At 33.7% G+C, this 72,089-nt stretch overlaps 2 protein-coding genes across 2 annotated transcripts in view; one reads left to right on the top strand and one right to left on the bottom strand.

The window, feature by feature from the left end:
- The window catches only part of LOC143258035 (uncharacterized), a 21,862-nt gene extending 4,885 nt beyond the window's left edge, over positions 1–16,977 (top strand). Inside the window, exons 2-5 of the mRNA XM_076517066.1 lie at positions 9,152–9,294; positions 11,153–11,896; positions 13,256–13,378; positions 16,315–16,977. Coding sequence (XP_076373181.1) covers positions 9,152–9,294; positions 11,153–11,896; positions 13,256–13,378; positions 16,315–16,522 — 1,218 coding nt within the window. The 3' untranslated portion in view covers positions 16,523–16,977. The remainder of the gene's footprint in view (positions 1–9,151; positions 9,295–11,152; positions 11,897–13,255; positions 13,379–16,314) is intronic.
- A 23,444-nt stretch (positions 16,978–40,421) lies between these two features.
- Positions 40,422–71,658, bottom strand: LOC143256057 (protein spaetzle 3-like). The gene is made up of 5 exons (XM_076512728.1): positions 71,499–71,658; positions 53,687–53,811; positions 45,964–46,155; positions 43,789–43,914; positions 40,422–40,773 (listed from the first exon to the last, which is right to left on the bottom strand). The coding sequence occupies exons 1-5, from the start codon at positions 71,511–71,513 to the stop codon at positions 40,605–40,607; spliced, it is 627 nt and encodes a 208-aa protein (XP_076368843.1). The 5' UTR covers positions 71,514–71,658; the 3' UTR covers positions 40,422–40,604.
- Positions 71,659–72,089: the final 431 nt, after the last annotated feature.

Raw genomic sequence — 72,089 nt, 5'->3', positions numbered from 1 at the left:
GTTGAGATAAAGGAGTGTTTAAATATCTAATGTTTGTGAAGAACCTAGCCTGCTATTCTGTGTAAAACCTTGGCCTTTCCAAAATATTGGCAGGAAGCCAAACCGGAGGCTACTGAAACAATAAACAAAAAACTAGTCATTTCCCGTTCCAAACGCTTGAACTTAATTGCTGTCTTCGCTCAACAATTACTTCACAGTCAGTGCCACAGGTGGCGTGTCTGATATTTTAACGGTTCCACTAGATGTTGTTATTATTGAATTTCGGGCAAAGCTAGCTACTTGAGAGATATCTTTGCTAGCTATTCCTAATTTTGAAGTGATGAACTATGGGAAAGGCAACGAGTCGCCACGACCCACCCTCAACTCTTAGACAACTATTTACCAACCAATAGTTTATTGAGTATAACACTACAACGCTTCTACGAGTGAAAGACCAAGTATATTTGGTGATGGGTTTCGATCCTGCCACACACAGATTGTGAGAATGAGGGACTTTATCATCGGTCACGACAGGCCGTTCTACTTGATACAGTCTATAAGTCTTGAACTTTACACAATATGGTCATCATAAAGATCACGGGACTAGCATTTCTGGTTACGATTTGTGATTACCACAGCTCTGGGGCTAGCAGAATCAAATGTAGCTTTGGGACTCGAGAACGCCTGGTGTAGTCTCATACCGGAATGGAAGTAATGAATACACCCTGAACGTCACCCATGTTTTAGGAATGAGTCATTAGGGCTTCTGAACCCGAATCTATAATTGAATTTTGTGTTTCTACTTGCTCCTCTCCAATCTCTCCGGATCCCAGTGTCAACATGCCTGAAAATGTATTAATACTCTCAATAACAAGCTCGTGAAACCAAACTCGGCACACGTAATTGTTAGATGTTCTAACGTGTTTCTTCGACTTGCGCAAATTAACAGTTTTATCGGTTTATTAGAGCCTCTGTGAATCCCGCAGTGGATCGCAATTCTTTTACGTTATTGTATATGATAAAAATATTAGAATCATTACACAAATAGTCCTTATTGACACTTTTCTACTTTATATTTAAGTCGTTACGTATTCACTTTATGAAGAGGTTTAGTCCAATAGTCCAATGCATGAAATACAGTTTAGTCCAATAGCAATCTACTGGCTATCAAAAAGATCAATGTATGAAAACACAGTTTAGTCCAATAGAAATTTACTGACCATCAAAAGGATCAATGTATGAAAACACAGTTTAGTCCAATAGCAATCTACTGACGATCAAAAGAATCAATGTATGAAAACACAGTTTAGTCCAATAGCAATCTACTGACGATCAAAAGGATCAATGTATGAAAACACAGTTTAGTCCAATAGCAATCTACTGACTATCAAAAGAATCAATGTTTAAAACACAGTTTAGTCCAATAGAAATAGGCTAAATATCCGAAATATCAATATATTATATTTCCTATTACACGTTTATTTTAATATCTATGCTTGTTTCAATTTAATGTATATCTAGAAATGCATGTAACGTGTATTGCTGTTAAATATGTATTACGAAATTCCCACGTGTTGTTTAAACTTGTAGAAAATTCTCCTAAGTAAGAATCAATAATATATGTTTTACAATGTTCCCAACTGAATTTTCGAGAATCTCGCCTAAAGTTTATAAATCGACTATCCAAGAGACAGTTTTCAGAATATTGTTGATTTGCTACAGTTGATATACTATAAACTTCGGAAGCTATAACTGTGACAAACGCTTATACAGATATTTGACCAGGCATGTTTATAAATTTCGAATATTACAAACAGTTTAACTTCAATGAATCAATTTTGGACGTTAGTATTTTAACGAAGACATTAGATATCTTCGTCTTAAAAAAGTCAGCTTTTAAACGGCGTGCGGCCAGCCAAGAACAGAGATCTAACAACCTTAAAAGAAGTGTAACAGTATCAACCCAAGATTAATTCGCTCATTGTAAACTGTCGATAAAATATTCAGTTTCATACCAGATAGAAGGCTTTGTATTGTTTGTAACTTTGTAAAAGTTTTGCACATAAATAACTATTTGTAATAACCGTTATTGTAAATTGTATTATTTGTATAGTAAGGCGTATTTGTGTTTAGGCAGAAAATTGTGTGTATCAATCTTGTTGAAAAATATCACAAGTTTGATACATATCGACATTCACTTAAATTCGAAATTAAAATCAAAATGTTCAGCTATTTGAAGTCGTAATATGTAACATAAATCGTAAGCTCATTCGAGATATGTTGTAATACGTAATATTGTGAAAACACAGTTTAGTTCAATACCAACTTATTAACTATCAGAAAAACTAATGTATGAAAACACAGTTTAGTCAAACAGTGGTATACCTCGATATCAGAGGGATCATGTAACAAAACAATTAATTTAATAGTATTATTCTTGCTCATTAAAATCATTGTTTTATGAAGGTGTGTAGTTTTGCCAGGTTTACAGAAAAACATCTTAAGTAGGTGTTTGAGTCATCAGTGTCTGCCAAATTATCAGAACAAATAATTTGCTCAATTTTCCACTCGAAGATCATCATGGTCAATCGAAACTTGTGTTTCATCACTTGAAAGCCATTTTGGTTTAGAAAAAAAAAAAAAAAACATTTACTCCCAAGGAAAGCTTGCAATTCCATGCAATAATTATAACTTAAGTTACTGTAACTCAAATATTTTTAATTCTAATTGCTGTATTTTTGCAGCTGTTACGATGGAACACATGTAGGTGAAACTGTAAGTACTCTCTATGAAAAAACGCTTTAGAATGAAACTCTCAACTCATAACGTTTACCTCCCACAGAATACGACTTATTAAAAAATGAGGAAAATATCCATTGATAGAGGAAACTTCACCGAGTAACCACTTCCTTCCACTCTTGTAACCTCATAAAATGGTTCACATCATTGTGTTATTACCTCGTGTGTTATATTAAACCTAAAGAAATTAAGCACAGATATTATCAAACTTTAATATCTTGTATAAGTAAAATAATATTCTAATTTTATCTTCATAAATACACCCGTACTGTGTTTATGCCCAGCTTAAATACACATAAGCATCGCTTGGATGACTAATGCCTAGTAAACAAACTGAATTTTTTTTTTAATATTGCTTTGGAATTTTAATAACAATGCTAGAATAAAAGGAATATCAATCAGTGATGACGAGAAACCCACTTGTTGAGAAAATTTATATGCAAAAACGGCTCGTTTGGGCTGAGAAAACACTTTACATAGAAGAGCGAACAACGTTTCGACCTTCTTCGGTCATCGTCAGGTTCACCGAAGAAGGTCGAAACGTTGTTCGCTCTTCTATGTAAAGTGTTTTCTCAGCCCAAACGAGCCGTTTTTTGCATATAAAAAAAGGAATATCAAAGTTATTGTATAAATAATTGCATATGATAATAGTTAAACCCCTTTGTAACACGTGGAAATGACTACATCAAGCGACTGATATGAATATACCACATATTTATCATTATTTAATTAAGTATTACTATTAAGTAGATTCAAAGTGGTTTTGGTTGCTCACGGTAACTTGTTTATATACTAATCCTTAAGATAACAGTTGGTCGTTTTGCTTTGTTGGATGTTACATCTCTGAGTGCTTAAATCTGTTTTTCTTCTTAAATCTAAACCAGTTTTCTGTTTGCCTGAACAATGTATCAAAATGTGCCTCTTCAAAGAAGTAAAGATGTACTTTTGAATGTTAAAATGAAGTGTGGATCCTGCTACAAAATGTAATGAAACCACAACCGAAAACGTGGTCACAGTTTTATGACATTTAATCCCCATTTTGAATCATTTACACATTTATATGTAGGTCAAGGTAAAAATTGCAATTTATAATTGTGGTTTTAAGTCTTGTAAAATTTACAGTTATCAGGTATCTGGCTATACTGAAAGCTTATAGATTGTCTTTCCATATCATAGATATATTAAAATTGAACAAATAAAAATAAAATTATAACGAAAAATAGGGATCGTTGATTATTTTTAGAATTGTTATAATTCCAAACAAATGCTGCAATAAAAAAATACACAAAAAACTGCAGTTATACCAGTTAGACAGGGATAGAAAAATAAAAAACAGATATTCAACTAGTGTCACTTTACTTGTTTTCGAACTTTTTGTACGGCGTTTATTTTGTTTGAATTTAAGCCCAAAACTACACCAGGGACTATCTATGCTATGCCCACCACGGGCATCAAAACCCTGTTTCCAGCGTCGTAAGTCCGCAGACATAACCCTGTGCTCCGTCTATTTAATGTGTTTGTTACAATGGAAGAAGTACGGATGCCTGAGTAAAAGTACCTGAAAACAACAATTTTTATTCAGTCTCGATTTAATACTATATACACTAAAAATAAGACCTTACTGTTTCAAATATTTGTTAGTATAAGTTATTTGTTTTAGAGCTATATCTGCGCATAGCTCTCCCTAATTTTGAACTGGAAGATTATAGCAGTGGTTCTGAAACTGGGAATGCGGAACGTATCCTCGTGTCTGTAACATGATTCGTGACAAAAAAAAAAAAAAGGTTAACACAAATATTATTTAATTTAATGAATAGCACAGCGTCTATACTAAGAGTAGTACATTCAACGCTCGCACATTCGACCAAAATGTTTTAATTAAAGTGGTCATTAAACACGTTTGACATATTTATTTATTTATTTTGCAGGTTGAGCATAGGAGGAGAGATGAATACGTGATTTAAAAAAGTCTGAAAATCGCCAGATTCAAGGGCTAGCAGCTACTCAGTAGTACTCCTTGCTAGCTCGTGGGTTATTCTTATTGGATCGAAAACTGAGGCTTTAGCTTTGGGGGATTAAAACGTCACGATCCATCTCCCTATTCTATTATAATACCTCAAGCGATGGCGCTGAGGTAGTGTTGACTAGTTGCCTTTTCTCAAGTCTGTCACTTCTAAATTACGGACTGCTAACGCAGATAGCCCTTAGCTGGTTTTAGAGGAAATTCAACAAAGAACGAGAGGTGAACCATGAGTTCTCAGATTTACATTCCGAGAATATAGGCCACACCTGACCTAAATATTTATTTAAACATGTCAAAAATTATTTATTCCTTCAGAGCTTGAAACTTGATTCATTTTAAATTATTAATAGCATAAGTAAAGCGTACTATTAATTACCAGTTAATTCAGATAATTTTTAACTTTTGCAGGGTAATTTACACAACATCTCAAACATTAAAACAAAATAAAAATTATGTAATTTGATTTTTGCTTTTGTTTTGCTACACGATGTTTTGAAAACTAATATTACTTATAATCTGTATTTATTATTCCTTTCACTTTGTCCATTATAATTACTTATATATTCGTATTATATTTTCTAAATACCCGTTTTATCTGTAAATTCTATTCTATCTTTAGTATTCCTATCATGTCTTTTTAGCTTATTTATTGGTTTGAAGATAAGATACAAATTCTAACGATTTTCAAATACTTTATAAAATTTACATGTTAAACCTTTAACATAAAGTAAACTTTCATTTACTTTTTGTTTTAGTTTTCATAAATATATCTTAATGTGGTATTTTTAACTATATTTGCACCTATGTTAAGTTTCATAAGTACTTTGTCTACGACATATACATGTGTGTATATACAGATATACAGTTCGAATCTTCATTCAGTAGCCATATACTTAATTAATAACAATTTGTCGTTTACAGTTTCCTGTCTTGAACATATTTTTAAAGCTCTGTAAACATATGTGTTAGATGCAGAGGTTTTTAATAGTTTTTATATACCTTGTTTTTCTGTGTGGCTGCCTAACAACAGCGAATGGTTTTCAATAAACTCATGTTTCTGAGTTAGCTTCTGTTTCTTTTCGAACTAGTACTTCTAAACAATTAGTGCTATTGTTTTCTTAAATTTCACAAGTTTAACAAATTAGTTGTTAAATAATTAGAAAATTCTTGTTGTTTGTTGTTTTGATGTTCTTGTTGTTTTGAATTAAGCACAAAGCTACACAATGGGCTATCTGTGCTCTGTCCACCACAGGTATCGAAACCCGGATTTTAGCGTTGTAAGGTCGCAGTCATACCGCTGAGCCACTGAAGGGCTCTTGTAGTTTACTGTTGTCACGTCGCCACACTAAAAATGTGTCATCTACATATCTTATCTAAACTTATGGTTTTAGTTTAACATCACTGAAAGCTTCATTTTAAAAACTATTAATATAAAGGTAACATAACAATGATGACAAGGGAGATCCCTTATATAAACCCCCTTTGTTATTGTAATTTTGGTTTACTTGGAAAATGGATTTTCTACACACATGCTCTTTTTAATTTTAATGTTCATAATTTTGACTATGGAATTCTGTTTTCCATTAGCTTATTCTCAAAACATTTGATGGCGTCTTCTAATTAAGTTTTAGTAAGTAAAGATAGTACATCAAATCTGTGTTTAATCAGTCGATTGAGTTATGGGTTACTACTTAATATAGGTGTTTATCAAACTTGATAACCTTTAAGAACTTCTCTTTAACTAATAAAATAATTATACACATTAAATTTCTTTCTATATTTAATATTTAACTTCTTTCTTCACTTAACTTCATACTGGGCAATTAAGATTAAAGTTGGTTAGGATGGTACACTTTGGAATGATTATTTACTATCTACCTTTGTTAAAAGAATAAAGAGCTATTAACTTTTATTTTTAAAGCAAAAACTAATCAACTTCAAGAAAACATATACCCGCGAAAATCGTTAATGTACACTACATGGCCAAAAGTATGTGGACACCCGACCATCACACCTATCTCATTCCAAAACCATGGACATTAATATTATGCTGGAACCCCCTTTGCTGCTATAACAGCCTCCACTCTTCTGGGTAGGATTTTCACTTGACTATGGAACATGGCTGCGGAGATTCGATCCTATTCAACCACAAGGGCATTAGTGAAGTTGGACATTGAGATCGAGCGAGAAGGCCTGGCTCACAGGAGGTGTTTCAATTCATCCCAAAGGTGTTCGATGGGGTTGAGATCAGGGCTCTGTGCGGACCAGTCAAGTTCTTCCACACCAATCTCAGCAAACCATGTGTTTATGGACCTCGCTTTGTGCATGGGGACATTGTCATGCTGAAACAAAAAAAGATCCTTTCCCAAACTGTTGTCACAAAGTTGGAAGCACACAATTCTCTAAAATGTCATTGTATGCTGTAGAATTAAGATTTCCCTTCACTGGAACTAAAAAGCCAAGCCAAAACCACGAAAAACAGCCTCAGACCATTATTTTTCCTTCAAAAAGTTTACAGTTGGCACTATGCATTCAGGCAGGTAGCGTTCTCTTGGCATCCGCAAAACCCAGATTCGTCTGTCAAACTGCCAGTTAGTGAAGCATTATTTATCACTCTAGAGAACGCCAGAGTCCAATGGCGGTGTGCTTTACATCACTTCAGTCGAAGCTTGGCATTGCACATGGTGATCTTAGGGTTGTATGCGGCTGCTCGGCCATGGAAACCCATTTCATGAAGCTCTCACCGAACAGTTCTTGTGTGACGTTGCTTCTAGAAGTAGTTTGAAACTCGGTAGTGAGTGTTGCAACTGTGGAAAACTGATTTTTACGCGCTACTCGCTTCAGCACTCGGCTGTTCCATTCTGTAAGCTTGTGTGGCCTACAGCTTCGTGGTTGAGCTGTTGTTGCTCCTGAACGTTTCCACTTCACAGTAACAGCACTTACAGTTGAACGGGACAGCTCTAGTAGGGCAGAAATTTAACTTGCTGGAAAGGTAGCATCCTCTGACAGTGCCACGTTGAAATTCACCGAGCTTTTCAGTACGACCTATTCTACTGCAAATGTTTGTCTATAGAGATTGCATGGCTGTATGCTTAATTTTATGCATCAGTTAGCAATGGGTGTGACTGAAATAACCGAACCCACTAATTAGAACGGCTGTCCACATACTTTCGGCCTTCCAATGTATATTTATTTCTACATTTTATATGTATACTTTTAAAAGTAACTGTGTATGTTTCTGTGTTTTTCGTAGAGCAAAACCACATCGGACTATCTAATGCGTTCACCGAGAGGATTCGACCCCCTGATTTTAACGTTGTAAATGCATAGAGTTACCACTGTTTTAGAGGCGGGATGTTAAAAAAAATATTATTTATTTGTCTGTGAACCAAACGTAGTAGCATGATACAATGGGGAACATGGTGTAAGATTATTATTACCCAAGTCCCACTCACCCTGGGCCATGCCCACAACAAAAATATATTTGGTTAGCCAACACAGTCTTGGACCAATTTTTATTTTTGAACTTTTTTTATTTTTGATTGTTTTTCTTGAAATTCTTTTTGGCGTTTTTCAGAAAATTTTGTATTATTTCATTTAAAATATCTAACATTCACATTTGTGCAAGTAAAAAAAAAAAGGCAAATAAACCATAAGGTCTGAACCCTTAAAGCGGCAAAGTTACAGTTGAAAACCCTTTACTGATAAGGTCACCAAGACATATCTTTATTTTGACCCAGGAAAAACTACGATGGTCAGTTAAGAAGTACTCAGAGTGGTAACAAATCCTGAGATTGTGGAGAAGGATTAGCAAAAATAATAAAGGTTTATTTTTTAAGAATTTCGCGCAAAGATACACGAGGGTTATGTGCGCTATTAATCCCTGATTTAGCAGTGAAAAACTAGAGAAAAAGCAATTAGTCATTACCACAATCCCCAACTCTTGGGCTACTCTTTAACCAGCAAATAGTGGAATTGGCCGTCATACTGATGAACGGGGCGAGCACATATAGTGTGACTTAATTCGAAATCGCGACCCGCAGTTTGCGAATCGAGCATCTTAACCAATTGACTACACCAGGCTCAAATAATGAAGGAAGGGAAAGTAATTGTAGCAACATTTCTGTGACGTCGAATGAAGTATGTATGAAATAAAGTAGTTGTTACCTAAATTATGAGTGAAATAAATTATACACATAGATATAGGTTCTTGATTTAATTTATTAGTTCAAGACAACATTGAATCCTTATGTCTTCATAAGCAATAAATTTGAGAAAAAAATACTGAAAGTTAAATTTCGGTATTCGAGACAATAATTGTACAATTTTCTAGTTTATTTTTCTTTACAGATAGCATGGTATTTAACTGTATTGCTCGACACAACACAAACCCAATCTTGTGGTCCCCGTATGAGTGCTCGACTTATGAAAGAAATTCCATGCGATATGTCAAAAATCTCTTACTGTTCCTTTCCAGGAAGTGCTTATCCTTGGTAAGTAAATATATCTTCTTTTTACATTTTTTGTGCCTAACACTTTCTATTCTATGAGTCTTATATAACCTGCCTGATATGTTCAGATGAAACGGATCGAACTTACTACAGTGGAGCGCCATTAAGCCGCGGACCAGTAAATTGCGAAATCGCTTAAGCCGCTGTAGCAAGTATTGTCCAAAAATTATTGATGTATTAAATCTACTACCTGGCTTTTTAAAGTTTCTCACACTCTCCTTGTCTTTATAACTTCAAGGGGATATTTAAAAAGGATTTGCTTTAATTTGGGAAATAAATAAAATATATTACAATAGAAATCGACCGTTAATCTATCTTATCCGCTCTCTATGTCAGCTTTATGGAGGCCGCCATTGTTACCGAATCACACCTCTCCATACATTAAAGTTAATCTGCGGTAAATCAGTGAAAAAAGTGATCAATAATTAAAGTATTATTTTTAATTCGATAATCCGATATTTTTATGGAATTGTATAAATATTGGCCACAAACGCCAAGAAGAGGGCAACAATTAGCAAGAAGCAAGCAACAATAACGTCATACTTTACCAAGAACTAAACTGTATTTGAACTATATTATCTGTATTTGTAATTTTTAAAATTAATAAATTGAATAAAATCTTTGTGATAATAATGTAAAAAGTGGATAAAAATTTAATGTGGTTTCGTATATATTCGTAAGAATTTCAAATGTAATAACTCAGCATGAAACTAACTTTTTTGTTTATATTTGTTATGTTTTTATAAAATGGTTTGAAATGTATTTTATTTCTTTTTTCTTATTGTTTAACTGCCAGTTAATAAATTCGGTATCACAAATTTAATAATTTGTGCAACTGCGCAATATCGGTACCACGAGATTTAAAATGGCGGCCCGTATGTAACACGGGAAGACGAAATTTTACAATAAAAAGGTTTATTTTTATTGTAATCTTTATATTATTAATAAATTTTAATCAAAATTGTGTTGTATATTTTATTTATTAAAAAGGGGAAAAGCGAACCATCGCAATGCATTGGTCGTTTGTCTTAAAATGGCACTTGTCAATTGTATCTGAATAGTCTATACATTAATATTATAATGATCACGCAATGGCCCGGATGAGGCTCCTCGGCGGAGCTGTTGGCGACTTCGGCTTTTCAGTCACAAAGGTTTAAGCCGTGGACTACTTAAGCCGCGGTTAAGCAGGTTGACCCCCCCAAATATCGCGGCTTAACGGCGCTCCACTGTACATCAAGAATGACACAGATGCTCTTAATTAAGTAATTGATTTTTTGTTGCAAAAACGTAGATTTAGGTTCCTCCATAAAACAGTGGATAATCTGTACTGAGTTAGCCAACACGAAGATAAAAATACCAAAATTCAAATCTTCCAAAACCTACTATTGAATAAATATAACAGATAGGATTATAAAATATGATGTTCCCCCACCCCCCCAAAAAAAACAACATAATGAGTGGACGACATCCATCCGTGTCCACTCTTGAGCCTATCAATGTCAAAACTGATCACAAGCAATTTTTAGTGGCATATGTGAGCATAAAGTCCATAGATATTTTTTGATGAGTAAAAAAGACATTTCCATAGCTCTTGATCACTGGAAGAGTGGTTTGTATAAAAATAGTTACATCGGTTATATTTATTTAATAAATTGCTAAGAGTTATCAGCTGTTAAATTCTGTGTATATTAACGAAATGTAAATAAATATTATCAATCTATTTATTACACATGCTAATGTAACCTTCACTGATCAATTGGTTAATTTTAACTCAGGTCTCTCGTTTTAAATGTCTTATATCTGTGACATTACATAAAATATTCAGTCTTATCATATTTAGGCAAGCAGTCCGTAGGTACATACATAATAACCAAGGACTAGTGAGACGAATGTATGGAGATCAACGCTATAGTTTCGTTATACAAGAAGATATTGAAACTCAAAGACAACGATATATTAATATACCATCTTCTCCTAATTTTCGAAAACAAAAAGCCGCCCAAGAACAATCAAACACGCGGCAACAGGAATTTTCCCAAACCGTAACTACATTTCCACTTAAGTGGGACCCTAAAAGCACCACTGAAATAACTGTGACAACGCACTCTGCCGGTCCACAGGATGATCAGGTTATTGTGACTTCTCGTTTGGACGAAGCTGATCCCAAAACAGAATTACTAACTTCTTCAGCACCTTTCACCGATTTCTTAGAAATGGTGGAAACCGTTGCAACGTTTTCAAGTGACACAGAACCGACGTCGTCTTTCGATACGGCCATAACGACAACGAACTTTAACGATACAGAACAATATTCAACCACACCAGAAGACAAAACAACAACAACTGTTACGGTCGTCCCTCACAACACAACAACTTCCACTTCTAGAAAGACGGAAATAGGTAATCTGACTGCAGGATCTACTGAGTTCCTCCATGATGCCAAAAATTCAGAAAATGACAATTCGACAAATAATTTATCTTATTATGATAAGAGTGAAATGGAAGGAAAGAACAATGCTATTAATTCCAATAAATTCGATTCCGCAAAAAAACGACACAACAGACCCCTCCTGAAGACTGGCGTGTGAGTACAAGCTTGAGTTATAGTTATAATGATCAACACAGACTAAATTGACAGATTTTGCTGCAAAATACACGATGTATACAAGTTTTTCATAAACGTTGAAGAAAAAGATGGAATTATTTGACATATGTATTTATGTTATAAGATCAACTTAAAAAGATTTGGATATATTTATATATATGATATTCCAATATTTTTATCATTATCTCTGTTATACATAATTATTTATTTTAATTGGAAACGTCACTGACATCACCAAACTACGATTTCCAACAAAAGATACGTGTTTTCGTCTATATCTCTAAATTCATAATGTTAAACACGAAATCATAAACAAAAAAACCAAAAAAACCTTAGATTTGAAATTACGAACTTCAAAGTTTAGTGAGATTTAAACCAAAATTAAATAACAGATATATATAGTAAACTTATTTCACTTTCATTGGTAGCAGTCAGTCTAATAAGTCACCTAGTAAGTCAGTAGGCTTACAACACTGGAAATCAGGTTTCAATACACGTGGTGAGCAGAGCAGAAATAGTCTAATGCATTGCTTTGTGTTAACAGCAAACAAATAAACGATCCAAGAATTACAAGAGTTACAAAAAGTATTTGAAAAATTAATTTATAAACAAAAATGTAACCGTTGTCTCCATCAGAAATAAAATAAAATGAAGAGGAAAATATTGCTTGGATCACATAGTGAAAATAACTACCTATTAAAATAATTAGTAGGTTCTGGCTAAAAATAAATAAATTCGGATCGTAAACTTGGACTCTAACAACTGAATTTTACACATCTTCGTTAAAAGACTTTCTTTGATTTCTGGTCTGATAAAGATGTTTTGTTGTTGTTTTTAACAAAATTATTATATTTGTGCATTTTCATTAACTATTTGCAAGTGACTCAAGTTTCATAATTCTAACCGGACTTGCTTTCTGAATAATTAGTGAAACACGTTTCATAGTTTAAAATTTTTCCTGTTAATAAATAACAACCTTTCTATTCTTATAAATACACTGGAAATGTCAATTGGTGTTTTCAGTAGGATGTTTTAAGGTAAAATAATCATTTGTACAAGTCTTAAGATTCTTCGAAATTAATCACAAAACTACACACTGGGTTATCCATGTTCTGTCCACTACGGGTATAAAAACACGGTTCCTAGCGTTAAAAATCTACAGATATACAGCTGTACCACTGAGTAGGAGCTTTAATAGTCAACTTTTACCAAAGAATAAATTTATAATTTCACACTAAATATCCTCATTAACCTGCAACTATGTTGTCCTAGTTTTTAGTAGGTTTGTGTGCAATACCCAGAATATATAACTACCATATTACTTTTTGTCTACCATAGAAATGCATGTCCAGTGAAAGAAGAAATCACCGCACCATACTGGGCTAACAATACACGAGGAGAAACACTTGCCTTACTTAATGTCTATCCTTTCGAGCAATACGTACATTGGGAGAAATGCGCGTAAGTTTCAAATATTTGGTATTTTGTTTTCTGAAGATAATTATAAGATATTAGAGAGAAACAAATCACGACTTCCTGCGAGAATATAATTTAATAAAACATTTCAAAAGAATACATACACTCAATTATATTTTTCCACCAAAAGAAATGTTAATAAACCAATTAAAAACAACATGAGACACATTCTAAGCTATCAAATACGAATGAAATGTACATGTTTCCATATTGTGTAATTTAAGAGTATCAGACAACTGAAGCATTTATTTCACCAATAATTTAGTCAGTACAGTCTTTCCTAAAGCTCCTTTTGAATATCCTTCATGACTGAATGATGTTGTTTCCTATTGATACAAGTCTACAGTTAAGGGGCCTGGCATGGCCAGTTTGTTAAGGCATTTGACTCGTAATCCGAGGATCACGGACTCGAATCCCTGTCACACCAAACATGCTCGCCCTATCAGCCGTGGGGACTTTATTATGTGACGGTCAATCCCATTATTCGTTGGTAAAAGAGTAGCCCAAGATTTGGCGGTGGGTGGTGATGATTAGCTGTCTTCCCTCCAGCTTTACACTGCTAAATTAGGGATGGTTAACGTAGATAGCTCTCGTGTAGCTTTGCGCGAAATTCAGACCAAACCAAACCAAGTCGACGGTTAAGTCTTGCTACTTTAAATCAGTTGTAAGCCAATATATGACGCTAAGACTAGCCATTGCTATTTGTGTTTAGTGCACTTACTGTTGATCACGTAATAAGCGGTTATGAATAGACCTACAAACTGCATAAATTGAAACATATATATAATACTTATAGACATGATCGTCCGTGGGAGAAGGGGTATTGGGGATGCTCGTCTTCCCTTGAAAAATTAGAAACATAATTCTTTCTTTACTTATTCATCTTTCGTATATAAATTCACGTTTTTTATTCCCTTTAGGATTTCACTCCCTCCCATGAAAAAAAAAAATGTGTGAACGCCCTTGCTTATAAATAAGTACGTAAATAAATTCAGTGTTTGACAACAAACTGTTATTATACACTTATAGACGTGTGTAATGACACTAGTATCGCAAGCAATAATGGGCATCAAGCGTGCGTAGTAAGACGTTTTTTTATAAATAAGATATTTCTGTATTTTTTTCTGTCTATAATAATCAGTAACAGCATTCAACTTTTTAAAAAATAAACATCAGTTCTATTCTAGTCACTGTGCGTTATAGATGTTATTGCAAAATTCATTACTTCTAATATCTGAACTCTTACACACATGTATAGAAAGCAGTAATAAATAAAAATAGACTTGGCCTATTCTTACTTTGATAACATTCTGTTGTGGTTTTCTGTCCACCCAGTCCAAATATGTTTTCGGCACTCCTGTAATTGTATTAGAGCTTTTTAATGTATAGCATCATGCAGATGAAGAAGGATACATTTCGTATTACAATGTGCTATGTTGAGTAGAAAGATAGAAGATTGTTTTGGTTTGAAATTTAGTGCAAAGCTTCACAAGGGCTGTCAGAGTTAGCCATCCCTAATTTAGCAATGTACGACTTGAGGAAAGGTAGCTAGTAATCACTCCTCACCACCAACTTTTGGGCTACTCTTTTACAAACAAACAGTGGGATTAACCATAACATAATAACGTATCCGCGGCTGAAAGATCGAGCATGTGTGGTGAGACGGGGATTCGAACCCGCAACCCTCAGTTTACAAGTCGAGCGCCCTAACTATCTGGCCTAAAGATGGAAGAACTACTTAGTACAATGTATGGTACCACTAACGAATAATTATAAATTTTAACATAAACAGCCGGTAACGATTTGTTTGTTTGTTTTTAATTTCGCGCAAAGCTACTTGAGGGCTAACTGCACTAGCCGTTCCTAATTTAACAGTGTAAGATAGAGGGAAGGTAGCTAGTCATCACAACCCACCGCTAACTCTTGGGCTACTCTTTTATCAACGAATAGTGGGAATGACATTCACAATATAACGCACCAACGGCTGAAAGAACGAGCGTGTTTGTGACGGGAATTCGAATCCCCGACCCTCAAGTTATGAGTCGAGTGCCTTAGCCACCTAACCATGCCGGGCCTACCGATAACAGAGCAGACTGGAGTTTCTAATACAGTATTACGGTACCTACAAACAATGAGTAAAGAGTTTTTTTGTACATTGGAAAGTCATCGCCCCTTCCTATCCTGGAAAAGAATGGGCTATCCATATCTATGTAAAAACGGCTGGTGTGAGTAGAGAAAGCTGTATGTGGAGGAGCAAACAACGTTTCGACTTTCTTCGGTCATCGTCAGATTTGCAAAGAAAAAGGTCGAAACGTTGTTCGCTCCTCTACATTGTGCTTTCTCTATCCATACCAGCCGTTTTTACATATATATTTTTCTCTAGAAGTGGGTTTTCTCGTCATCACGGATTAGAATGGGCTATCAGTTGAAAAATGTTGAAAAACATAAAGTTCGAATTTTCTTACCCAATTAGTATTTTTTTTCCTTTTTCTTTGAAGTGCATTATGCTATAAAATCTTAGTCTGTTCTCTGTTTATATTATGAATTTATTAGTAAATTTCAAGTTAACTCATTTTCTACATGTTCGTTGCTCTCCGGTCAGACAAGGGTAGCAGCTAGCTATGGATGCTGTTGACATTTCTCTTTTGTCTCTCAGTTCTATATCAGAGACGTTCTACACAAATGGTACCTTGAGTAACCGAAAATTCTAAACAAACGAATTTTCCAATTTAAGCAATTGTGTTCGAAAATTACTATCAGTTATTTGGTGTTGTTTTGAAAAGTAATAAAAAAGGTAAAAAATGTTCGTATCTTTAGCCGAAAATACGCGCAGCAGTAAATCTATTAGTTGTAGATATTTAGATGAACTGTTTAGTTTCTCATAACTACCCTAGATAACTGTTACTATTTTGTCATTCTAGTTTCGAAAATCACCAGATGTTTTGCAGGAAAGGCTGTCGTTGTGAGCAGCAGTACCAACTTCATCGACTTTTGGCACTTGACCCTAAAAACGAATGTCGAGGGATTTTTTCTGATTGGTTCCAATTTCCATCATCCTGTTTGTGTATCTGTTATGATCTGTCTATGGAAGTTTTACAACTGCGAGTTAGGACTGGTCGACAGAACTAAGAAATATTCAATAATACTGTCGTATAGCAATAAACGAGTGTTTAGAGCCTTAGACTGTAGCAATTATACCATGTTTGGATATGGTAATCTTGAACTTGCCCAATTATTTTATCATTATTAGTTATATAATAGTTTTTTTCTGTGTTGTTACTCAGTTATTTTATGCTAGTTAAAACACATTTTGGAAAGCTTAGTATTTATATTAATTTTTACCGTGCTTTAAAAGCAATATTTTTAAAGGATCTCTAATTCAATTAATATTTTATTGCATGTTAATGTCGTATTATTTTATTAAAGTCAGAAATATCTTCGGTTACATAAGGATCAAGATAAGTCTAAGTGATCCTTTCACCGTGAGGTGGATGGTTACAGAATTCGTTCTCATATGCAACTGAGAAATTTTAACAGTTCACGAAAATATTAATTTTTTTTAGATCCTATGAATGATAAAAAATCCCAACCATGAATAAAGTGAATTTAATGTTATCTTCTTTTTTAATGTTTTTTTTAAAAATTTGTCGTAATATACAACTTACTATGTCACACCACTTTCATTCCACAATTGCTTCACATAACCTACACACGCACGCACACACAAAACAGATCATCTAGTCATTCAAGGCTGTCCTGGTATATACATACAAACTATTGATAAAATAAAAATTAAAACACACTTTAACACCTTACTTTCAGGAAATATATTCTTCTTCGAAATTGTGGAAGGTCTGGCCTACACTATTGTTGGCAACGACTCATTTTGTAATAATGAGTGTATAATCTAACCTGTGTTTTTGCAACCCTAAACTAGTGCAGACGTGTTTCCAGCTTCCATCAAATGGGATGACATGGGGTGGATGGCAGTGAATCAGATATGGACCAAAACCATATTGATTACATCTGTATTTGGGCATGAAATTTTACTCCCACCATTTTCATGTTGACCCAATTATTTAAAGTAGAACATTCAAGATTTGCAGACAGTATCAGGTGGAATGACCTGTCGTGGCAGGTGGTTAAGATCTCAGACTCACAATTTGTGGGTCACGGTATTCAAACACGTCACTGAAGATGCTCACCTTTTCAGATGTGGGAGCGTTATAATGTGATAATCAATTTCACAAATGCTTTAGTTAAATGTAGCCCAAGAGCTCGCGACAGGTTGTATTGACTAACTGAACTTCCTTAAATAATTTTGGCACAGAAATAAAACACTACACTGTCCATTCACCAAATGTTTTATTCGTGGGATATGTATTACAGATTGGATGACCTCTTCTCCGTTATTGTCACGTGTGGTCCTGTTTCTGGGAAAGATCTTTCTAAATAGGAGGTCGAGATATAGACCAACTCCATCCTTGATAGTCTACTGGAAGAGGTCTCAACAGGAGACCTGGTCACTTCAGCAGGTTAACTTTCCGCAAGTAAGTTCTCTCTGAAATTAACAAATTGGCTATTCTAGCACAAAGGTAATTCAAGGATGATCATAATGGATGGCCCTTAGCTTGAACCGCATGTCTTTCTGAACGTTGTAAAGCAATTCATTGATTCTTTTCATTAGCTTTAGAGTCTGTCTCTTGTGAAGGGAAATGTTCAGCAATACCTTAATTAAATCTGTTCTTATTATCATTACCATCATAGCGGCTTTTCATTTTATCACAAGCTGAAATAAATATTTCCCGGGGTCACATATGACATCTTTAGTTTTCAAATCCACGAGAGTTCTTGCAACCAGTAATCCCTTAGGATATTCCAGCGTTTGGTTCTTATATATTCTAATCACTAAATGTAAATTTATTTCTAAAAACTCCTGATATGAGTATTTCATTAGTTAGTAATGCACTTGGAAGTTCAGCCACTGTTGTTATTATCACTATGTAGTGCTTAGGGAATTTTCTGGTCATACACTGTAACGCTATTTGAAATTAACTTACCTCGTACCCATGTTTTTGCAATAAGTCAATTCCCAATACGCACTCTTCCTTGATATCAATTACCCATATATCATAAGATGGAAATAAGCTTCCTACAGTAAAGGTAACTTTCAACTTCCCTTTTGCTGGAACTTCATTCTCTCTTTTTGTCTTTATCTCCGTAAACAATTCTGCACAAATGTAGCTGTAGAACCAGTTTCGACCAACACAATGCAAAGTGTTCCATCAATAAACTCATGTACTTGTGGACAATTTTCCTCAAATAATTAGTTTCGCATCTCATTTCGCGTTTGATTTTTCCCAGCTGAATTCCACTCCATAAATTCAGCTATTTAATGATTTTTCATTATCTGGTTAACTCTTTGTTGTATTTTTGATTTGTTTTTTACTCTGAGACACAATCTCAGAATATTGTCTTAGTTGAATAACAGCTGTAAATTTGTTGTAGTCTTGTCTATAACAGTCATATTTTCAAAAAATCATAACGATTCCCTCTTTCTAGATGTCATTTAAATCACTCTTGAAATACAAATTTTATTTGCTTTGTTTCTTCATTCTGTATAACTAACTGATTGATTAATTATTTCATTTCTTCTATACCTTTATTAGGGAGAGCTGATGTATCACTATTATAGGATCTGATGATCTCAAAGATTCTAGGTCATGCTTTTAGTACTTTATCCACGACTTTAGGGAACAGAGCTTTGTTTAGAGATGTATATATATTTTGCTTCAATCTAGTTCTCATATCCTTGTCTGCTATGCCATATTTAAATTGGTTACATAGTAACGAATCCATTATTTCATGTTGATAATCTGGGTAAAATAATTGGTAAATCTTTGCAAATCCTTTGCATGTTCAGCCAGGGATTCTTTTTACGTCATGCCCTGTCATGGATATTTCCTTATGGTGTGTCACTGTTGGATAAGACAGCTACCAATGCTTAATAGTTGTTATGGCTCTCAGTTGAAATGTTGTTTAATGTCGGTAATGCTAGACTTATTAAATGGGCAGCAAGATGAGTAGCTTATTGTCCACTTTGGAAATTATTTTGAACTAAGCCTGATATACCTTTCAGACACGTTTCCACAATAGTTCATTAGTTTCTTAAATGGGCTATATTATTGAATTAGCTGGCTAATTAAGAAATTGCATTCTATAGTGGGATGGATGGAGCAGTCCAGAACGATCATGTGATTACAGATGGCACAGTAATAGCGTACACTAAATGTGCTCCTCTTTTGTATATTTTGAAGTACCTTATCCATTAGGTTGTAAATTTTGGGCAGCATCACAAAGAGATGTGGCTAGTTTAATCTTTATTTCAGTAATTCGTTTTCCAGATGCTTTATTTTGTCACCTCTGTCTCTTCATATATCATCAATCTATCTTTTTGTATTTCATCAAATTTTATCGTTAGCGTCATTATGTATGCAGTTCATGTCTTTCTGTACTTCAGATTTCTTTTCACAACTTTTCATTGTTTTTCTGATGTCTTTCTTCACTTCTTAAAATTTCCTGTTGTAATCTCTCTGTTTGTCTCCAGTAGCTTTGTGGATATTGTCATCAATAAGTTTTGGTTTTCCTTAATCTTTCTGATAGTCCTCAAGTTGCCCAAGAGTCCGTAGTTTGATGTTGACTAGCTGCTTTCCCTCTACTCTATCACTTTTACTTTAGAGATGCTTAGTACAGATAATCCTCAAGTAGCCCAAGAGTCAGTAGTTTTATGTTGACTAGTTGCTTTCCCCCTAGTTCATCACTTCTAAGTTAGGGTTGTTTAGTGCAGATCTTCCTCATTTCGCTCAAGAGTCGGTAGTTTGATGTTGACTATTTGCTTTCCCTCTAGTCTGCCCAAGAGTCGGTAGTTTGATGTTGACTATTTGCTTTCTCTCTTGTCTATCACTTCTAAGCTAGGAATGTTTAGTACTGATAGTCCTCAACTAGCCCAAGAGTCCGTAGTTTGATGTTGACTAGCTGCTTTCCCTCTACTCTATCACTTTTACTTTAGAGATGCTTAGTACAGATAATCCTCAAGTAGCCCAAGTTAGTCAGTAGTTTTATGTTGACTAGTTGCTTTCTCTAGTCTCTAGTTAAGTTTGGGATGTTTCATAGTCTTCTAAGTTAGGTTTGATGTTATTTGCAGATCTATCACTTCATATAGCTTCAAGAGTCGGTAGTTTGATGTTGACTAGTTGCTTTCTTGTCTATCTAGTCCTCAACTAGCCCAAGAGTCCGTAGTTTGATGTTGACTAGTCTATCACTTCTAAGTTAGGGATGTTTAGTGCAGATAGTCCTCAAGTAGCCCAAGAGTCGGTAGTTGGATGTTGACTATTTGCTTTCTCTCTAGTCTCTCACTTCTAAGTTAGGAATGTTTAGTGCAGATAGTCCTCAAGTAGCCCAAGAGTCGGTAGTTTGATGTTGACTAGTTGCTTTCTCTCTAGTCTATTACTTCTAAATTCGCGATGTTTAGTACAGATAGTCTTCAAATAGCTATGTGTAAACAAACATTCACATTTTGACATTTTTTAATTTTCGTAAACTTTCTTTTCGTGTTTTTTCTCCTCCTTTTAAATTCCCGCCCAATTCTTTCTGCTCTTCTTTTAATTTTTTGTCTCTTTCTTTTTGAGATTATTTCAGTTTTATCATTTCCAGCAAAGTTTCGATCTTGCTTTCTTTCCGTGTTGTTGTCATTTTGAAAGGTTTAATTTCAAATTTGGTAAAACTATTTTTTCGTCAAAAAATAATAGTACATTTAACATCAACTGTTGCAATGTATTTTTTGTGTACAAATGTACACGAATCAATGTATTTTCGTTTGACAGCTTATTTTAGATAACTGGTAAAATTAATTCGAAGTTCATTCCATGTAATAATTACATATTGATTTATTTCTTCCTTAACGTTTACTGCCTTAAACGTGGTTAAACGGAAATTTCGAGATTAATGGTAAAAAAGCCTAATTCATAAATAAATTAACCTGTAAAATTTTCACAATAATCGTTTCAGTAGCTTAACAGACTGGATAAGTCTCACTTATAGCACTTGTTACTTACTATAATTTATCTCGGACGAGTCTGCAATTTATTATCTTACGCTAAGTTACATATTACAATCTCAAATAATCGGAAATTTTAATTTAAAGGTTTTCAGTATACATCAAATTTATGAAATCTGCCAATAAGACTGATACAGACATTTTTTCTTAGCACAAATATATTCTCATATACAAACAACAATAAAATTTGTAATAACGTTATTATAAATAAAGGTTTACATACAAGAGTTTTACAAATTTACAAACAATACTGAATCTTCCATTCGGTCTTGAACTAAATATTTTATCGGCGGTTCACGGAGCACGAAAAATTCAATGTTGATATCTATACACTTCAGTTTTGTGTATGGATTTATGACGCTAAAACTAAGGGTTTGATGTCCCCCTCGGTGAACACAGCAGATAGTCCGCTGTGGCTTTGTTATAAGAAAGTTTCTTATAATTTATTGGGTAAGGTATCTCTCGTTGCTCAACGTCAATTTTTCGCTGCAGTTATCCTACGTCTTCGTATAAATACTAACATTCGAAATTAATTCTCTGAAGTTAAACGGCTTGTAATATTCGACATCTATAAAGGTTCCTGGTCAAATATCCGTAATTTTCCGATCAATAAGTGTTTATCGCAGTTATAGTTTTCTATGTTTAGAGCCTACTAACTGCAACGAACGAACAACAATATACTATCTCTCCGGGTTTTGAGATGAGTACAAAATTTTATACTCATTAGACGAGAAGTTCACTTGGCACAATATTGGCAAGCACTAGTATTTTACACGCACACATAGTACATTGTTAATTCTTACGCTCAAGAATCTTCTACAAATTATATATATTATGTTTAACAATATAAATTACATACACATATTAAACTGAGAACAAACTTAGACATTGAAATAAACATATTACAGTAAATTCGTTAGATACTGAACTGTGAACTACTTTTCTGATAATGAACTCGTAAACTCACCAAATACTCATCAACTTCCTTAACTGATTACTCATAACTAACGTACTCTGAACTCTCGATTGTAATGAAGCTTCTCGATTTTTACACCATCGTCATTAGAAGTTTCCTCTATATTAAACAACTAAATTATTACACTTAAAATATATGTTACAATTATATATTTACAACATTACTCATTTTATCTGTCATATTTGAAGTATTTTAGGACATTTAGGTGTTATCGACACAATGAAACTACAGTTATATATATATATGTACAATTATCATTAATAACTGGAGTAGATAATCGTTTCTACTTTCTACTGCTAGATCTATATAAAATACACTGTTCCATAGGGAACTGACCGACAAAGCCAGTCAGGGTAAATACTATAAACTATTAATTTAGTTTTGTACTACTTGTATCTCACAGGTTTAACACATAACCATTGACTTTTCTGATAGGTTTCATTGAACATTACAAAAACAAAACAGTGTTAAAAAGTGTTTTCAGGCTGTGACTGGCTAATAAAATTTATGGAGAAAGTAATAACAAAAGCAACGGAAATAGCTCCAAATTAGTGATTCGTTCCTGATAAATACTAATTTGTAATAATAATGTTCTAATCAGGGCCAGATGGTTAAGGCACTCAACTCGTGATCCGAGAGTTGCGGGTTCGAATCCCCGTCACACTAAACATGATCGCCCATTCAGCCGTGGGAATTCTATAATGTGCGGTCAATTCCACTATTCATTGGTAAAAGAGTAGCCCAAGAGTTGGCGGTGGGTGGCGATGACTAGCTGCCTTCCCTCTAGTCTTACGCTGCAAAATTAGGGACGGCTAGTGCAAATAGCCTTCGAATAGCTTTGCGTGAAATTCAAAACAAACAAACAAACAAAGAAATTTTCTGACTGGATCTGAGATCAGTATGGTAATTAAACTAATACATATTTTTTAAACATCAAATTCTTGCATAGTTAAGCTTTTTAACTTATCAATGTTTAATGTATTTGTGTATGTGTGTATCCATATATATAAAAACAAAACTAAAATATTAGAAGTGAGGCTCGCAAGTCAAAATTTCCCTCACAGCAAAATGATACAATTTAATAACACAAATCCAAATCCAATAACATAAATTAATCCACTCTTCCATTCTCCTTCTCTGATAACTCTGGAGCAACTATGTCTTTCAGTGTGACATTCTGACATGACCCCTTCCTTCCTGACTTAAATATTGGGCATTCGTTTCCAACCTTTTTAAGCTGCACTCTCTTTAAATTTTTCTTCCCGCCTCTCGTCAATTGACAGTCTAGCTTCAATAATACAATAGCAAGACTGAGCACTGTTACACAAACATTTTTCATAAGAAAAACAGTTAATAATATAAACTTTACCTCTGAGTCATTTAACAATAAGCGAACCTGATTTCATTATAGAAGCATCTCCGCTATCTCCTGGAACGTTTTCGAGTTGAATTTTTTTTCTGGTTCATCTTCCTGGCACAACGGTTTCTACTTGTCTTCTTGCAAAGATTGAGATAATTGTCCTTTGTTGTTGGAGAAAGTAAAGTCTCTGCAGGGTCCATCTCCATATTGGAATGCTTGTTTGTCAGGGGTTGCAGTTTCCAATTCCACATTGTCTTCTTAAACTTCCTTTTGATGAAACGTTTGCAGCAAATACAAGGCATAAACAATTGCATCAATGTTGAATACTTTCCATAGCGTGAGACCTTTAAGCACAGAATTCATGTTCTCTTCCATCTTCCAAATTCTTCCTTCTACCTACCAAATATTACTCCATCTTTGATGGTAAAGAATCCTATCACCATTTGAATTAGATCATCAACAACAATGGTTCATTCATGAAACGGTGTTTTCTAAGTGAGGAAAGTGGTAACCATATTCCAAATGTAGTGACAATTGTTGAAATTAAAAAAAAAGACAACCTAGTCCTCTGTGATGCTACCTAGAAGTACCTACAACCATACACTTAGTAACAATAACAGACAGAAGTAATACTAAGAAAGGGTACTTCCTACCTGCTTTGAGCATGGCTTACCACCAAGTATAAAAAAGTACAGGAATCAAACATTACCTAAAATTATCATAACCAAGCAGAATTCACAACTAAAAGAATTCAGAAAATAACTGTTCAACAACGAACATCTTGAGAATTGTAAAGGACCCTCACTATTAAAATGGGGTATAATGGGAATACAGCAATACAATTGATGAAGAATACAAGTCTCATAGAAGCTCTTCTCGTCATCAGTTTTGTCTCTTTATTTCACTCCCTTTACCCACAAAATTTAGTCTCAGATACAATCACGACTGCCCCTACATCCGATATTTTAAATTACAACATCTAGAATACAAATTATAATTTAAACTACTCAAGGGCGGATAACGAGAAACTATAGTATCTTAATATCCTTAACGTCTATCGTTCACACAAACTAGAAGTAGAAATGGAATGTTTTTATCAGTACTCAGCAAGTAACTCACCGCCAATTCTCGGGCTATCATCTTACTAACGAATATCAACGTTGTCGAAGACAGCAACATTTTGTAAGGAAACATAAGACGTTATACTTATGGAAGTCAAGCTGAGCCTTAATAGTGGGAATCATGGTATTGTTTCCAAAATAAATATTCTCGTCTTGTAAAAAGATTCTCCACGTCATAAATACTACAATGATTTCTGTGCATCCTAACCGTAATACAGAATGGTGTACATTGTTATTTTTTTCTAACTTAGGCTAATTCAGATTAAACTAACTTTTTTCTGTTTATAAGAGAAGTCCAAGAGTTGGTGTTAAGTGGTGTTGACTGGCCTTCTTCTCTCAAGTGTGTCAATTCAAAATAGAGGACGATCAGTTCAAATAACTCTTGACTAATTTTGAACGGTATTAAAATAACGAATAAATTTATGCAAAAATGTGTACTCTGCACCTAGTAACATATTTTTCATTTTTTTTTACTTACAAAGTAAATTATACTTTTGGTGAAAAGTGAAAATATATTTAGCAACTATAATTTTTAAAGATAAATATGTATTATACGTATCTTTAATAATTTAATACCATTTTTATTATAGTGTAATTATTTATTATAAAAGTAAGTTATTAACTTCCTCTTAATAATGTTGACTGTTTAAAGCACTAGAGTTCATTTTCACTGGCTAACATTTTACTGTTTTACTTGAAGTAACGTGTATAATATATCTTAAGGTAATTTGGAATATATGCTTGTTAATGGGATTGTATCTTTGTACGGAATGAAACTTATGTAAAAAATGAAGAAATATACAACTCAAACGTTTTTACCAGTTCTGGATAAAAAAATAATCTTATAAACGTTTAACGATCGTTCGTGTACCAATTACGTACACATGAAATAGATCTTCTGCATCAAATTGTTGCCTTGACACAACAGAGGTTGGATACCTACATTTAACACCATAGTTCTACAAATTTGTAGGTGATACACCAAGGTGGTAATGCTTAACTTTTATTGTTTCTTAAAATTATAGTAATTGTATTTGAGAATAAATAATGGTGTTTAAAACAAACACGAATTACTAAAGTAAATGTTACGTTGCTTTCTGCTTCCTGAAAAAAAATGTTTCATAATACTTTTGGGGCTCGGCATGGCCATGTGGTTAGGGCGATCGAATCGCACTCTGAAGGTCATGGGCTTGAATCTTCATCCCACTAAACATGCTCATCCTTTCAGCCATAGGGTGTTATAATGTCAAAGTCAATCCCATTACTTATTGGTAAAAGAGTATGCCAAACGTTCGCGGTGGGTGGTGATGACTAGCTAGCCTTCCATCTTGTCTTATACTGCTAAATTAGGAACGGCTAGCGCAGATAGCCCTCGTGTAGCTTTGCGCGAAATTTGAAACAAATCAAATGATTGTACTATGGAGATGTTTCTGTAATTACGAATACAAAATAAATAATAATATAGAGTTAGGTTGATATTTTATAATAAAATAATGAAGTATATCGCCTAATGATGAAACTATTAGAAACAGAAAAATTTCCATTAAATACAGAAAATGTGATTTTGTTTACCACTGGTATAGAATGAGGTGTTTTAAGAAAGCATAGGCACATTTCTTTTAAAACAGTCCCCCGCTGATACAGCGGTAAGTCTATGGATTTACAACGCTAAAATCAGATGTTCGATTTCCCTCGGTAGACTCAGCAGATAGCCAGATGTGGCTTTGCTATAAGAAAAGACACATACACTCCTATAATAGAGGTTTGTTTGTTTGTTTGTTTGTTTGTTACTTTGAAGTTAAACACAAAGCTACACAATGGGCTATATGTGCTCTGTCCACCATGGGTATCGAAACCCAGTTTCTAGCGTTTTAAGTCCGCAGACATTCCGCTATGTTACTGTGGAAGAGGAGCAACTACGAGAAGAGATTAAACATAAACAGTGGTTTTCTTTTATACAACAACGAAATATTTCGTAGATGAATTACACTCAAATTAAAGAATTATCGTCATAAATATTTAATAATTCATATCAGCATTATTGTCTTTGTATAGACAGCACGTTCACATACTCATTTAAAACATCTATTGGGAAAATTATGGCCGTTAAGCCTTCTGCTGGTAATAAGTATTTTATATGATAGAAGAAGATAAATATTTAAAGGTAGTTTTAATAAAACTGGCTTAGTGTTAAAACCTCTTTACAATACTTGTTGCGTATTGTTTCCTTATTTCATTTATTCACTCAGCAATCTTATCTTTACATAGAAGTCCATAATTATGCATATCTCACTTCACTAACATACTCTTGTACATACAAGTTGTTTAACTTATTATATATTGATCCAATAAACCTTTTAATTCACTACTTATTGACTATTCAAAAATACCTTTGGTGTGAAAAACAGGTGCGGTCAAAGAAAGGACTGATTGTGCGATTTAAAGGAACAAAATAACAATTTACAGTCAAACTGGTAGCTACACTTATAACACTGACAATAATTTTACTGCAAACAAATCATTCATTAGTTATCTAGGCGGCGTATTTTCTTTTACCCACCATTCTGTTCCAAGATGAACTAAAATGGCGGCTATAAAATTCATATCAATGGTATAAGTATAGCTACCAGTTTGATTGATTGATTTAGTGTTTTATGGCACAAAGCAGCTAGGCGCTCTGCACCAGCTACCAGTTTGACCGTAAATTATATTTCATTTCTTTGAAACGCACCTTCAGTCCTTTTTTTTTTTCTTGCCTACCTTTCCACACCTAAGATGTCGTTTAGATATCACGACTTGTTATCAATACATATCAACAAATCACAATAAATACGAAAGTGACACACAATAATAATCAACATTAGCTTTAGGATCACAATGCTATTATTAGGAATAGATCTTTACTTTATAGAGCCAAACAGATATTTAAAAAAACATATTGTGACGGTTTTCCTCTCTAACACAATGTTAATAATTTCCTTTATAGTAGCCCGGCATAGCCAGGTGGTTAGGGCGCTCGACTCGTAAACTGAGAGTCGCAGGTTCGAATCCCCGTCACACTAAACATGATCGCTCTTTCAGCCGTGAGGGCGTTATGATATTCGGTTAATGCCACTATTCGTTAGTAAAAGAGTAGCCCAAGAGTTGTCGGTTTTGTAGTGATGACTAGCTACCATCCCTCTAGTCTTACACTGCTAAATTAGGGACGGCTAGCGCAAATAACCCTCGAGTAGTTTTCCGCGAAATTTTAAACAAACAAACGATTCTTTATAGTAACAGCGTGGAAACTAGATTAAGAGCTTATTGTCATCACCAGCATGAAACGTCATTATTTATGATAACTGTTCTTAAGAGTTGTCATTGAATAATGAATAATAAACGTTTACTCGTATGATCCTTTTGAAAACTTGAACTGGAAACTGGTAACCTAGTTTGTTTAACCAATCCATTATATGTCTGCACATCCTTTCATCTTACAGTTTTGCTGCTCAAAACAAACCATTTTCAATCCAAATGACAAAAATATCTAAAAACGATACAGAACTTTATGACTCGTATACTGCGTGACTTTTTGTATAGGCGTGTGTGTAAAATGTTTAGTCAAAATTGAGTAGTTTTTATTGAATAACTTTCATAGGTTGATTATATCTAGATCACATCTGACACACAATTTTAAATTTTAATAATCTATTAGTGCACCAAATTTGAAGAAAAAAAAAAGAATCCATGAAAGATAAATACGTTTATCAAATAAAGATTCCGTACTTTCGAATTTGTTTAAAATTAAGCACAAAGCTACCCAATGGACTATCTCTATGCTCTCCACAGGTATCAAAAACGGTTTCTAGTGTTGTAAGTCTGCAGTTATGCTGCTGTGCCACATACATGTTTCAATCAAAACACCTGTATCTCGTGTATTTCTTAATGGATTGACTTGAAATCTGACGTGTGAAGTCAGCGTCTGGTATAGAACTTCCATTGAAAATATGTGATAGTTTGGAGTATCACATTCTGATCAACAGACAATAGAAAATTGTTAAACAATAACCGCTGTTACTTACTGTGTCCTGCATGTTGTTTTGGCCGCCGACTTATTACCATGTACCTTGATTTGAATACGAATCTCTTGATTATTTGTAATTCACACTGTCAGCCTACTCTTGTGCTTCAGTCAGCGATACACGTTATTTAGCATATTAATCGCTGATCAAATAAATCACTTGGTTTACTAGAAGTTTACCACAGTCAGAAAATTCCACCTAACATCAGTAAATTTTAATAATGATTGTGAGACTCGTGTAACGTTGGAGTGTGTATCAAATTACTGGTGCTATTAAAAGTCTTTTACTCATATACTAATGCAGCATTTATGCAGAAAACATATAAATACGCATATCTGATGAAATTGTTTATATAAGATGTCCACAATTATTTCTCTTTTACGTAGATCGTTTCTTGAAAGCTTTACAAATATCCTATACTTGATAAACCTTAAGGAATTTTGGACATTTTTCTTCTCAACGTAATCATACTTTGTAAAGAAATAATAATAATTTATTTAAAAATGTATATATACGTAAAATAATGGGCTGCAGCGTTTCCACCGTTTCTAAGTAAATATATGCAAACTTAAAATGGTTTGACAATTATCTGCTTGTTTACTATGTGTTGTTTTACAAAAGCAAACAAAGTCGTCAATTTAGGAATATCCAATGTTATTTAAAATAAATAAGAAGGATTCTTCTTTATACATATGGTATTTTTCTGATTACGATAAAGTTCTGTTTCACATTTGACAAGTAAAAGATAAGCCTTAAAATAAAGGAAATTAGTACTAAAAATTAGGTACTATTTTAATTTGGATTTCTAAATTAAAATATATTATTAGCTATAGAGTATTTCAGATTAATATAATGCATGCGTAAAGTAAATTGATCCAGTATGATTTAAGTATAAGTATTCTACGTTATCAATACCATACGTTTAAACTCCCATTTTCATCAAAAGTTTAAAACATTATATTATTATCAATATTGCTTTAATATAGCATGTAATTAAACTTCAAGTAAATAAAAAAAATGATATGATTTTAATATTATTGGAAATAAACATTGGTAGCAGGGAAATTCAAGGCTATATTTCACCACTATTACATAATTAGTGATAAATAAATATAAAATTTAAAATATACATCTAAACCATTTTTAACAGAGCTTTTGCATGAAGTAATTTTTACCCATTGTGAGACAATGTGAGACATCTTTCAAAAATTATACTTTTTCTGGTTAATTAAGTACTAACAGCATTATTATTACGAGATTTTAGTAGAGATAATTTTTTATTGTAGAAATAAAAATAAGGAACAAATGTCTAGTCAGTAAGTTGGATCTAACAGATCAAATTATAGTACCCGTTAATTTCCTTTATTGGATGTAATTTTGATTTTGTACACTAGATGGCTGCAACTTCTCTGTGATTGAATGAGTGTCTTTCAAAGGATAAAATCTTTTGCAATTAGATTTTAGTAAACAACATAAAAAATCTTAAATAGAATATTTTTGTCAAATAATCCACCTTTGTGAATTAGAAATTTATGTTTAAATTAACTTTAACCACTATTTTATGTTTGTAGCCAACTTTATATTAAAATGTTCCTTTGCTTCAAATTCTTAGTAGGGCTGAGCTTCTAACTCCCAAACATCCTCATCGTATTAAATAATGTTACCCCCAAATACCTTTCTAAGTTCATCTTGGAACCTGCATCTGTTGGCCTTCTTTTGGCGCATTGTTCAACAATTTTATACCAGTGCGAGAACATCTTTATCTTTGGCACATCACTACTACAGAGTATTGCCTAATTTGTCATCACAGAAGGTTGAGTCTGTGATGTAGCTTTAGGTATCGTGTCATCTTTCTTTCTGCCCAGGCAAGGACATACTCGTCACGTTTATTCCACATTTCTTTTATTTCATCTAGTATTGTACTATGCCAGGTTCCCTTGCCTGTGTCGCTACATCTTGGTTTCTTATTTCAGTATTTTTAATTGTGTTCACACATGTTATATGGTTGATAAGGATCAGGTATGGTTATGTGAAGTCTCAGGATACTTTCATCAATATCCTGCATCAGGTCAGGTTTCGTCTTCTGTTGCATGAAGGCATATTGTCGGCTTTCTGATCCTTCTGTCTTTTTTCGTTGTTGGCACTCAGATGTGTCACCACTCTTCACAGTAACCAATGACCATGTGCCACTGATGCTTTGATTTTATGCGTTGCTGTTTTTATATTTCCAATGGAAAATTACCCATACTTTACTTTTGCATTTTTTAATATTGTGTAGCTTATTTTCTGCTTACGTATAATTCATTCATTTGTCAATTCTGTGTCATTGATTGCAACTTCCTGTTACACTTGTGATTACGTATTTCCTTTATTTTATAATGACTTTCTATATTTGGTATGTACTTGTCTGTTACCTCATCATCTAACGTTTTGATTTTTGTGATTTCTGAGCTTACTTCTTTGATTTGTTAAAGTGTATCATTTGGTTTTAATTGTACAGATTTTGTTCTCTTATTCCAACTATGTATTTTCTGTGTTTGTTTATTTTTCAATAAAATTTCAAAATTGTACCATACTTCAACACCTAGTATCCATAAGATGTCACCCCAATCAAGTGTCGACGACTAGTGGTCTGTCGCAATTGTATGCACACACAGTAAATTGGAGTGTCCCCTTACTTCAGGCATTTGTACCGTCAAGGAAGAACCATTCCATCTTTACTGACTTACCCATCAATCTAAAAATAGAATTACAATATTCCTTTCAACCATTAGAAGTATTTTTTTACAAGTATACCTACTTCTGGTTGATGAACTCAGCAGATAGCCCTATGTGGCTTTGCTATAAGAAAACACGCACACTTCTGGTTGAAATTTTGTATTTTATAACTTTCTTTATCTGTTAACAGATAACGCTGCCTTCTTTCATAAAAATATCTATTATTTTCTACTTAATAAAATGTAGCAAGTGAAGCTCGAATAAAATATCTGTCAGTTTTAAGTCCAAGCTAATGTTTTCCAAAATGTCATTTTGGTTGTTAATTAAAGTGCAAAATTAATTATTTTAAAATTGCATATATTTTAATATAAGCAGTGTATCACATAACAACAGGTAAGAACTTACAAAATATCCATTCATGAAAGATAAGAGGATTGAGTAACATTCTCACTCCAATTTTATATAAACAAACAACAAATAAAATTTGTTTTCATTAGGGAATGTATTATACTCCACGATTGTGTTTCAACTTTTATCCATCATTGTTGTAATTTTTGCAACACATTCACAATGGTCTCATAATACAAAATATTAGAGACCTCATAATGTATGTTGTTCATTAATAATAAAAACGTTCTTTTACACAGAAAAATTACCAAGAATTCAAACTTCTCTTTCAGGCTCGAATTGTTTAAATACATTTTTCTAAAACTACATTTATTTGATACACGTTTAATTCTAGAAACAATTCTATAAGGTTAGGTAATTAATAAAATGTCCCAGATAAGCATTTTCTCTGATAATGAGATATTTTAAATTGGAAACCTAAGAAAGGAAATTTTGTATAAGGAAGATTTTTTCTAATGGTTAGTAGCGAACAGATTCATGAAGCAAATTTTTAAAAATTTACTTGTTATATTTCTGTGTTCAATTTTCAATAATGAATTATTTTCTCTAGCATTCTTTTTCGAAACTCAACTTTCTGTATGTCTACTAGCTGTTTCGTGGGAAAAAATTGTTCTTCAAGGTTAAATAGTAACTCTTTCAAATAAACAATATTTATACAAGTAAATGTTTTGGAATAAAATCGACAGTGTTATGTTATTTTTTTTGTAATTAAAAAGAACTCTTCTTCGTCTATTAATTCATATTTTGGTGAAACGAATTATTTCATTAAAAGAGAAAACGTAAATGGTATATTTCATCTTAAGAAACATAAAGCTCAAAATGGTAGAAAAGAGTCGATGGTAACATAATAGCTAAAACAGAATTTAAAGGTAAACTTTAAAGAAAACAACAAAACGTACAATAGTTTAAATGTTAAATATTTATAAAAGAAAGTAATGGAAAATATGAATATATCAATTTTTCGTACAGTTTTCCATCAAAACGGCGGGAAACATTATTAGAAATGTGACATGTGCGATTATGATATTGTGGAATATTCTGAGAAAATTACGTTTTTTCTTTTTTTTTTCAAAACACCCTTTGTGAGGTATGCCTGAAGAACAAATGATAACAAAAGAAACTGGTTCTCAAATTAATAACTCTTTCTTTAAAAAAAATAATCATTGATTATTTACATGTAGCTGTATGTTTCCTTGATCATGTGAATTTTTCTCTTGATAAGAGGAACTATTTAAACATAAACCGAGAACCTAATCTGAATACGATAAAGAGAAGATTGTTCTTCTTGCATTGTAAAATTACATATAAAGGCTAACGTGACATTCAGAGAGTTATTATTTATTTTAACAACTGCCTCTTACTTGTGAAGTTTAACAGTATTTGTTTGGATTTCCTAATCGTTAGGCCGTCTGTATTTTTAAGTTTGACGTTTAATTAGATATAGAAAAAATCAAGTTAAGCATAGCCCTGGGTGAACGTTCCAGACTATGGATCTGAGATTCAGTAAACTGCGTCCTATACCTACTCAAAGTAAAAATATAACTCCAATTGTTTTGTCTGTGGATACATTGTGAAGTTGACTGCAATATTACGCTATTTAATTAGAGCAGTGAAAGTGTTAACAGTCGGTTGTGTTGCCTTCTATCTAATCTATAACGGTCTTGTATCGTTGGTGTTTAAGAGTGAAATACATATAAACTGGCGTTTTTTGACACTATGAAAGGTAATCATCATTACATAGAACCGATTAGTTTCAATAACAATTAAGATTGTTAATGTAATGTTTTTCCCATGGCGTTTTTGTTTTCGCATTTAGACTATCGACAAATAAATTAATTTTCACTTTAAGATTAAAAATACTTTTATGCATCAGAAAATTTTCAAATTTCAACTGCGAAATTTTTATAATCTTCAAATAATTATCAAACATTTTAAATATTTTTTTTATTTATCTCAATTTTACTATCAAACCTTCATAAAGGTTTATATAAATTTATTGTATTTATTACATTAATCTTTCAGCGGTTCCTGACCAACATTATGCAATAGCGCAGCGCTCGTTCACTCATTTTACTGTATAAAAAAATATCCAACTGATCTTCACAAATTACAAAGTGAGCTGCCTTGGCTGTAAATGTGTTTTACTTTTAGTGGACAATTATTTTGTAAAATGCAGTCACATTTCAATTTTAATACATCATATATATATATTATTACTATTTAAAATATTCTCTTAAACTTTAGTTCTTTTTCTTAAAACATAGAACAGTTACAATAAATTTACTATTGTACATTCGTTTTAGTGTCTACGCTCGTCTCTCCATTGTTTTCTTTTTTGCATGTGACGTATATTCGTGACTGTGTATTTCGCAAGACCCGCCTACTCTCGGAATTTGTACAAAATTCTTGAAAGTGAAAATCAACAATATCTGTTTTACGAAAATGCGCTAGAATATTGTTGAAACGTCGAAGAAACTCTCGTGATTCTTATATAAAAACCGACGCGCCGAGAGACATAGGATTATTTTAATTGGACAGTTACAGTCAGAGTGCTAAGGCCTCAGAAGGTATAATTGTGATTAACTCCTATTAATCGGAAACTACAGAACTGGACCAGGAACTTTTATAGATTTCGAACTTTACAAACCGTTCAACTTCAGTGAATCAACTTTGAAAGTTAGTGTTTCTACGACGAAGACGTTAACTATTTCCATCGGTAAAAGTCAGCTTATAAGCGGCATTAGGCCAACCGAACCAGCTAGCTAAAGCAACCTGTGTTTCAATTTCAAATCTGAACTCGTCATGGGCCTGGATCGTCTATAAAATATTTAGTTCTACATCGGATATAATACTCAGTATTGTATGTAAAACTCTTGTGTATAAATCATTTGTATTAACTATTAGAAATTGTATTTTTGTTTACGTATTAAAATATTTTTGTGTTAAAAAAGAAAACAGTGTGTATCAATCTTGTTGGCAAATATCATAAATCTGATACGTATCGAATGATATGACACATGTCCTTTTATCTGTGTGGATAGAAATAATAGAACAAAGTACAAACACAATAGCTAGTTAGTTATCACCATTAGATTCCATCTAGGAATACAGAGCCGCAATCGCTTGCGGATTCTTCAACAAGTATTTAAGTGAGTAGGTTGTTAGCCCACTACACCGAGCCGTCCCTAATTTAGCAGTGTAAGACTAGAGGGAAGGCAGCTAGTCATCACTACCCACCGCCAACTCTTAGGCTACTCTTTTACCAACGAATAGTGGGACTGACCGTAACGTTATAACGCCCCCACGGCTGGGAGGGCGAGCATGTTTGGCGCGACGCGGGCGCGAACCCGCGACCCTCAGATTACGAGTCGCATGCCTTACGCCCTTGGCCATGCCAGGCCACAAACAGAATAAATATGTGAACCTCCCTCGACCCGCTACTGATCTTTTGACTGGTTGTAATAGGTCTATGGTATCATAAACTTCATAGTTATCGATTTAACTTTCTCATTTTTAATTCCTTTTCCAAGTAGATAATTCTATCAACAGTTTTTGCGACCGATTTCTAAATTACTTATATTAAATTCTTTATAATTCTCGAATACTTATACCCAAGTTAATTCTGATAATTTTAGCTTCTCATAAAATAACTAGAACAAAAGGCTACGCAAAATTTTAGTGTTTTTTTCCTTATTTATTATCATATCTAGTAGGATTTTTAGCTAATTTTTGCACGGGACATTGGCTTTCAAGTTAATATTAAAAACGTAACAAATGGGAAACATTTGTTTTTCTGTTTAAACATCAGTATGGGAGTGGCTTTAGAAATATGGGACCTTTTAATCAATATTTTTTCTCGTTTTCTGTGATTCATATAAATTAGTAGAAAAATCTATAAAATACATTTAATTAAATGAAGATCGTTTACAAGTAGAAGATAAACAACTTTATATGTGTTCTTACAATACAAATAGATTAATTAATTAAACGCAAATTATATACAATAGATCACAATAATTTAGGTAATAACTACTGATCACGCTAAATAGTATCTGTGTGATCAGTTTGAAGAGTTGATATGATTATCTTTTCCTGTGTTTTGTCAAAATTCTTTGAAACTAATTTTTATTAAATTAAATTATTGCGTGTTTTATTTTGCACAGCCACATCGTGATATCGAACCGTTGATTTCAACCTTGTAAATCCGTATACTTGTTTGTTTTGAATTTCGCACAAAGCTACTTGAAGGCTATCTGTGCTAGCCGTCCCTAATTTAGCAGTGTAAGACTAGAGAGAAAGCACCAACCGCCAACTCTTGGGCTACTCTTTTACCAATGAATAGTGGGACTGACCGTCACATTATAACGCCCCCACGGCTGAAAGAGCGAGCATGTTTGGCGCGACAGGGATGCGAACCCGCGACCCTCAGATTACGAATCGCACGCTTGGCCATGCGGGGCCATCCGTATACTTATCGTTGTACTAGCGGGAGGTGTTCTGCTTTTGAACTCTGAATAAATTATCAGACTTCACTGCTGGATTGTGTTTGAATAATTTATACTGTTGATTTCTAAAGCATAAAAAATATAGAATAAAATATCTTTCACAGATTAAAAATACATTGGTACATAATTTGATATTAAAAATAATTTACGTGTCCCTTTGTCTTCCTTTGTGTTTCTATAATGAGTTAATTTTGTGACGAGTTAGTAAGTCCTAGATAAATTTAAAATTTTAAAGCAGCTTTTACTATTAAAAAAATTGAAACATTATGTTTAAAAATAAAACTTATGATGTTTGTCTCTTTAGAACCAGAAAACGTTGAAAATTACCCATTTTTTTTACGAAACTTGAAGTTATTTTTTATTAATATGTCCCCGCTGGTACAGCAGTAAGTCTACGGATTTACAACGCTAAAAATCAGCGGTTCGATTCACCTCGGTGGACTCAGCATTTAACCTGATGTGACTTTGCTATAAGAAAACACACGCACTTTATTAATTTTGAGGCCTATCATTTATATGTAAATGGGTCTTCACTTAAGGCCCAAAGATGATGACAGACTCACAAAACACCTGATCCTAATATTATATGAAATTCTAAAAATTTAATTTTTAACAATCGTATACACTTGTTATAAGTATTTAACTGGATATGTATATTACTGGTGTATTCAAAGTTTTAAAGCCATAGTGCTTATTAAATGTGTAATTTGGAATGATTATACACAAGTAGATAAATGATAGTTTCTATTCTTATTGATAGATAATACTTACATAACGTTACTATAAAAAAACACATCCTAAAATTTATTTTTTTCAGTCTACCCTCAGCATTTATTTTACATATATCTTTAAAAATGAAAATTTCTTTATATGTAATGGAGGTGTACAGTTGTTGTCCTGAAATTTTAGCTTCTATATGTAGAATTAATCCTTTGTGTGTGAATATGTGTACTTGCAAATTAGTTTTCTGGGATGGTAGCCTCATTATTTCACATAGAAGCCTGAAACCCTGCAAATAAAAATTATGCTAATTGACTGATAACTTTTTCAATCTTCTTTTCTTTTTACATTTTTGTAGAAAGCTCGTGTTCGAATCTTCGTCACACCAAACATGTTCGCCCTCTCAGTCGTGGGGGATGTTATAAAGTTACGGTTAATCCCATTATTCGTTGGTAAAAGAGTAGTCCAATAGTTGGCGGTGGGTGATGATGACTAGCTGACTTTCTTCTAGTTTTACATTGATAAATTAAGGATAGTTAGCGCAGATAACCCTCGTGTTGTTTTTGAATTTCGCGCAAAGCTAACTAACAAAAACACTTATCCAGAAATTATTTATTAATACTTTATTTTTTTTTTAGAAATAGTCTGTATTAATAAATAAATCTGGCAAATCTTTAAAGTTTGTACTTTTGGAAAATTTAATCTCTAACCATCTCACATTTTGACCTTAGTCTTAGTTCATCTCACTTTCTTTTTAACTTGTAAAACCTGCATGCAGTAAACATTTGAACAAGATTGTTTGTTAGGTTGGTCAAGCAGGTTTATCTTGGACGTGCTGCCATCTAAAGTTTGAAGAGTATACTATTGCTATGTTAATCTTAAAGACATTATTCATTTATAGCAACAACTTTTTTCCCTAGAAAAAACACTTCTTGGGGAAACTTGACGTTTGAGTACACACTTAAACGAAAGGGTAATTTTGAAAATACATACTTTGTAAAAATAACTTCAGACTTAAGACAATGTATTATTTTTCATACAATTTTCAGATATGGATTTATTTAAAATGCACTTTGTGTCCCGTAAATACATTTCATATTCCTGAAACTTTTATCTAAAACGGTTTGTTAAATAATTTGAATATATATATATATATATATTCTGTGAAATATGAACTCCTATAAACAAAAGTGTAGTTTTGTTTCTGTTGCAGTCTTATCTGTTATTCTATACACAAAAAGAAACCTTTCATCAGTTAACATGTAATTAGTTAGTTTATTTAATTCATATTAGTTGATATTTAATGTTTTTAGTACATAGAAGAGAGTTTATATGTACATAAGACTTGCATTGGTGAAAGTTCTCTCTCTGTAGGCTGAAATAATCCCAAATTTCGGGTATCAAATGTGATATAAATATATATATATATATATATATATTCTGTGAAATATGAACTCCTATAAACAAAAGTGTACTTTTGTTTCTGTTGCAGTCTTATCTGTTATTCTATACACAAAAAGAAACCTTTCATCAGTTAACATGTAATTAGTTAGTTTATTTAATTCATATTAGTTGATATTTAATGTTTTTAGTACATAGAAGAGAGTTTATATGTACATAAGACTTGCATTGGTGAAAGTTCTCTCTCTGTAGGCTGAAATAATCCCAAATTTCGGGTATCAAATGTGATATAAATATAAGTTGAAATAAATACATTTTGTATTTTATTGCATTCTACTTTAATATTTATTGGTCTGAGCTTCCAAACATTTTCGGTTGTGAAAAGATCATAACTGGTTAATTCAGAGATGTGTCTTTCTACGTACAACAGATATTTTGAAAAAAAAAATTAATTGAGCGAACATGTAAAAGGATCAAATATGAATGTTTTAAAAATTATCTGGATATGTGAGGTTATCAGGTTGGTTTATCTGGTAACATCAAAAGTTAGAACTGATTTATTAACCTCTTTATCTCTACAATGTCATCTTCGAATTTGTTCAAGATTACTCAAAATGGATCTGAAAACCCATACATCCTTACATCTGTTTTCCACCATGAAACATTCAATACGTCTTAGATATTCCACAGAGAGTGCTAACTCCCCTAACTTAGTTCATTTTCAAGAGTGACAGTCATTTCCATTTTACCTCCTTGTAACTGCTTTAACTTTTGTGAATGACGCATATGCATGCTCTCTCAACACTTACGTGAAATGGACAGATAAATCCAAGCCTTGCATCTCAAACTATACTTTGTGTAACGTAAGTAGCTGTTAGTGTATTACTTTATATCATTTCAGTTTTATAACTTTTGTAATAGCTGTTCACAAATGAGGAAATCGTAAACTTTAATTCTGTGTGTTATAAGTATTGTATACTACCTAATAAGAACAAAGATTTTTAAGATTCTGCTTATTTAATTCTCCATATACATTTTCTTTTCTTAACACAGGACCAGCATGGGTAGGTGGTTAGGGCACTCGACTCGTAATCTGAGAGTCGCGGGTTCGAATCTTCGTCACGCCAAACATGCTTGCCCTTTAAGCCGTGAGAGTGTTATAATGTGGCGGTCAATTCTACTATACGCTGGTAAAAGAGTACTCCAAGAGTTGGTGGTGATGACTAACTGCCTTCCCTCTATCTAGTCTTTTATTGATAAATTAGGGACGAGTAGCACAGATAGCCCTCATGTAACTTTGCACGAAATTCGAAACAAATTACGATAATCGTTTTAACAAATTTAAAGTAGTGAAATTCTCTTATTACCTGCATAAATGCACTGTTTATTTCGGAAGAATTTTTAGGAAATTTCTTTCAAGTTTAGCAATACAATAACTTACCTGGTCTCTGTTCATCACGTTTATCGAAACCCGGATTCTAGCATTGCAGGTACGCAGCCATACCACTGTGCCATTAGAAGCTTTTTAAAAAAAGTCACGATTTCTTGTAACATCAAAGGTGAGTGTGTTTTCAAAGCTGTCCCCAACATACATTTTGTAGAATAACATTAAATATTTTATCAACCACACTGACTAGCTGGCTAAAAAATAAAACAAACTGCCTTTAATATTAAATGATGAACACAGTATGTCGCATACTATGTTAATTTAATGAAAACATTTGCATGGTGGACAGTTCGGCTTTGTGTTTCTGTCCCAGAACTCGGCTGCATATTGTCCCTCGTGTTTGAAATTTACAACAACAACAAAAAAGTACTGGTTGACTCATTTACTGACTGTGTTTTCGCATCGACATGCACAACAAGATGGAAACAGAAACCAGTCCATGAATATCCCTTTACAATCGTCATCAGGATCGTAAGTCAACAATCTATGCCACTTGTACTTCTGTTCACAGGAACAGTCATTCTCACATCTCTTTGTCTGTTCTGATCTGAATCAGAAAAAAAGAAAACAAGTAAGTAATTCAGTATTCAGTTAGTAACTATAAAAAATGTCATGCTTCATCACACGTTAATAAAATACATAGCATAAATAATGACTATTTTTTAAAGAGAGAAGTACTGACGTTCTACAAGTGGATTTCAGAGATATATTACAGACCACAAACCAATAATTTCATACACTGTCTTTATATAAAACAGAGTGTGTGTGTTTTTCTTACAGCAAAACCATATCTGGTTATCTGCTATATCCATCAAAGAAAATCGTATCTCTGGTTTTAGAGTTATAAACTCTGAGCCTTACCGTTGTCCCAGAATGCGACTATGTAGAATAGAAACGAAAATAGACTAATTTTTTATTCGTGTTGTGGCAAGACAATGAACACTACATAAACTGATATTCCCCCATTCAGTATACATTACTAATTGTAAGTTTTCAAATTTAATTTTCTTGGGTATTTCAAAAACCTATTTTTAGTCTATGCGGAATTAATCTTAATAGAAGTGGAAGCATAGAGCATATAAATAAATAATTAAACCGCTTTTTCTTAACCCGATTCATATGATTATAAAAAAACGTTTTTATTTATTTTTTCATATATATATCGTTTCTACAAATTTTAGGTCGCGACTTTATTCAAATTAATCAACTGTTTTAGTTCATTTAGAAATTAAAATCTAACATTTCCGTGAAATATTATGATTAGCAGCGCAAAACGTGAAACAAAGTTGACACAACTTGAGGTTTGTGGAGCACCGTGTAAAATACAAAGTTGACACAACTTGAGGTTTGTGGAGCACCGTGTAAAATACAAAGTTTGACAACAACTTGAGGTTTGTGGAGCACCGTGTAAAATACAAAGTTGACACAACTTGAGGTTTGTGGAGCACCGTGTAGAGTTGAAGTTTGTTTTGTCAAAAGTCGAAACAATAAATATTTCTGATTCTGATGAACAAAGATTATTTTCTAAACAGATATAAATGCTGGTGTTTAAATTGTTATTTATAAATCTAAGGTGCGATTTATTTACAGCAAAATCTGAAGCGTTGTCAAAGAAGAATGCGATATCAGTTACACGATGAGCATTTGCGACTGATTTTAACTGAACAAAACCTGATATAATATATAAATACATAAATAATACATAAATCAAAGATACGGGTTAAACATTGATAGTGACAGATACGGAGTGTTTAATAAAAGTTTGCGTATTTTGAGTGTTTACACTGATGGAGCCATGTTGTTTAATAACAGTTTTAACGTATTTTATGTGCTTATACTGATGATGACAAAGTGTTTAACTGATTTTACGTATTTTGCATATTTATACTGATGGAGACGGAGTGATTGACTGTTTACGTAATTTGCATATTTATACTGATGGAGACGGGGTGTTTAAAAACAGTTTTGAGTAATTTAAATGCTATGATGCAATCTTTAATGTCAGCAAGATGTGAATAAAATCCAATGAATGTGGATTTATGATAAACTTTGTTCACCGTATGAACATTTCAGTTCCTCAATCTTTCAAGAAAATCCGATTAAATCACTGCTTTAAAATATGAAGAAATCAGAAAAAAATTGCTTTGGAAAATTGTTTTCCGTTGTCGTTTCTAAATAAAATCATTTACACAAAAACCGCAAACTAAATACCCCATCTGTTGTCATGCTAAATATTTCAAAGAAAATTTACTTAAGTCATATCCTACTTACAGTTACACAAATAATAAGAAACTTATCAAACGGGTATGTCATAACACTCAGTTAAAATGTGACTTTTAAAATGTCATAGATTAAAATGGCACTTCAGCTTTAAAAATAACAACCACTGAATATCCTCTTAATATAAGCCACATAACACTATGTGACACAAATTTTGTTCCTGGATAGTATGTGTTATTTCTTAATAGTCTATGTTGTAAAAGTACAGAAAATAGCCATTATTCCCTTCAAACTTTGCTTTTGTGACCTGATAATGAAATTTAGAAATCAACCTATATTCTATGTAAAAACGGGCAAATTTGCACATTTTCATTTACATAAGGTCTGAATGAAACAACATGTGAATAAAGATTTACATGTATTTATACTAAAAGTTATACAAAAATGTTTAGAAGTGAGTAGTTTTTCGAGATTTGCGACTGTAATGTAAATCACTTTCACGTATTAGCCCCCAAATAGTCTCCCATCATGTTTCCGTTATACGTTCCCAGGTCACAAAAGTAAAGTTTGAAGAGAAAAATAGGTCTTTTCCATTTAATTTAGGCATAAGCAATTGGGAAATAACACTTTCTGCCCAGGAACAACAAATAGTAAAAATTTTGCTACATAGTATAAGTAGCAAGCTATAGCCTTACAGTATTTCTGTCCTCTCTGCCGCCCCATCATAGGTAAATAATTAGACCATCACGCATTAAAATTTATTTATCTTTTCCAGTCATCAATACGAAGATTATTTCATGCTGAAGTATTTCTTATCAGGACAGGATTCGGGATGTTATTTCTTACTTGGCAAGAGCATTATCGTGGCAAGCAGAATAATTAGTTCAAATCGCTCTCACTTCTCCATATAACTTCACAGGACAGCTTGCCACTCTTAAAATAACCACATAATCGAATATATTTACCGTAACCTTTGTTTGAAGTCTACACGGTATTTTCATACAAAACAAATGAAGCCTAAACCTCGGGTTTGATTTAGTTTGTCTTGAATTTCGTCCAAAGTTACACGAAAAATATCTGCGTAGGCCGTCCCTATTTAGCATTCTAAGACTAGAAGGATAGCAGCTAGTCACCATCACCCACCGCCAGATCTTGGGTTACTCTTTTACCAACGAATAATGGGATTGCCCGTCACATTATAACGCCCCCACGGTTGAAAGGGCGAGCATGTTTGGTGTGACGGGGATTCGAACCCGTGTCCCTCAGATTACGACTCGAGTGTCTTATGCATTTGGCCGTGCCGGGCCTACTCTAAGCCTCGGGAGTAAGTTATGATACTTACTGACAAACTTCTTGCTGAATCGCTTGTTGAAGATGTTGAGTGTTAACTACAGCTCGTATCTTTCCTGCGCTGTTGGATGCCCAGTACGGTGTCACAATTTCCACTGCTGATTCACAAGCGTCTACTCTGCAGGTTAAAACGTAAACTGATAAAATTACATTTGCCTCAATAACCAGCCTTCCTTTAACTTAAAACGTAGATTCAAGCTGTTCGTTTAGATTTAAGAGATACTACAGTTTTCATTGTGTAGATAAAGTCAGAATCCAAATAAGATATATTTACGAAGTGTTTCCAGTAAGAAAAATGAAAAAATCAACTATTTTCCGTTGTATTATTCGTGAAGTTAGAGTGTATTTACATGAAATCGTTTAACGTCCTGTGATGTTTCGTTTTATTATAAAATGTCTAGAAATAGTAAATGCTGTTTCGTAAATCATAACTAAAGAATTGTCTGTTTGTTTTCGAAATTAAGCATAAAGCTACACCATGGACTATATGTGCTCTACCCATCACGGGTATCTGAATCCGGATTTTAGCGGTGAGAGTTCACAGAAATACTGCTGTGCCACTAGGGGGCGTAATTAAATAAACTCGATAATCAATACAATTTCAAAAGTTAAACTTGCATTTTTAAGACGTTAAATGGGAATAATATTTTCACGATGCTTTGAAAACACTTGAGTTACAAAATTTATAAATCGCAATTAAAAATGGTTTGCTTTGAATTTCGTGCCAAGCTACACAAATGTTATCTGCGTTAGCCGTACCTAATTTAGTACTGAAAGGGAATTCATCACCACCCACTTCCAACTCTTTGGTCTCTCTTTTACCAATGGATAGTGGGATTAACCGTCAAATTCTAACGCCAATTCGATTCAAGGGTTAAGCATGTTTAGGGGGATAGGGATTCGAACCCGTGACCCTCAGATTACGATTCGAGCGTTTCAACTACCAAGCCTGCAGTTAAAGAATCTCTATCTTTCTGAAAGTATTTTTCAATATTATGTTTTTCCAATACAGTAAACATATTTATATATTTCATAATAATAGATACCATTACTAGCTCTTCAAGTATTGACTCGTTGTTGAAAATTTTATTATATTTAAGTGCTTCTACAATATAACACTCAGAACAGTTTGACTACACTTTTTAACTAGTTCATAAAATACTGAAATATATAGTTTTATTAAATTTTGTTGGTAATATTTTTTTTTCTATAAATTGACTTGGTTTGTTTTGAATTTCGCGCAAAGCTATACAAGGGCTATCTGCGCTAACTATCCCTAATTTAGCAGTGTAAGACTATAGGGAAGGCAACTAGTCATCGCCACCCACGGCCAACTCTTGGGCTACTCTTTTACCAACGAATAGTGGGATTGACCGTTATATTATGTTACACGGCTGAAAGTGTAAGCATGTTTGATGTAACGGGGATTCGAACCCGCAACCCTCGGATTACGAGTCGAGTGGCTTAACCACCTGGCCATGCTGAGCCTTTTTTTTTCTGTAAACTAATTATTGCAAACTGGAGCACATTATTATTGTAATCTAAATTTGACAGCCATTTCTAATTCAAAAGTAATTTCCTTTAATTAAACTGTTTTGCGTAAGTTTAAATCTTATGAATAAAACAAAAAAGCCATAAAAACTGACTGGCAAATCTAGCGTTATATTGAACAAGAACCAGTGTTCTTGTGCAGTTCACTACATGTCGTGCTATTATGCCAATAAGTTAACGTATAGTTCATCAGTTATTTTGCAATTCTAGTAAAACGCTAAGGCACTTAACCTGCACATTAGAAACGGGAATAAAAAGAAATTACACTTTTGTTTGGTTAGGAAGACCTGTACAGGTCTTCTACAATATTGTATCTCGGCTGTGTATGTGTGTAAAACCTTCCCGGTTAAAACACCGTTCTCAGAGTTTTCGGAACCAATTACAGCACATAATTGAAATCGTACGGGGAGCAAAATATCGTTAAAAACGTTTAGTACAACCCAGCTTCACTGTGTATCAACTTGTGTAACTGTATAACACATCTGGTCAAATGTACAGTTCTGAAAAACCCTTGCTGCTCTACCTACTCTGGAAATCACTTTCTGGCTCTTGGTGCAAATACAAATAAAAGTAATTGTTTGTCAAATCCATTTAAAGAACCACTGGGATTACTTACTTATTTGAAGACCTCGTGAAGGACGTCTGGCTGGTAGCTCTTTCTGTCCGTGTGTGAAGAATATGCCCATCGTAGGTTTCGTACTGATACAGGTATGGCAAGGTATAGTTGTCGGCTGGGGTAAAAGTGTATTCTCCAAACATACGCCGTATTAATGCTTTGTTTTCGTCAATAAACTTTCCAATTTTCGCTCTATTCAATGAAAAAGAACAGTCACACACTAAATATCGTATTTATTCACGAACAAATCGGTTTACATATTTTTCTGAGACAAATACGTATTATTTGGCGACGTATTCAGGAACAAATCAGTTTACATATATATTTTTTGAAGGCAAATATTTATTATGTATCACTGTATTCATGAACAAGTTGGCTTACATATTTTCTGAAGACAAATATATATTATGTAGCATCGTATTCATGATCAAATCGGTTTACAATTTTTAGCATCACTAGGAAACCATACTCTGTTATATTTTCTTGTTTCATAATTCTGTACTGTTCATGTTTTTAACTGTAATTATAAAAGTTTCTGTAGTTGATCGAGTTTTTTCTTTTGTGTTTACGAGGGGCTATTCTGTAAAAATAACAGATAAGAGATGATAAGCCTAATTTTACAAATAAACAATGTTTATGTAGAATTTACAGTTATTTGTTAATATTGCATCTCTTGTTGACCATCACAAACATAAAAAAATCACAAGTTACAACACTGAGCTAACTAACTGGTTGACAGTAATATAATAACAGACTAAATTATGCATCAAGACACTCAATAAATCAACAACTCGACATTCTCATCTGACACACTCACTCCGGCTCAAAGTGTGACGTAAATCTTCCTAACACCAGACAACGATATACAAACGTCTAAATTATAATAGTCTATGACGAAATATTAGACGCACTTCCCCAGGGTCCCTGAAAGTGTTCTGTTTCAAGAGTAACTAAAATCAAAATTAAAAAAAACAAATATTTTTATTTCTTGCTTTTCAAGTTAATATGTCATGCTGTGTTGTAGCCGCTACAGGGTGCATAATTCTTCTCGTGATTCTTGACATGCGCAAGTGTTACTGACGTCACGACAGTATATGTTGCAATACGTCTCTTGTATGACGTATGTTATGTATTGCAAATTTAAATAGCTTAAACCTGAGTTATACGATATTATAAATGTCAATGTGTATCCATTTTATGATGCTTGCCAACAAGAATGATACTAACAGTTTTTTATTCAATACAAATATATTTTATTATTATAAACAACAACGCAATTTACAATAACAGTTATAACAAATAATGATCAATGTACACAAGTTTTACAAACTTACAAATTATATTGAATCTTCCATTTGGTCTGGGATGTCTTTCATAACTTATCGAGGGTTCACGAAGAGTGAATTAATTTCGAGTTGATATGGATACGTTTCACTTAGCAGAAGCTAGCTAGTTCTTTTCTCTTTGTTAAAGGTGAAATTTTTAACTCCTGAAGTTATATGTCTTTGTAAAAATTCTAAATTCTAGTATGAATCTGCTAAAGGTAAACGGTTTTTAATGTTCGAAATTTATAAATGTTTATAGTCAAATGTCTGTAGTTTCCCGATTGATAAGCGTTAATCACGGTTCTAGCTTCCAAGGTTTATATACACACATATATTGTTAAGACGAAACACCAATTTTTATATACACACATATATTGTTGATTCTTACACTCGAGAATCTTGTACAACTTCAGTAAACAGGCGGGAATTTTGTAATAGAGATTTAACAGTATAAGTTATGTACGTGAACGAAGGATTCGTGCGTTGAGTTTCGAATAGTAAATACATGTATTTGTTTTCTCTGAAACGTATAGGTTCGTTCCTCTCAAACGGGCCTAACCATCATTGAATAAGTATTTCTTCAATGGACGATTAGGGTTAGGTCTATAGCTACATCATCCAGCACTGGCTGTGACCGATAACATATTTCTGCTAGAAGAATCTACATATACATCTGATTACTTTCATTGGTCTCTTGTCAAGACCTTAAAACAACAAGTCTTAACAAAATTCAACGCTTACCCTTGGTTCGGGTTTACCGTAACACTCAAAATGAAAAAGAAGACTATAGTAAACGGGTTTTCGAGTGATTTAAACAAGCCATTGACCTTTTCCTACTTAGATTAGTTTAGTGTGGATGATACCAATGTTACGAACGTGCTACTAGTTTAGACCTGGATAATATAATTAGTTGTGTTAAATTACAGCTGGGTAAAGTAACAACAAGAACAGAAAGAGATACAAGTTCTGTGTAAAACCAGAACTCTATCAAAACTATTTTAAGCGATGAATAATCGATCAATAAAATTGTAAAATCAAACTAACAAGTAAATGAAAGTAAAACCACTTTGGATAAACACACAATGGACACAAACACTAAACAACAGGATGAAGAAGGAACAACACAGACAACACAAGCTAAACACCTAAACATGCCATTATAATAGAAGGAATACCTGGTTCGTATAAAGAACCACAATTAGCTATAGAAATAAGGAAACAAAAATCAAACACAAATATATCCACTATCAAACGTTTGGTTACGGGTGGAGACCTCGTTAAAAGGGCTGAAGACTTAAATGTTTTGCTAGCAGAATGGCTGAAAGACACCTTTAGTTCTAGTAACATTAAAATATACATACTTGGTATGAAACCCAATAAACAGTCTTTCATATTCATGTGGATACACTATTCCATTAACACAGAAGACACTGAAGATGAAGTCACAAGAATACAGATTCTATACATAAACATCGAAAGAATAATTTAAAGTAGAATACAACAACCTAGTAACATTATCAAAGTCTACACAGACAACACAAATCGACATTAAGGAACAGATAACTAATTATATCACCTCTAGTAACAGAAGTTTGAAGTAGAAGAAAAAAAAACACCGGCCATGGTTATTATACAATACTTCAACTGTCAACTTTATGGTCTCGTGGTGACAGTATGCAAGTCGTTACCACGTTGTGTCGGATATGTTGGTAACCACCTCACATGTATCTGTACATTGGAATACAGTAAACCTTTGTGTTATACCTGTAACAAACACCATACAACAAACCACACTAACAACACAGCCACAACAACAGACACTACTTCTTACAACAGTTATGCAAAAAAAAACAGCCACAACAACATAAGGTAATTGAACAACATCTACAACAGAAACCCACAAATAGTACAGAACAAGTTAATAAGCAACAAAACAGAACAACAAGTAATAGTAAATGAAACTCAAAGTACCAACAACAACAGTACAAAATCGCAAACAATCATCAGATAATAGCCCAATAACAGAGACTATTAAAATATTTTTCTCGAGTTCTTTACACAGCATCAAAATCGAGAAAAGAAACAAGACTGTATTACATTCATTATAAACATATCAAAAATCAACATAACATCAGTAATATTACATACAGTATAAACATTCATGGGCCCATTCTTAACATAAACATCCAAAATGGTCTTACTTCCAAGAGACACGAGATCGAAAACCTTATAATACAGACTAATCATGACATTGAAGTAATTACTGAGACTATGCATTGTAAACAAAACTTGACCTAAATTTTCGGGATAAATCGCCTTAAGAGTAGATAGAATAAACAAAAATGACCAGGATATAGACACAGCATTATTGCATAAATCTGCTCTTTCTGTTACACAACTGAATATTCAAAATAGTATCGAAAATATTACCACAGATGTTGACGTATCAGATAATTAAATAATAATATTAGCTGGTATGTACTATACTCCATCTAAAATATCAGATACCCAATTTTCGTACAAATTAATATAAAATAATAAACAGCCAATATTAATAAGTGATCTTAACAGTAAACATAAAAATTGTTGCTGTAATACAACAACACCAAATGGAATAAGTCTTTTAAACTTAAATTATTCTGGCTGTGTGTTGTTAAACGACAACACTCCTGCCCATACCAGTAACGTATACCACATAAGTGATGTATTGGATCTATGTATTAATACAATAGAACTAGCAAACAAATGTTCAAATTTTTGTGTTAAAAGTATGTAAATAGTGATCACCTACCAATAACCTGGGTCTTCAATAAAACACATCATCACAATCAACCAATAATAAAACTAAAGTTAATTATCGGAAAGCTAATCTGTCTAAATATGCAAATGAATTAGATAAATTACTTATCATATTTAGTAGTTGACATTGTACAAGAACCATCAGGTATTGATGTATACTGTCAAACAACCTCCGAGTGTCTAACAAATGCGATTAATAAATAAACCAATACCAAAACAACAATCATACAATTATTACACAAAATAAAAACCACATGTACATATAACAAACATGATTATTATAAGAAGGTTAGACAGAAGACATTACATAGATACAGAAGATTCAAATATGAAAACACAAATTAACTTCATAAGAAATATAATTAAACAGTTAAACCAAGACAGGTAGGACAGTTACTGATTAAGCCAAGACAGGTAGGACAGTTACTGTTTAAACCAAGACAGGTAGGACAGTTACTGTTTAAACCAAGACAGGTAGGACAGTTACTGTTTAAACCAAGACAGGTAGGACAGTTACTGATTAAACCAAGACAAATTAATATACTGACTCTAGGAAATTTTGTACACATTTAAAAATACTTACAAACTATCAAAATACAAATTATCCAACTTTACACTATTATATCAAATAAACAGTAAGTAGAAGCTTTTAAAAACTAATTAAACAAAGTTCAAAACACAACAAGAACCAGACAGGAATAATAATTTATACAATATAGTACATAAGTTACAAACACCAACATTTATGTCTACTACAACATTCTACCAAAATAATAATCACGATCCAGAACAAAACATCATAAACATAATAACTAAACCAGAGGTTATTCTATCTATATAACATATAAAAATAAATAAAGCACCACCAAAAGATGAAATACAAACAATACTGTTAAAAAAATATATTCAGAGATTGTTTGACCATTTAACAGCTGTATTTAATCCATCCTTAAATTCAGGAAACATACCTGCCTCTTGGAAGAAAGCAAATGTACTTACGTTTGTTTTGTTTTTTGAATTTCGCGCAAAGCTACTCGAGGGCTATCTGCGCTAGCCGTTCCTAATTTAGCAGTGTAAGACTAGAGGGAAGGCAGCTAGTCACCACCACCCACCGCCAACTCTTGGGTTACTCTTTTTACAAACGACTAGTGGGATTGACCGTCACATTATAACGCCCCCACGGCTGAAAAGGCGAGCATGTTTGGTGCGATGTGGATGCAAACACCCGAGACCCTCAAGTTACGAGTCGCACGCCTTAACCCACCAGGCCATGCCGAGCCATGTACTTATGTTCTTGAAAGAAGGAAAAACAAAGAATAAGCCTGAAAGTTACAAACCGATCAGTTTAACTCGTTGTCTAGGCAACATTTTAATTAGCACGAGGATCTCAACTTTTATATAGATCACATCATAATTATTCGACGTTCAAAATGGTTTTAGAAAATTTCGGAAAACAATTGATTATTCAGTTTGGCTTACTGAACCTGAAGTAGATAGCTTTAACCAAACGATATGCACTTTCGTTTTTTTCCTCGATACTGAGAAAGCATTTGACGCAGTGGGATATAATGGTTCAAGATTAAAATGAAAATAACTGGAATTACCAATAGGATTTATTCACTGGTTGTCCAACTTTCTTGACGACAAAAATGTAGAGTAAATATTGTGGACTCCTACTTGGAGTATTTTGCCCCAGAGGCGGGTGTTTCTTAGGGAGGGGTAGTTAGTCCTAGCCTGAACATCATGTATGTAAGCAACATGCCATTAAACGGTATTAACTGTAGTTTAACTTCATAGTGTGATGCCGATGTGACTCTCTGGAAGAGCGCAAACTCAAGTATCAAACAATTTACAATCAGTTTTAAATCAAGTCGTTGAGTACTGTCAGAAATATAGAATCAAAACTCATATTATTCGAAAATCTCTTACATGACACAGAAACTCTCCTAAATTACAACTGCGTGGAGCTCTACTTGATACCAGTTTCTCAGAAAAATGTTTAGGCCTAACGTATGATTCAACTTAACTTGAAGAAAACACATGTCCGAAATTGTATTAAAAAAAAAAAAAAAGTGTTGCAGCGAGCAAACTATTTTAATAGATTAACAGCAAGAACATAGGAGCGTCCACAGAAAATATTATAACAATTTATAAACAGTATGTTAGACTGGTAATAGAATATGTATGTCCAACATAATTAAATGGAGCAAAAACAGATCTATAAAAAATTCTAAACAATACAAAATTCAGTACTAACCACAGCCTTCAGTGTAATAACATCCAGAAACTTAACACTTTTACATACTTATACACATAAAGCCTATTTCCACTGAAAGATAGATTGATAGATTGTTCGTTCCGCTACTTTAATAAACATTTATACATAAATGATCTATTGACAGAAATAGATGGTTATGTCATACATTATATAGATATAAAGCCACATGTACTAGACTTTAAAATTATTTTACCAAGAGTTAAGACACCATCGTGTTATTTAAAAAGGGAATTTTATGTTTTAATACGCGGTGCTGGACATCTCTTGTAAACAAATGTAATTTGATTTCTTAACTGTTTGTGACCTTACAAAAACTAAATGAAGCAAAATACTACAGTACGAATTGTTTGCAAAAGTTTGTAGTCAAATCAAACAAAGAATTTTAAAATGTACTAAATACTAGTAGCATTATATTGAAAGAGATGAACCTATAAAGGCGAAAAAATGCAACCAGTTTTTTGTGTTAAAAAACTACTAGTAGCATTTAATAGTTCTTAAATCATCAAAGCGAGAAAGAGGTCCAAAATGTGCTTGACCTTCCCAGGTTCTCAACGACCTAAAAACCTGTTTCCTTAAACAAACATCGACATTAAAATGAACATAAGAAGCAACTCCTTCACGCGTCATTTTAATGTATACTGACTGACAGACAACACCACACTGTAAAATGATGAGAGTGTTTAAAACAGATAACCCCACCACGCAACCTTCGGTCTCCTTTCTGGAAAATTAAATTTAGTAATTTAAAGACGGATGGGTTTGACTTTGATCCATTTCTTGTTTAAGGCATTGGAATCCGTTGTTAAAATTACATTTCTTGGAAGGGTCATAATGTTAAAAATATATTACAAATAATGTAACTAACAAATACATAGAAATAAATTTTTAAAAAATACCATCATAATCAAATTCCATGAGTAGAAAAACAATTAAAAAACAAGAAAACTTGCAAGTTTCACGGATGCAAGACTTTTAACAACATGAACAATATGTTATAAAAAATATAAGGCATTTAACAAATAAAATGTTGTTAGCCCTTGTTTTGTTCTACACTAGTTTAATTCCCATTATGTCTCGTTGCACATTATATCAATTGTTGAATTCAATACAACCAAACAAGTGAGCCTATTCAAATAAAGTAAGAGTTCTTATCTAGTCCAGGAAAAAAAACATTTTTCTTACGATGAAATTTCTGAGAAGTAGTCTCTAATTGCACGTAGAACTAGGTTGAAGGCCCATTACATTTAAATCATGAGCGCGTGTCATGCATTTTGTATTATCGAAACAATAAGTGATTTTTTGTTAATGAAACCTCACTTACTTTGGGTAGCGAGTTCCCGGTGTAGGACAGTAGAGCTGACTCAGTCGACGAACACATGGGTATCCGCGAACGATCTCTCCTCGAATTTCTAGGCCTAAGGTCAATGATATAAGAGCCAGAAGAAACTGAAAAGTAAGTCATATTATTAGAAAATATTAAAAAAGTAATCTGTGAATTACTTTTTTGTGTGACTTCAATATTAATATAATAACCAAAACCAGATTTGGATAGGATGTGCACCAATGCAAATGTATTGTTTTAAATCCCAAAACTGCACAATGGGCTATTTGTACTCTATCCCTCAAGAGAAGTCAAGCCCCAAATTATCGTTTGTAACTAACCAGTGACTCACCAGCGAATATTTTTATAAAGGAGAGCCAAAAAACATAATTAAGTTTACAGCAGAAGTTAAATTTTCAGTGGAACGTATGCATGATTTGCTCGTGGAAAGCATGGTGTCCAGGATTCGGCATTTTTCAAAACAGTTTGTTTCGGTTGTTCTGAATCTCATACAAAACTACTTGAGGGCGGTTATTTATATTACACCTCCATAATTTCCCCAAGCGGCACGACAGTATGTCTGCAAACTTACAACGTTATAATCCTGATTTCGATATCCCTGGTGGTCAGAGTACAGATAGCTCATTGTGTTGCTTTGTGCTTAACTTTACACAAACAAACAGTCCCTAATTAATTAGTGGTAGATTAAGGGAAGGCAGCTAGTTAATACCACCCACCACCAACTTTTGAACTGCTCTTTTATCGTTGAATAATGGAATTGACCGTTACAATATAACGCCCTCACGGCTGAAAGGGCGAGTACATTCGGTGACAGAGATTTGGATCCGCGATCAGCAGTTTGCGAATCGAGCGCCCTAATCACCAGACTTTTAATATGTATACATATTTCTCTTCCTTAATAATTTCCTTTAAATTATTAAGTCAGATCAATGTATAAAAACAAACAGTAAGTATTGTTTTTCTTTCATTATTGTTGATTGTCCATTACTTTACAACTTATGAAATTGGTTGAATTTATTCGTTTGTTGGTAACTAAGCACAAAGCTACACAATGGGCTATCTGTGCTCTGCCCACCACAGATATCGAAACCAGGATTATAGCGTTATAAGCCTGCAGACACATTGCAGTGCTACTAGGAGGGAGGGGGCAATTGTATGAAAAATCCTCACCTTATCCTTCAACTCGAGGTGAGATTATAACGCCTTCATTAACCTTTTAAAATTAGAATTAGAGACTTGAAGATATATTATATGCTTGAAAATGTCCATATAAAAAACGGGTTTGGCGTAAACATTTTGTAAGAGGATGGGTGTTTCAGGGGAGGAGTGAACCATACAGAATATTGTGAGGACTTTGTCGTCAAGTTGTATGGATGAGCAGCGTTTGGAACATAATGGTTGCGGCGGCTATATACAGTCATCGATCCTTCTTTAAGGTTAAAAGTTACAAAGTAAGCTATATTAATTATAAATAGGAATACTCAAAATTTTCTAGCATTTATAAATTTTCAAAATGAATTTTGATAAATGTTAAGTAATATCAGTTACTGCTCAAAATAACACAGCGAATTTTTTCACTAAATACACTCGGTGGACTCAGCACATTGCCCAATGTGGATTTGCTATAAGAAAACACACACACACACACTAAATACACATAAATCCCAGGACTTTATAGGCCTGAAAAATCATTATTTCTGTCTAAACCTTTCACACATCGTCAAATATAAATGTTTACATTAACATGTTGAGATGGCGAATTTTTTTTCTCTTTCTTTACCTAGCCACGTCTCTGTTTTGTTTTTCGTTTGTTTTAATTTTCGCTCTTGGCCCGGCATAGACAGGTGGTTAGGGCGCTCGACTCATAATCTGAGGGTCGCTGGTTCGAATCTCCGTCACACCAAACATGTTCACCCTTTCAGCCGTGGGGATGTTATATATGACGGTCAATCCCACTATTCGTTGACAAAAGAATGGCCCAAGATTTGGATGTGGTTGGTGATGACTAGCTGCCTTCCCTCTAGTCTTACACTGCTAAATTAGGGACAGCTAGCGCAGATACCCCACGTGTAGCTTTATGCACAAAATTCGAAAAAAACAAACAAACAAATGATGTTTGCACTACACTGTCTTATTGCCTACTCTTTTGCTTTTTTTTTGTTGTAAAATGTTCTTCATTGTTCATTGTACGTAAGGGTAAAGGGCAGTACACACTATTATGAAATAGTAGGTTTTGAATAAAGTTCTATTCAGAAACCTAAATTTTCAGAGGATTTTAGAGAAGAAATAATACCACTTTAGTGATGTAAAACACCAGTCACAATATCTTTAAAAGAAAAAAATATTACACCAGTCACATGATATATACTATAGTTACTGCAATAGTGAGGTCAACAATATGCTTCAGTTTGCTATTATACAGATTATGCAACTACAGTATTTGTACCCCCAGTAGTATTTGTACCCACACAAAGTAGTGTTTTCTTCTTACTGATTTATTGTGTATTTGTGTTTTAATGTTATGTGTTTAGTTATTATTTATCATCTTTTTAGAGACATGTTTTTCTAATGTTATTCGAGCTTTCTTGTGTTTATTGTGCATAAATTATTTTATTTCTTCTACTACTGGTGTTAGCACTCACTACATGTTAAAGTTAACTTTCTTAACTATCACATAGCCTCCAGTGGCACAGAGATATGTGTGCGAACTCAACCCGATTGAAACCAGGTTTCAATACCCGTGGTGGACATAAAACAAATAGATCATAGTGTAGCTTTGTATTTAATTCTAAACAACCAATCAAACTAGCACGTGCATATTAGATAGCTTGTGTAAACACTAGTTTTGACAGCTATTTATTCAAGGTGAACAAAAGGACTATTTTTACTTTTTTGTGCTTGGGAATCAGAGAAATTTCATTTTGTTTTCATTACAGTATGAACTGTTGAGCTAGATACACATCTTAGGTTTTACAACGCTTTCATACAAATATGTGGACATTGCTGTAGATAGAATGTCAATTTGAAGAGATAATTTTCATTTGCGGTAACCTGTTTTTATTGTTTATTTTATATTCTCATTTATTGCTTTTTTGGTTCATTGCAAGCAAATACTTTCCTACTACAAACAACAAATGATATAGTCTTTCAAACATTGTAGGCTTGAATATGTAATCATTAATTGCTTTTAACACCAATTTTATTCATTTGTAAACAAACAACCGCGACCCAGTGATTGGTGTGACGTATTGTGGATCCGAGATTCTATGGTTCTCGTCGCGATCCATACTTTGGGGTCGCTGATGTATCAAAACAATGATGGTCACATCACACTCTTCGTCTATGCTAGTCCTGAAGTAGTTTTATGCAAAATTTAACAATAAAATAAAGATTGAAGTCTGTTCCCACTTCTCTGTGTGTCCTTCGTCAACTGATATATTCCATACAAACTTTGTTGTTTGTGAATTCGCACCTTAATGTTATTTTGATGTCCTTTATTTATTTATTTTTGTTCATTTTGGAACTTTTGCGCAAAGACACATAGAGATCATCTGTGTAAACTCGCTATAACTTTGAATCCATAAACTAGAAAAAAAAGAGATAATCATGTCTCCCCACCCATTAACCCCTCGGTCAAAACCGAATAGTTGGATCTCATTGCTAATAGGGCTATCAGGGGATAGAAATACAATGAAGAACAATAGAAAACTGTATATATGTAACATTGGTTATTACTTACCGTTCTTTACGTTGAATAAATAGGGCAAAGTTTCACAACAATGTATAAAGTGCTTCGGATATGACCATGTCTTCCTAAACGCAAGGTTAGAGTGAGTATTATCATGATGCAGGCTTATCTTAGCTTTTTCTCTTAACAAAGATCTAATATTGTTTTTTTTAATTATAACATTGTATATAATACTGCTCTGATGAGTTTTGTTTGCTTTCTTGTTTGTAATCAAGCCCAAAGCTATACAATAGGCTATCACGTGTATCGAAACCCGGATTCTCGCGATGTAAGTTTGCAGAGATTCCGTTGTACCACTGGGAGAAACACTGATGAGACTAGCAATATCAATTATGAGGTAAAAGGCAATCCCTATTTCAGCATGACAATTCTACCACACTATACCACACATTATAGATAGGTACCTTCAAACACAGGAAGTGGCCAGCCTAAACTTCAATAAAACAGTATAAATCAGATATTTTTTAACTGATTGTTTGGAATTAAGCATAAAACTACACAATAGACTATAATGTTCTCTGCCTACCAAGTGTATTAATGACTTCAAAATTAACATTTGGTTATAATATAAATACTAGTATATTTTTAATTCTGTGACAATTGGAAAGTGACAAAAACGTTATTATTACAACAAGAATGCCAAAAACTGTTACAAGAGATGACAAGCTTTAACATTAAGTCACCCAAAATATTGAATATATTCTAAACCAACACCAACACACGTCCCAACGAGTAGATCTCATTCCAGTAATCATGCGCTATATTTATATATACCGCACAAAACAATTAAATCGATAAAACAAATTCTAACGCTATAAACTTGACAAAGTAAAACCGTTGTTATAAAATTAAATCAATTGGTTACTAGAAACTCGTGTTCTGTTGATATTTAGCGCTACACTTACAGCACTCGAATAAATCTATCATAACACGTTCTATGACTCTAAATTTTATTGAAAAAATTATTTTAAGCCTTATCACTTTTGCACACATGTATTAATGAGCTTTGAACAAAATTCTCCAGTAATATAAAAAAATAAAAAATTGCACTAGCATTTACACTTCACTATTTTTTTTATTATATTTTGCAGATGGGCTACACGGAAATAAACAAGCGGGTTCTATCCCTTCAGTTATTGTTCTGTATTTCAGTCCTCTGATAATCAGATACTCTCAAATGCCTGTGATTACTCATTCAGTTTATATTATATATATATTGGTATCGCACAATCTTGTCCTAGTTGACTTTTAGGAATAAATCGCATAATTTACAATGTTCCAAATTTTGGATGTAATGTAATGTTCTCAGCTATACCTTTAAGAAGCACAGAGGTAAGTGAAAACTGGTCAATTAAGCGCGTTGTTAAAAATTAGCCACAAGGTTATTAAAATATTGTTATTACCATGTGGAACTATTTCCACACTAATGTCACAGTTTTTCACACACCTGAGCAAGAAAGAACATCTGACACACATGTGCAGGTGTTTAGTATTATTTCTATATCGCTATTGTCGTATATGTACTAGCTAAAAAGTTGATTCAGATGCGCACAGTAAGTTAGCTACTGTGGCGAACAGCTAGAAACAGATTCATTAGGCTGACTTGTATAACAAATGCTCACTGTGGTGCATTCCATCCACAGCAAGACACAAACAATTCCCCAGAAGTGATGTGAAGAACGTGGCTAGTATACCAGTGATATGAGGAATAATGTTATATTCACAGAGAATTCACGCACTACCTCTCAGCTAGATAACAAGAATAAACAGATTTACAGAGAACCTGGAACCAGATTACATCCCACTTTTATAAAGGAACCTGATGCATGCAATAATGGTAGAAGAATGGTACGGGCAGAAAAAAGAAACACTAATGAGCGTATTGGCTTCCACATGCCATGGAATGGTACCATCACTGTCATACAGCAGACGTCATATCCTGCAACTTTTCTTACTGAAACATTTTGGCACAATTGGCTTTTTACCTTATCCTAATGTCCACTCTTACTATGCCAGACTTGTCAACGCATTCACGAAGAATAGATGGGGTCAACTAGATGGAGCGACCTCTATATTAACTGAATATCATCATCATTAAGCATCTCGGGAATGCTTATGGAAGACGTATTGCACCATAGACTTAATATATGCTCAGCGTATGACTGCATGTATCCGTCAAAATATTTCTTTCTGAGGGCAGGTTGAGAATTCTTCTAATACTAAGCATGCAATATTAATGCTAATCTCTCTCTAACATTCGTGGTAACTATAAATAGAAATATCAAGTATAAATATATATAAAGTCAAATACAGCAAACTGTTATTTATAAGATGGTCTGAGATAGATAAGTTGCTTCTCAGATTATATGATAGATAACTGCATACAAAATGATACTTGAGGGTGATTTACCTTATTTTATAAGAGTAGATTTATTATTTAAATTATCATAACTTAATTATCCTTTGTTTCTCTTAGCCCGGCATAGCCAGGTGGGTTAAGAGTTCGACTCCTAATCTGAGGGTCGCGGGTTCGAATCCCCGTCAAACCAAACATGCTCGCCCTTTCAACCGTGGGGGCGTTATAATGTTACGGGTCAATCCCACTATTCGTTTGTAAATGAGTAGCCCAAGAGATGATTGTAGTTGGTGATGATTAGCTGCTGACATGAAGGTGTTTATAATATGTCGGTCAATCCACTAGTAAAAAAATACTACAAGAGATTACACTGGGTGATATAGACTAGGGCTGTCACTTCAAAATAAGGGACGTCCAGTACAGATAACCTTAGAGTATCATTGTGCGAAATTCCACACTGCTACACTAGGGACGGCTAACACCAATAGCCCTCGTATAACTTTTCGCGAAATTCAAAACTAACCAAGCCTTTGCTTTCTCCAATGTGCACAGTATGCATTTCAGGAGTGATCAAGTTGATTATTTAATGGTTCTTTTGAGTTTAAACTTCAGTTTCTTTTAAAAGTAGTTAAATGTTTTCACAATGAAGTGAAGAACATATTAATCATTAGTACTCATACAGCTCTATTAAGTTCCTTACAGTTTCCATAAAAGACATCTCCTAGTGAGTAGCTTGAAATATCGATTCAACAATGATCGCATTCAAAATAGAATATTTGTATATTTACTGCACAGTGACAACGTGATATCAAATGTAAATGTACAATTAGTCAATCAAAGATGGAATTCAGGCTGAATTAAAAATGTTTCTATCCGTTACCTACTTTAAGAGTATTTTTCAAATTTTGTATATTGGGCTACAAAATTACTTACTTTCTCTCTCATTTTCCATATTTTTAAAAAGTAACCTAATTTTCTTTTTAAGTTTGCAATGCGCAACATATTTTTAGGTTGCTTGTTTGTTTTGTTTTTGAATTTCGCGCAAAGCTTTACTAGGGCTGTCTGCGCTAGCCGTCTCTAATTTAACAGTGTAAGACTAGAGGGAAGGCAGCTAGTCATCACCACCCACCGTCAACTCTTGGGCTACTCTTTTATCAACGAATAGTGGGATTGACCGTCACATTATAACGCCCCCACGGTGAAAGGGCGAGCATGTTTGGTGCGACGGGGATGCGAACCCGTGGCCATCAGATTACGAGTCGCATGCCTTAGCCCACCTGGCCATGCTGGGCCCTTTTAAGATTGCACGCACTTCATCTCAACCTCGTTCGCAACGTAAGCCGAAAGAAAAGAGTTCATCTCATGAAAACACTTGAGTTACCGAGTTTCTTAAATTTTTAGAAATAATATTAATTTTTTCAGTTACCTGTAACACACGTCAATGAATACATAATATATATATATACTTCATACACAAACTGACACCTAACGGTAGTCTTTAATATTTTATATTAGTTATCTCTTTCGATCTCTTAGTTGTCTCATCTGAACAAAAAATTGAAATCCAAGTGTATAACGAAAAAAAGATCTATAATATTGTAAATGTGTGATTTAACCTTCTGGGAATTGTACTTGAGTCACAAAACCTATAACACTGACCTTTCATCTCTAACACATCTAATGAAATCGGTTTTGATATTAATACCTTGCATCCTGAAATAAGCCATAACTAATTACCATAGCCTGTGTCTCATGCTTTTAATCTTTGTTGTTGCTGTTGTTTTTCTATTACCGCTAACCTTTCTAGAACACTATGTCACACAGCCTAACATCACTGGACGTCCTAGTCATGATACACAAATAGCCTGGATAATAACATTTTGTTAAACAACGGCCATGAAAGATAATAAATACATCTTATGATCCCCATTTAAAACACTAAGTTTCAGTTTCGTATTTCATTTAAAAAGAATGGACGTTATTGTTATATTCTTAACACAATGTTACCCTAAGCTACCTGCGTTCTATCCATCACGGATATTAACTCCGGATATAAACAAAGTAAGTCTGGAAGTCTACCGCTGACTAATCAGGGAATGCCAATGCATGGATGTAACGCCATATATTGTTGTGATAAGACACGGTTTGATTACAAAGTGTAACGCCATATATTGTTGTGATAAGACACGGTTTGATTACAAAGTGTAACGCCATATATTGTTGTGATAAGACACGGTTTGATTACAAAGTGTAACGCCATATATTGTTGTGATAAGACACGGTTTGATTACAAAGTGTAACGCCATATATTGTTGTGATAAGACACGGTTTGATTACAAAGAGCAATACAATGAAACATACTTCTCCAGATAATATTATAGAAAATCTGTTTCCAAAAATACTCTTTTCAAGCTATAGTATCACAAAACAATGAAATGGAAATATGAAATATATCAAATACACAGAAAAACTAAATATCAATCTTAAAATCAATAAATTCATATGAGGTAAATAACTGCGTATTCGTCTTGAATACAGCCTGTCTTTTGAGCTGTCCATCAAATAGAATGTGCAGCAAGCCTGTCTCTTTAACTGTCCGTCAAAGAGAATGTGCAGCTAGTCTGTCTCTTTAACCGTTCATTAAAGAGAATGTGCAGCAAGCCTGTTTCTTTAACCGTTCATTAAAGAGAATGTGCAACAAGGGATTAGCAAAACTGAAACAATGTCCTAAATCTAGCAACACTTTCTCTGTCTCCAGCTAATTATGGAGAGTACTTGTTTTACTTTATCACAAAACCACACAGTAGACCATCTACATTCTGTTCACTGCTAGAAATCAAACCCTAGATTTTACCGTGGTAAATCCATGAACGTACCTCTGACCCACTGCCGGAATACATTATAAAATCAAAGAAAGAATGCGCGTGCGTATATTATGGTTGCTAAGGTACAACTGTGGAAATTTTGGGCAAATGAAGAAGACTGAGAGAAAAAAGGGAACTTACTTCAACTTCATCAGATGTTTTGTATTATGAATTCATATAATTCAGTTCTAATATGTTTTTACTTCTCATTACTACAAGCTAGAAGAACACTATTTAGTGCAACTGAGGTTTAAACTATAACATTCAACAGTTTTTATAATCAATGAGCATTCAAGAAAGACCGAATTGTAGGCGCGAATAGTTACGTCACAAGTAAGCTGTCTCTAAAATCTCACTACCTCCAAGCGTTACAAAATAATAACGAAAACGTGTATATTTTCGCGCATCTTATGCTCCATAACGGACTTCTTTTGCATTTCGGACAACGAAAGTAAGTTCCGGACATCCCGAGGGAATCCTGGACAGTTGAGAACCTCAGTTTGTGTTTACACTTATTCTTTTACTGATAATTTCAACGAGACTGACATGTTAACCATAGTATGATCGGTCAGACCAACTCTTACCATTAATTAATGTGTTTCTCTTCTCCAATCGCGGGTTTGAATCCCTATTACCGAACATACTCGCCCTTTCAGCTGTGAGGGCGTTATAATGTGACCGTCAGTCCCACTATTCATTAGTAAAGGAGTAGCCCCAGGGTTGGCGGTAGGTGGTGATAACTAGTTGTCTTTGCTCTAGTCCATCACTGCTAAAGTATGGACGCCTAGCGCAGATGGTCCTCGTGTAGCTTTGCGCGAAATTAAAAAACAACAAGTTTTTTTATAGCATTTTATCTTCAGTTACTTTCTTGAAGGTTGGATATGCTTACTGTAGTACATAGTAAGATGTTTCATCGGAAATTACGACAACAGCTTTGTATACTACTACGAAAACAATTGCTTAAAGAAATAGTTCAAGGCAATTTTCTTGATGCTGCCACCTTTTAAACAGTTACCCAAATAGGTTAAAATATACACGCCAATGGGTGGCGCTATCTGATACGAGTAATGTGTGCAAAAACCTTGAGGGGCGCCACCTGAATCTGTGTTTCCTTGTGTCCGTCAGAAGAGAATAATTTATTTTAGAAATATACCAATCGCTACATTGACAGGAACTAAAAACTAAGATGTTTGTTATGCAAATCACGTTTGTGCTGAAAATTAAGTTTTCGGGTTAGAAACTTCACTAAATAAGAAGGAACCTGTGCTTAGTTTTGTTTGTTTGTTTGTTTGTTTGTTTGTTTAGAATTAAGCACAAAGATACACAATGGGCTATCTGTGCTCTGTCCACCACGGATATCAAAACCCGGTTTTTAGCGGTGTAAGTCCTCAGATATACCGCTTTGCCACTGGGGGGCGCTTAGTTTTGTGAATTGACAAGCAACGTGGTTAGAAATGTATATTCCAATGAGCAATGTCATTAGGTTATCTATGAACTGAAATAAGTATGTAAATTTAGGAAACCACTAAATCCTATATAAAAGGTGAATGAAATATCTCTTGAAATGTCCCTAAACGTATTTAAAATTTAAAATAATTTCTTAACAGTATGATTTTTTATTATATATTCTCCAAAATAACGTGTTCATATTTTTTATTCTTTTGTAAAATTCAGTACTAGGTTATAAAAATTTCAAGTTAAAATAATAAATTATCATTTATCTCGTTACTAGGTTCCGCATGAATTTTAAGTTTCCATGGCAGTAACAATGATTGCATGTAGTTCGTTAAGGAATTGTGAATTCGTTTCACTCAATACATTTTCAAGAGTTATGCAAGTTAGTCAGTCTAGAGCTTTGAGTGAACCGTAGTATCACAGTTTTAAAATAAATATAAAACAGTAAACCTACTTGTATGAACAGATAAAGACAATGGTATCAAATTCAAACCTTTCTGGTTAAACACACTATATTAAAATAATGTCTATGTAGTGAGTGTTTTCAAAGGACTTGCGACTTGAAACTCAATTTGTCACTCACCCTGTGCAGTTTTATTTTAAAATACATTTTTAGAACAGTTTCAAATAAGGAGTATTAATCACCTGTGTTCGCTAATAATAGAAAATAATGATAAATAATTATTTAATGGAGTAATTTTGACATGGTACGGCTATCTACAGCAAATATTAATTTATCATAGGACTTACTGTTTGTTTTGAATTTCGAGCAAAGCTACAGCAGGGCTATCTGCGCTAACCCGTCCATAATATAGCAGTGTAAAATTAGAGAGGAGACATTTAGTCATCACCAGCCACCGCCAGCTCTTGGACTACTTCTTTTTACCAAAGAATAGTGGGATTGACCGTAACTTTATAACGCTCCTACGGCTGAAAAGGCGAGTATGTTTGATGTAGCGGAGATTCGAACCCGCGATCCTCAGATCTTTTACAAAACCAGTTGATGAAGGTCTGTCACGTACTATTTGTTTGTTTGTTTTGAATTTCGCGCAAAGCTACACGAGGGCTATCCGCGCTAGCCGTCCCTAATTTAGCGGTGTAAGACGTCACGTACTGTACTTAGACCATCGGTTTTATTCGTTTGTTCCTTGTAACACTCATATTTCGACGATTCAAATGAAGAAAATTTTGGGTTTGCGGATTTATATGAAAACATAAAGTATTTCGAGGGCACTTACCAACAGGATACCATTAAGTTTTTGTTTTGTTTTTTAAAGCTGTATATAGGAGTCTCTTTCAATATCATGTGTAGAGACTCCGTTTGTTGATACGATAAAATGACCCCCCGAAGAAGTGGAAAAACTCTTTGTTTACTGACCTTTTGTGTATCAGTTGTGAGAAAGAATGCATACAAGATTTAAACTGATCTTTGTTTTTCAAAACTAGTTGACGATGAACAAGGATATGTGAAACAATACTTAGAAACAATAGAGTGTGTTTAATAACGAGACAGAGTAAATCTCTGGTCTAGTGGAACGTAAAGCGATGTAACATGGATCTCCTTTAGAACGGTCATTTGTTGCACAATGGAATAACATTTAGGAAGTTTATCTTAGAACTTTTTCAAATGTCAATGTTAAACCGAAACTAAAGAATATCGAAACTCGTTTTGTTAATGCGTTGCGATGTCAGGAGTGCGTGTCTGCTGTTACTTCATTGCTACATAACATTTCCTCTCCTTAATCATTCATAGCAGCAAGTAAATTGTAAAATATTTTTTACCATATCATCCTCTTCAGAAATGTGCCGAATCATGTTTTACATACCTTTTCTAAAGGTTTTGACTGAAAGCTCTGCTCCACTATACCCTTCATCACTGTTAGAAGTCTGTTACACTCTATAAGTTGAAGCCTTGGTACGGATATTTAAAAAATATTTCCACTTCTCAACCAAGCTCTACCCTACCTAATTTAGACAGAGAAGATTGGAAGAATCTAAGTTATGCCTGTTATGTTATAAAACAGGATTATAATAACACACCGCGCCTCGTCACCACAGCAACACTTAGATGAACGTTCTGTAATATAACGACACGTTAATGAAGTGGTTAAATATATGCATATCTTATTGCTGAAGAGACTGAAACAAGCGAATTATAAATTGCTTAATACAGTTTTTATACTAATCAAATGTTTTATCTGCCGATTTTAGAAAACTGTAACATATCTATCAGTGACGCTGTTTCAGTGAAATCTTGGGGAAGGTCAAAGTTGAACCCTAATTTCTGAAAAATACACAAAGTGTTGATGATCGCTGTAGCACGTTTCAAAGTGCTTATATCAATTGTGATAACTATGGAAAAGTCAGAGGGTTATGAGAAACAAAGATAAAACGTGGGAATTTCGACTCTGTACATTGTTTATATTAATTTAATAATTTCCATAAAACGTAATCAGAAATAAAATAAGCTCTAAAATCAACATACATAAAGTTCTTCATATCTATTTCAGCGACTTTTATTTTATTTCACAACATGCCCATGAATTACGTAATAACACATAGTACGTCAGTACACCTAAATAATGCTGGGAGGCTCCCGAACGTTTATTTACGTTGTTTCAGACTTAATATCAAACGTGAACTTTGTTGGCAGTCATCCAAAATACGCTTAATCATGTACACCAGCTCCACCCAACAGTTAGGTTGTTGATTAAAGTTAAGCACAGAATTTAACTCTCTGTGTTCTGACCACCACGGTTGTATAAACCTGGTTTATAGAGTTGTATGTCTGCAGACATACAGCTGTACCACTTTGGGACTAATAGCTAGGTTATCACATCTGAATAAAAATCTCGGTGATTGTCATGGTAACTATTGAAAACTGAGTGAGCTAGGATTTTAAAAAAGAGCAACTAATGTAAGGAGATGTACTTCCCAAAGATTGAAAATTTGTCAAACTTTCAAGTATTTGATGAAAAAGTAGTTAACTTTCTAAGGGCAGTAATATAGTTTAATTTGTTGTTGTTTTTATTGAACCATGTGCTTTTGTATCCTGTTATTTAGAATAAATTTATAAATCTATCACATCGTCAAAGAGTTCCGTCAGGATCATCGCTAGATGGCGATACATAATGTTAAATTTTTCTTTTGTTCGTAGTTAAGCACAAAACTACACAAAGGGCTATCTGCGCTGTGATTACTGTGATTTGTGATCTAACCTAATTAATCCTTTCGTATGGTTTCAAATACGTTATGTAGACTGAAGACTTAAGTTCTCTGTACGTAAGCCATGTCTCAGAATATTGATCGATACAATGAAAGCACTATCCTACTAAAACAGCACATTGGTCTATCGATAAAAGGTTTCAACATAGCGTGTGTTTCACTTAGTACATCTTGATTGTCATGAACATTTATAAAAGCAGACATTAAGTTCCACATCAAGTGCAGATCACATCATATTTCTTCACAATAAAAACAATACAATCATAATCGAACTTGTCCTCCTGATATACCTCAACACCTATCACTTAAAATAGAGCAGAAAGACAACACACTTGGTGATCATACAAGGTTTGTATAAGCCAATAGGAGCACACACTCAAATAAAGCAGAATGCTACACACGTCGTACAGGTGGTGCCGATTAAAATATGGTTTCATTGGATGAACTAAAATGTTAATGAATTATTTGCAAAGATGATTTATCTTACCTTTTCCAAAATTCTTAAAAGTGAGCGCGACAACAGTACCGACTTACGGAAGTGTGTAAGTCAGGTGTGTGTAAAAGCTGTATGCTTATTAGCGTGATTTACTGACAATCTGACATTCAACGGCAATAAGCATACAGTTCTTACACACTTCCAGCAGTCAGTAAGCTAAATACTGACATATTAATAATATACCAATCTAACGTCTCTCTCTGTATGCGAGTTACCTTGTGGATCATGCTGGGTGGGCTATGTACTCAAATATGGCTACCTTTGACACAGAAATATACAAAATTTATTAGGCACTGCATGTATCTGGACATTATACAAGATATACAAGGCTCACTAGAAATTACCAAATAATTATTTAAGAAAAGCATTTATATTCAAACAGGAAGGGAAACTAATCAGAACAATAAGTCAGTACGTAGGCTTAAAAATCGTCATTAAATTTCTTATACAAGATTTCTCGTGTTCATCAAAAGTCAATGATATTTTCATAAACTCTTTCAATAACTTCAACCTAGTTAAGCATTTCACTATTTGTTGACAGAACATTATTAACTTTGTAGGACCAACAACCCAAAAAGCTAGGCCAATTAACAACTGGGGAATCTCGTTTCTCAGACTTAAAGTTATATTTCCTAAAGAGTTAAAACAAATGAGTCACAAAGAAAAAGGTAAGACACTGATTTATACAAAAAACAACAATGAATGTTCACTGGTTTGCAGTCAAGAATACAAATAAATTGTACTATATTAACACGATACAAAACAATACAATACAACGAACGAGTGATCTTTCTCGCTTTAATTTTATAGGTAAGAAGTGTAGTGTCCAAAATAATTAATGAAGACTTTAATAGAAAAATACCTCTCTTGGTTTATGTGCTACTGATGAATGCTTTAATAATAAATATTCCTATTGGTCTTTGTGCTAAAAATAAAGACTAATATAAAAATACAACTGTTGACCAGCGTGTGACTAATGAAGGTGTCCCTGCATGGCCAAGTGGTTAAGTCACTCGACTCGTAATCCGAAGGTCGCGAGTTCGAGTCCCGTCACACCGAACATGCTTGCCCTTTCAGCCGTGAGAGCCGTGAGTTCCAAAGGTATCGACATGGAAATAAAAGTCTTGAAGGCCATTAAGGTCGTGGAAGGAAGCCATCCATATATGAAAACACATTAAGGGAAGCAGTTGAGGCAGACCCTCGCAAAACAGCACGTGAGCTTGCAGAATAGCTGGACACAAGCAAATCAAACATTGCCAACCACCAGTGCGATTGGGAAGACAAAAAAGTCGGATAAGTAGGTTCTGCATGAGCTAACTGAAGATCAACAAAATCAGCATTATGAGACCTGTCAAGGATGACGCTCCAAAACTAGAATGAATTGGGAATCGAGGTTTTACCTCAACCACCTTATTCCCCAGGTCTTTTCTCTACAGATTTTCAGTTTTTCTAATACTTTGACAAATGTTTAAACAATAAACACTTTCAAAACCAGACAGCTGCAGAAGAAGTTTTCAGGGAATTCATTAACCATAGAAACTCTGATTTCTACAGCAGGGGCATAAACAGCATCGTTACACGTTGAAAAAGTGTATAGAAGCAAATGGTGCTTACTTTGATTAAAGCATGTTTTACAACACTGGTCTTTACTTTTCCAAACTTTGTAGTTCAAAAACGACATTTATTTTTGGACACCTAATAAATAATGACCCCAAATTAAGATATTTTCACTTTAATTTATTTCAGTATACTAAAACTATGAAATCCAAATCTTTACATGCATATTACCAATAAACTAAATTAACTAAATTAAAATCAATTCTAACAATGGCGGAGCCAATGTTCCATTAACTACGTGACACGACTTAAAATGATACGAACTATCAATCCCTTAAAACCTGTTTGCGTAGGACGAGCGAAAACAACTCTGAATCACTGACGAAAACCTTAAGGCATTCGTCCCAGATGAAATGAAAATAAACAACAGATGAATCTGAATGCGATTCATGGACAGTGAAAGTCTAAGACAGAACAATAAGCTTAGTGGATCTTCTGCAATAAGATGAAAGAAACGATTCCAGTTTTAAGTTCTCGTTATGATAAACAAAATAAAAATTATCAACTTCTGTTGAAAAAGTGTGCTGAATAAAAACAAACATAAGATCTTTATAATGAAATGTAAAAATCTCGTTGAGACTTTATCAAATCTCTGTAATGGTGGCGTAAGATTTGGGTAATTCTCTTGTAGATACATGTGTAATCGTGTGCTTCTGGTTCAAACACTGTTTTAGATATGTTAATAAACCCTGTTAGATCAGGTGACCAACGGACAGTAAATATCTGGGCAAGTCAGCTCACGACTAATATCTTAATCACTGACAAGAATGACTCAGATCGCGAATTAAGTATATTTAATGTAATATTTAGAAAACATTATAAATGATTATTATCGTTTTGATATTAAAGATGTAAAAAAAGTCATTTAGAGGATTACAGAATCCGTAACAACGTAATTAACCGATTATTTAGGCCACTACTGTGTGTCAGATCACTATGAAAACAAACACAATAGTTTTTAACTCTCGAAAGGCCGCAGTGTTACGTTATTCTATATGTTTGTGTTTACGTACGTAGTTTCAAAGCAAGTGTTATTTTGCTTTCAGCAGTCTCACAGTCACGATTATTAATTATTTTCTAATTATCTTACAAAGGATTTTTAATATTGCGATTTACAATTGCCATATGAATTCAATTACAATTTATTTGCGGTTAAGGGCAAAGCTGCACAATAGGTATCTGTGCTGTGCCTACCTCGAGTAACCACCTGGATTTTAGCTTTGTGAAATACAGATATATCACTGAAACAGTGGGGTCATTAATTAGAAACTAAGCAAACCATAATAAAATAGTATTGCTTGTCGCAAGATAGCACTGTCATGAAAACACGTTTGTAGTTTTATAAGCAAGTTTCTTTTTATATAACAGTACCTTTCCCTAAGGTTATTAATGTAGCACAATACAAGTAATAATGGCTACTGTCTTTAGAAAAAAAAAAAAAAAGGAAATATATCATCAATGTAACTGGAAACATTTTAAAAACGGATATTTAACAGAATTAAAACAATGATCACGGTTTGAAACTTTGTATTATTATTGCTATCGAATAACTGGTCAAACTAGTAAATAAATGAGGTTCAATTTATTATAAAAACAAAATGTAGATAATTAGAAAACAGTTTTTATTTTAAAAACATGCATAAAAGAACTATCTTTTAAAATAATACTTACTTCTCAGTAAGTAAATACCTTCAAGTATCCTTAAAATGAATTAATTCTGAACGAGATTGTCAAAAACCTTATTTTTTATACGTTTAAATAACATTCTACGAGTTTTCATGTAAAATTTGATAATTTGGAAAATTTTTATATCTATTTTGTACGTGGAAGACAAACTCATATAATTTGGAAAGCCAGTTTTACCTTGCGGACTTCAACGAGTGTTAAAATAGTGTTTTTAAAATAAACTCCTACATGTGTACAACAAAATGTCGGATATTTTTTTACATCAAACAACGTAACGAGGGTTACTTCAACTTATTTGTTTGAATTACGTTTCGTTTTCTAGCAAAATATTAAATTTTCCTTACCTTAAATATCTTCATACCAAGGAGAGATAAAAACACGAGCACAGTGTATGCTATTCTTCGTCAATCTGTAACTCGTGAGGTCGCTCTTGCTAGCAGTTCGCCCAGATACAAAAGACACGTGCTTAGTATCGGTTTGCTCTAACGGAAAAAGGTCTACTTATCTAATCAAGTAGGTAAAGCTGATACACCTCGCTCGTCATTCGTTGTTTCATCGCTTGGTTCACGAGATGAATCAAAATGAGTGGGTGGTAGTGGGTGGTGAGAAGATGATTTCGTTATTGGGTTATACTCTCTCGAGTTTACTAGGCAAAGCCACATTTTGCCTAAAGCACTAGTCGCGCCCGACTTGGAGGAAACATTTGACTGTATACTGGGAGGTGTCTCGAGCAGGACTTAACACCGGAAGACTACCTAGCACGTGGCACGTGCTCTATGAAACTGTGGGAAAACCGTAAGATCTGCTAAACCCAAGGCCGAACCCTTGGAATGCTATCCAACTTCATACTTGCTTTAAATATATTGAAGTGGTCGTGTTCGGAACTCACAGGACAGGTTACTCAGTGTGAGTGCAGGATGTGGGGTAAACGTGGC

This window comes from Tachypleus tridentatus, chromosome 7 (assembly GCF_004210375.1).
Source record: "Tachypleus tridentatus isolate NWPU-2018 chromosome 7, ASM421037v1, whole genome shotgun sequence".
NCBI classification, from domain to species: domain Eukaryota; kingdom Metazoa; phylum Arthropoda; class Merostomata; order Xiphosura; family Limulidae; genus Tachypleus; species Tachypleus tridentatus.
The sequence above is the reverse complement of the archived record's forward strand: the minus strand, read 5'-3'. Positions and strand labels throughout refer to the sequence as shown.

Coding starts and splice junctions, on each gene's coding strand:
- LOC143256057 (XM_076512728.1), bottom strand. Junction 46,156..53,686: donor CCGGGAACTCGCTACCCAAA/GTAAGTGAGGTT, acceptor TTCATTGAATAG/AGCGAAAATTGGAAAGTTTA. Junction 40,774..43,788: donor ATTCAGCAAGAAGTTTGTCA/GTAAGTATCATA, acceptor TTTCTGATTCAG/ATCAGAACAGACAAAGAGAT.